Below are 72089 nucleotides of genomic sequence, written 5' to 3' on the forward strand. Positions count from 1 at the left end.
CTCAACTTAAAATTCATGTTTGAATTGTATTAGCATACTGCATTACTGGAATGGTTCATAAAATCCCATGATTGCTTTGGCAGTGCCGTAAATAGAATTTAAATTTGAATAGGAGAAGCAGAGAGAAGTCATAACTGTTTTACTTCATAGCATCAGAAGGCCGATGAACAGATAGAAGCTTCCGTCAGATGTAATGAGAGGATGAATCACAGACAGCGTCTAGCTGAGTCAGTGCAAGACATATTACTGTTACTTTTATTAGATTGATGAAAGGAGCTGACTTGACAATGACACAATGTTATAACTGTTGCCTCACAGCTTCAAGATCCTGGGTATGATGCTGTGTGGAGCGTGCATGTTCTATCAATAGCTTGCATGGGTTTTCTCCATGTGCTCTAATTTCCTCCCACCAAAGAGACTTGAATTGAGGTTTCATTGCCAAATTCAGACTGCAGTGGGGCCCGTTGCCACTAATCTGATCACCTCTTCACCCTGACATGGTTGGGAAAAGGCTTAGAGGAGGAAGATAATGTAGATGTCTTAGAAATACAGGTATTGCTTTTTGGCTGTTGCTTAATTTTATTCGCCATTAGGGATCATATTTTTATCTGCTGAATTATGTCTTTTATAATGGTGCTAGAGTGAAAATTCCTTCAAAGCTCTTCAGCCCATGGTGGTATATAATTGAATACACACATGAAGGACAGAAGGGACACATTGTCTGGCAGCAGAACAAATGTTCTCCTGATCGAGGACACTCACTGCTGCTCTGAGTTACTGACACATATAGCCATGCAGGGCCCAGGGGCTCCTTGAGCTTCTTTGGCCCCAAGATGTGCACAGGGCAGTCTGTGGCCCCTGTCGGACATGCACAAGGGAAATTGCAGCCCCTGGAAATGCACAATGGAGTCTGTGTCCCTAGGATGTGCATTGGAGAGACTGTGACCCCTGGAAAAGCACAGAGGAGACTGTGCTCCTAGAAATGTACAATGGAGTCTGAGGGTTGTTCACACCCGAAGAAGGCTCCACAGCCGAAACATTGTGTTTTCTTTCTTCTCTTTCCAGCATGGAATAAACCTATTACTTGTTCCTGTAGCAACTATATGTGCACAGGGGAAACTGTGGCCCTTGAAAATAGACAGCAGAGTCTGTGACCCCTGGGCACAAGAGCAACTAGAAATGCAAAATAACATTTCTAAAAATGCCAGACCTCAGAGACCACAGAAGAAACACCTTGTGTGTCTCTTCCTGGGTGTTCTCCAGAAAATGGCTTTTTTCATTAAATTTTAAAACAAATATCAAACCTTTGCTGAACTGCACTGTAATTTCTTACATATTAGTATTAGTATTATGAATCATCATCTAATTGATTTTCACTTATACAGTCTGCATTGTTTGCACTGAATTCAGATTATCTCAAATCTTCTAGACTCTTGTTTAGCCATCTCAATCCCAAGACCTAAATTCCCCTACTTCAATTGGTTGGGCTCTTTCAATTTATCTTCATTTGTAATTGTACTGGAAAACCATTGTGGTTGTTTCTACCCCAACTAGTTGAGGTTGTAATGTCTGTGGATTTAATAAATAATCCCATTGCAGTACAGTGAGACCCTATCTAATGAAGAATTTCATCCAGTGAAAAGCTCAAACGTGCAGTGAAAGAGGTTACTAGTCAATCCTCCTCAGGCTGAACTTTGCTCAGACAGCTATGCATAGACAGCTACACAGGAGAGACAGACACCTGCAGGACCAGAGTCTCCAGGACAGAGAGAAGAACAGACAGACACCTGTAGGACCAGAGTCTCCAGAACAGAGAGAAGGACAGACAGACACCTGCAGGACCAGAGTCTCCAGGACAGAGAGAAGGACCGACAGACACCTGTAGGACCAGAGTCTCCAGAGCAGAGAGAAGGACAGACAGACACCTGCAGGACCAGAGTCTCCAGGACAGAGAGAAGGACAGACAGACACCTGCAGGACCAGAGTCTCCAGGACAGAGAGAAGGACAGACAGACACTGGCAGGACCAGAGTCCCCAGTGCAGAGAAAGGATGTACGCGCCAGACAAACCCCTGACCCAGTTCATCTGCTTCCGATTCCTGTACTCCACAGGGGATATGGCTGAGCTCCGAAAATTCATGGAAGGTCAGGAGTGCAAAAGAATTTGTTATGTGTTTATTTTGTATCAAAAGCTTCTGTGTAATGTTTTTCAATGTAATATCACCAAGAAAGCAGTAATATCACATCACTCTTTGCACTATTTTCCAGTTGGAGAGCTTCCACTAACTGCCAGCTCAGAAACCCTAGATCCTGGCACTGCCAGCTCAGAAACCCTAGATCCTGGCACGGCCAGCTCTGAAACCAGTAGACGCTGGCACTGCTAGCTCAGATCTGGGCACCTCCAGCTGAGAAAATACTATACCGAAATGTTCCAGCATCAGCATCAAATTGTTACAAAAGTACCTATTACTAGTACTGATGATACTGCTAGTACCAGCTATGGCTGGTATTGTTTCTTATACTGCTCCTGGTACTATAACTACTACTGCTAGTAATATTAATACTTCTACTATTTGTACAGATAGTACTGCTGCTGGGACTGTTACTACTACTATTACTACTGCTGGGAGGAATCCAATGCAGTAAAAAGCATGAGAATCCAGTGAAAACTGCAGTCTCCACACAGACAGGTGCCTCAGACCAAAGTCAAGCCCGGATTCAGGAGTTGTGGGGCAGCAATGCTAACCACCATGTCATGCCTTAGCATGAGTATTAAATAAATAAACTCAAGCTGCTAAAGCTACAGCTGTAGGTGACATCCCAGCTCTTCAAACTGACGTTGTTCACAGACTGAGGTGACAAATAGGTTTAAACAAACTTCACAGTGACTCATTTTAGGATAGATTTGTAGTTTCTAAAGGAAGAAGGCCAGAGCAAAATGTCAGTCTCCTAAAATATCTTCTGCTTTAGACTGACAGTACTTTGATTCTTGTGTACTTTTGTGCTTGTAGTACATCAGAAGCACGGGGCCTAATGGCCTCCTCTCAACTGTAGCCTCTCTTGTGTTTTCACTGGAAGGTCCTGGAAATCAAGCCTCTCAGACAGTGTGAGACAGCACTTTCTAACTGTCTGCTCATACTCGCTAGGGACAGCTCGTCTTTCCAGACCTGCCTTCTCCCAGAAGGAGACAGGCAAGGCTGCCGTGCCACGTGCTCAACACGAGGAAGAGTCATGGGAAAGGACACTAGCGAGGGATGGAAGACAAGCTTTGGGGCAGGAGAATGGCATCTGGAATCTGGTTATTCCATTTTCTGATACTGAAGAAAGTTGCGTCTTGTCAAAAATTCCCAAATCTTTGAGCATACAGTATTTTGATGTAAATCAATCATATTTACCCATAGGTGGCAAGAATGTCGCCAATAAATAACCTGTTCAAACGATCACCAGGAAATATTTCATACCTGTCCGTCAGCGGCATTTTCTACTGCGCCTCTGCAGAGCTTGTCATGCCATGAACAGCTGTTTTATTCAGGTCAAGGCTAAATAAAGGAAGCCCCTGCCTAGTTAGGGTGTCATCGTTGTTAATAGAATACCTCTTGTCTCTGACCCTACCAGTGGCACTGTACAGGGCTTCTGTCTCTGTCCTCAGACAATGGTGCTGCATCTGGCAGAATGAAGCCTGCGAGGGGTGTCACAGGTGATCCTGGCCAACAACCCCCTGAGCGGCTGTCTGATCCAGACTGCGCTGGTCCTGCACCGCCCCTGGCAGGCCCTGATGGACACAGAGGTCCTGCTGTCCTCCATGTTCACTGCCCTCATCATCGGCAAGGACAGGTGCTCCTACTGCTGCTATTAACCAGAAGAAGTGATTTCATTAGAAAGTAAGGGAACACAGGAAGGTGTGACAGTACTTCTCTCTGTGCTGCAGTAAGGAGGTGTCTGAGGGGCTCCATGGGTTCAATGGCATGCTGGTGGTGATGCTGATCTGCGTGTTCAGTGCCAGGAAGGACTGGTACTTGTGGCTGCTCCTGCTCTGCTGCCTGGCTGGAGCCATGTGGTGAGAACAGCATCACAGCACAGGGCCTGGAGAGAGGTAGAGAGGGACAGGGGCGTCACTAAACTCAGGGAATGAGAGGGGCAGAGAGGGACCACTGAGGCTGGGGAAGTGGGCAAGTGGGCATTTCATAAAGGGACAGGTAATAGGTTTATTCCATGCTGAAAAGAGAAGAAAGGAAACACAACACTTCGGCTGTGGAGCCTTCTTCAGCCACCCGGAGAATGTTTCGGCTGTGGAGCTTTCTTCAGACACCTTTTCTTTCTTCTCTTTTCAGCATGGAATAAACCTATTACTTGTTCCTTTGCAGCCTACGCATGCTGACGCAGCTATCCACCTGAACTATTTCAGAAAGGGTTTCAGTTAGCTATGCAGAGCTGTGTTGGGTGAGACTAAAATCATGTGAGGGCATTCCTGGAGTTGTTAAATCAAATCCACGCACCTTGATGGAATCTTGTGGGATTGTGGAGGCTTTGTCCTTTAAGGCAACTTTCTTTAAGTGCCGAACACCACAGTTACTTGCCATCTTCCTCAAGAGGCCACAGATTGCAGAGCCAGGGTTTCTAAAATACTCTCTCTCTCTCTCATTTATCCTTCCAGTTCATTCCTGTCCAGTGGTCTGGCCCCTGTGCTGGACCGCTGGGACCTGCCTGTCAGTGTCTTTCCCTTTCCTTCAACATGGTCATCCTGATGTACTTGGCCTGCACTGGCCCCTCCAACCCATACTTCCTGCACAACCTTTCCCTGCCACTGGGGGCGCCAGAGGACACCAACACCACACAGCTGGACATCATCAGAGTGAGACAATCAACGGAGGGGTGGCAGGAGGGAGGGAGAAAGGAGTGGAGAGCAAGTCCTTAGTGGCAAAGTGGACACTGGAGCTTGAAACTAGAAAGAGACAATAGGGACAGGGAAGGGTCATTGAACAGTAGCCAGTGCACAGAGCACATGTCTTCAGGCAATACCAAGAAACCTGTAACCTGTACAGGCTCACACATTGGATGGGAACAGTATCCTGAGGCATTTCAGAGAATCATTCTCAAAATCAACACAAGGCACCACTGAATAGAAGAAAATTATCTGTAATCCAATACTAGCACATTATTCGCACCGCTGTTAAATTGTCCCTTGACAAAAGTATTGACACTGCCGATGTCAGTGATTTGGGTGATCGCCTCTGGGTGCGTGGTGGTTGTTTCAGCACATCTGACTGTTGATGTACAACATCCTCCAGAAGGACTGAACTGCACACATGATGTTTGTCGACTGCAGCTGCTGGTTTGCTCCACAGCATCTCTATAGGGCATGGTTATGTGGTTTATCTTCACAAATTAGGTTGTGATTTTTTTTTAATTTGAAGTCGTCACTGGGTTGCAATTGGTGTCATTATTTGTTGCAGGCCATCCACTTCTCCAACTGAGATTTCCAGTTCCATCTTCATTAATAAATCTTCTTTGAGATCGGACACTGACTCTCTCCTAACATCACTCACTGCTTGTTTTCACCCACAGCTCCTGCAGGGGGTGCCAGTGGGTGTAGGGCAGATCTATGCCTGTGATGGACTGTGGCCATCAGTGATCATTTTGGTGGCTGTCTTCCTGTTCTCTCCATTGGTGTGTGCCCACGCCCTTATGGGCTCCAGTGTGGGCATCCTGGCTGGTAAGGTAGAGTACAGTGCACAAAGCATAATTAGCTGTCATCTAGAGCAGTGGTTCTCAAAATGTGGTCCACAAGCGTGCGCCAGGTGGTCCGTGGGCTGACCTAATCACCTTTCTTAAAGCAAGTGTACGCTGTTTAAGTCAGAGGAAAGAATATTGTATTGTCTGCTATGAAGGGGCTCCCCCTAGGAGCACTGTTAAGAACTGCAAGCAGTAAATAGTGGGAGGAGGGACTTTTGTGTTCGTTGTATGTATTGAGGTTTCACCAGCCATTAAGGGGGTGTGTGTGTCAGTAATGGGGCGAGCACCAGCCTAGTCATAGGCTTGGCTGGCTTGAGGGTCTGCCGAAAGGGCAAAGTTTCCATTCATGCTCCTTGGCTGTACCCTTCTGTTGCCTTTGTGTTTTTGTCCTGTTGCCTTTGTGTTGGCAATGTACTGGCCACTGTGTAGCAGTCTACTGTTGTGAGTGATGCACGGATCAGCTTTTTTTTTGACCCGCACCCGCCCGAAACGATTTAAAATGATAAAAAATACTGACCCGAAGCGGGTCCGAACCCGCTCCATTAGAAACGAACAATATTCGAACATTCACTTGATCAACATTTATTGAAACAGTATATTCAGTTTTAAACAGACTAAAGTAGCCTAGTCTTGTGACTGTAATTTTTGTAAAGTGCTTCACAATCGATGCAGAAAACGTAACCTGTGCTTTTTTCTTCTATTATGCTGACTAGCTCACCAGACTTCTCCCACCTGGCTCTTTTGTGCCTCTCCTTCATTTTTATAAAGTGTTTATAAAGTCACACTTGGTGTTAGTGGTCCACGGACCATAGAATTTTGAGAACCACTGTCTAGAGCACAGAGCACACAATGTAGCAGTCTAGAGTGCAATGCATACAGCATACAGTAGTAGCACAGACACTTGGGCAAAAACAGCTGGAAAAGCTCTGAAAACACTTCCTCTGTTTATAATGTCCTCTATAACATTTCCATTATTTGTGGTAACTTCCTAAATTGACAGCAGACAATTTCACTCTTTATTCTGCAGAAATCAACTTTGTTGACTTTGTGAGGATCATTGAGAATTATGAATATTTGGATTAGGTCTCATAATCTGCTCTGTTCAAGGCTAAAAAGGTTCAGTTCCTTCAGCTTGTCAGTGTAGGACATTCTTTTAAATTGAGGAATGCATCTGGATGCTTTTCTCTGCACTGATTCATAACCAAAACTTGATGACCAAACTTGTACACAGTATTCTAAATAAGGCCAACTTAAAGGGTTATGAAATTTTAACATAACATCTCTTGTTTTAAACTCTACTCTTTTAACTGTAGGTGCCCAGAAGGTGAAAATGATGAGACAATAGAAACACTAAGTCTTGCTCACGAGTAGGCTCTCCTGTTTCAACATTTCCAATTTTGTATTTATAGTTTTATGTTTTTACTACCTGCATGCAAAACCCTGCACATGGCCATATTAAACATAATTTGCCAGGTGCTTGCCCTATCTTCAATTTTATTTAAATATTTCTGAATTTCCTCAACAGTTTCTACAGTGTTTGTTATAGATATCCTTTGATATCATATGTGATAAGAACCTAAACATGTTAGTGAAACAGGACCTTCTCTAAATCCCTGTCCAGAAAAGCGCTATATACAGTAAATGTAGGAATTGTTATTTAAAATCACACCTGTTGACGTCTAGATTGATTTTTAGGAAATGGTTGAACATGTAGTCCTGGAGAAAAAAGCTTTGAAACCCAGCTCACCTGCCTGAATTCCTCTGGCCTCTCAGTCAGTGACTCTTCATTGTGAAAGACACGGGGATGTGAGGGCAGGGTTTCACAGAGCCAGGTCCTGCCCTTGGGCCAGCAGTCAGCTAATTAAGGTAATTATTGCTCCTTTCTTTGGGTGCCTAAAGTGTGAATTAAAGATGCTCAGAAATCCTGATGGATGGTGGGCCTCCAGGACCAGAGTGAAAAATCTCTGCATTCAAGGCTCTATCTGAAAATGAAATGGAGGCAAAGTTGTTCATTACAGTTTTACCCTGTACACCAAGAGCATATTACAAACCAAATTACCCTGTGTCATCTTTCTGTCCCAGCTTGTTTTGTGTTCTAAAAGAACCACTATCTTATTTTTTGTTCGGGTTCAGAATTTGCGATGGATAGATTGGACAATCATGCATTTTGATTTTGATTGACCTTATGATTTTCATTGGCCTAAGTTTAAAAAAGGAAACAAAAAAAGGATTGTACAATTATTAATCAAAATAGTATTTGGTCATTTGATTTCCAACATTAATGTGACACATGCAAGTGCTAGAAGTAGCCGATGTCTCAAATTAAAAAACCAAGACAGAAGATCTGAGAAAAATGTAAAAGCTAATCTTTTGTGCATTACTTCAACACCCCCAAAAATTTGCTTCTTTGGGACATTAGTCTGCAGTATGATACAGGCCTTTGAATCGCAGTCTGTGTCTTGATGTGACTTGGGTCAGGGTCATACTACAGCAAAGAGCCAGGACATCCCAGCAATCCCAGGCATCATCAGTCTCAGGTAGAAACTGGTGGAGGGGCAGCCCACCAGCCCCAGAAGTCCTCAATCTCAGCAAGAGACTGGCATATGGGAAGCCCAGCAATCCCAGAAGTCCTCAGTGTGAGAGAGAGCACGGCTGTGGCTGCTGGAGAAAGCCCAGACAGAGCTGAGTGCCAATGAGTGCGTTCTGCTGCTCTACGGCAGCCTGTCTGTGTGTGGGTGTCTGATGCGTAGGCAGGCTAGGTAAAACGGCAGCAGTGCTCAGTTCACTGTCTCCAGGAAACCATCCCATTGAACCGAGTGGACAACGGAAGGAATGATTCAGGCACGACTCGTGACAAAAACACTTCCGAAAAATAACTGGAGCTTCTACAACATTTTCAAAAAAGAAAATACTACAGGTTAGCTGGATGTGCTTCCTGAATATCTCATAGAGAGCTCTTATTTCAATTAAAAAAGGGAAGTACTGTAGCTGGAAGTAGTGTATCCATTAAATTCTGATTAATTTAAATTCACAAGCACCTGCCCATTTGTGTGGGTGTTATGAAAACAGTTGTCACGCCTTCAATAGGACTTTTAGAGGAAGATACTCAAGTGTGATGATACCCAAACTGTGATGAGTAGGAAACACAGCAACAACATTTACAGTAATGGGATAAAAGCATTTGTGAGACCTTCCCTTTGTAACAGGAAGGGTTCATTCCAATTGACTCTCAAACTCTCTCAAGTGTTTTCTCTCTGCAGCACATGACATTGCTAAGAGCCACAGTAACACTGATCTTGCTGAGTGCCCTTCACTGCAGGGGTCAACAGCAACATTGTTACAGCCTGCACAGCACCCCCTTCTACAGAATAAACAAGAACACACTCAACCAGCAATGCTGCCAAAAGGGTGCTGAGAGAAGCACAGTGCCCACTGCTCTGTCACCTGCTCTGACACCCGGCTCAGTTCTTGTTTGTGAAGGGCTGTAAGGTTTGCTCATAGGTCCTACTGTAGTTAAACCTGCAGCTCACACAAAAATAGGGACAGTGGCAAATACAGAAACAGTGTCAATAACTAATATTTCTACCATGGAGAGGGCAGACACTTGGCAAAATGAAAATCACTGTTGATAAGTGCAGAGGTAGTAGGAACATCACTGTACACATGACACAGGTGATTCTTTGCTGCAGAAAACTGCACAAGAAAGGATTTATTTATAGGGGTTTATATAGATTTGTCTCTGTCCTCATTAAGACAATGTGGGGAAGCAACAAAAAAGCAAACAAAATTCTTTGGTACATTGCAAAGGGTGTAGAAATTAAATACAGGAAAACTAGAAAATTGCAGCTTCAGCTTTTCTCACCATACCACAGAAAAATGATGACATCCTTAGAACGAATTCAAAGAAGAGCTCCTGAACAAGAATGAATTGTGGTCTCAGGAGATTGCCACATACAGTATGGGCAGATTAAGAGAGATAAATCTCTTCAGTCTTGAACAGTGGAGATTAAGAGATTTGATCAGAGGACCTGCTATCCTAAAAGGTGTTGGTAGGGTAGATCAAAAACGACTCAGCACCAAAAGAAAGACATGAGGCCACAACTGAAAATGAGCAATTTATTGTAGGGTTAATTCCTGAAACCCACTTGCTCTTTGACAAAAATGTCTCCCCTTTTATCTTGCAACTGTTATACTGTAGCTCCTGTTATGCTACAATTCAAATAAAAAAAACTATCTAATAGTGCCCCCTGCTGTCCAGATGCTACAAACACACTGGAGGGAATCTGCCTCCAAAGAAAAGGGTTTGAGCTTTCAGGTCATTTGAAGCAGAAGTGCAGGCTAGATCCTAGGAATTGCCCAGGTACCCTCTGATGTTTTAAGAGTAAAATCAAGGCTGCAGAAAAACCACTTGCAGGTCACTGACAGGAAAGATAGAGCACTAGCTGGAGACGGATCAGTAAAGCAAGAGAGCTGTAGAGGGCTGCTCTGGACATTGATGAGCAGAGAGCAGAGACCACAGAGAACAGGGCGCAGAGCATAGGCTGGAGGCTAATCAGTCTCCAGGCCTAGAGAGTCCCTTGTGCTGTGCTGGACCCTGACAGCAAGATCATAGAACACGGGTTGGAGAAAGATCAACAGGGCTCCAAGGCTGAAAAGTCCCCTGGGCTGCATTGCACACTGACAGACACAGACTGCAGAGAGCACAGAGCCCATGCTGGAGACAGACTGCTGGAGAAGCAGGGCTGTAGAATCCCCTAGGCTGCTCTGGACATTGATGAGCAGAGAGCACAGATCAGTAGACTATGAGGGCTGTAGTCCCCTGGGCTGACATGGACACTGTCAATGTGTTTCGTGTCTGTCCTTGGCAGTGCACCACACCTCGCTGTATTCAGGCCTGTCAGGATGCTGGAGCATCCACCTCTTCACTATTGCCAGTGGTAAGATCCTTTCACACAGCATTACAAACCCACACAACGACATGTTCTGGACACAGCTTCAAGCTAAATTGGAGAAGCACCTTGACTTAACCATGTCTTGATCAAAAACCCCACATTTTAAGGGGGGCAGTCAAAGGCATAAAAGATCATTCTGCTTCAAAACTCCATTCAGTGCTTGGAAAAGTATTCATTCCCTCCAATGATGCCCCATGTTCTTGAATGATAAAATATTACTCATTTTTAAGGGAATAGTTTTAAACATAACTTGAATGTCCAAACTGAACACTTTTATGGGGGGAAGAAATGAAATGTCAGCAAAAACTACCAATAAAAATCCAAAACTATAATGTGTTGATTGCTAATTATTCACCTCCGAGTCAGTACTCAGTGGAAGCACATTTGGCAAAAATTCTAGCTGCAAGTCTCTACCAAACTTGCAAACCAGGATGGCACATCTTTTGTAAATTTTCTCAAGCCTTGTTGAACTGAACTCTTCTCCCCTTATCAATGGCCAAAAGATACATTTCCATGCTTTCACTACCCATTTGTAGAAATTGTAACCAGGTGCAGTTAGAATGCACATAGTTTCTACCTCTCTCTGAACTGTCCCACCGACAGCTTAGTCTGAGAAGGCAGCTATTCTATATTGATGTCCGAACATTCTGTTTGCCTTTCCGCATTTCCTCGAAGGTAAAAATGATGTGTCTACATCAAGTACATAAGTATTTCTTGCAAGCAGACTCTTCAAGCCTCACATTTCTCTCCGTTTTCTAGCCATTAACCAAAATCCAAGTACCTGTATTGTATTACCTGGAATTGCTACTGCCTGCAATATAAGAATAGTTTATGAAGAACTGAAATCTAAAATGTAAAATACACTACTCTGTGTGCATTCATTACATTTATTGTTGACAGGTAGGTTAGTGAAGACTTTTAGTCCAAATCTGAGGACTGAGGAGCTCTGGGACCACAGTTAGAGACTCATAGCGCTTGTGTGTCTCTGGGATAGATGGGGCCAGTGATTTGTGAGCAAGTCCCATTAATATGGCAATAAAATGCATTATTTATCATCCTTTAATTTGTTTTCATGCTTGTACAAGTTTCAGAACTCATTAGAGCAACTTTTTGAAAGGGCATTAGTCACTGCAGCGATGGCCCGGGGGAGGCTGTGAGTCAGAGAGATGCTCGCTGTGGGTGTGGAGGGAGACGTAGAGCCTGTCAGAGCAGAAGAGACCTCCCTGAACTGGCAGCCTCCCCTGAGCTTCTGCGCTGCTGCTAACAGAGCTTCTGGGAGGCTCTGCTGTGATTTACACCAGTTTAAAATAGATTATGCTGAGCGCGTTCCGTCAGCCTTGTAAATCTTTATTTCATGTTGAAACATACTCCCAGGAGCCCCGGTCTTGTTAAACGCTGTTGGAATAACACAAGAGGAGGCTGCTCTTGAACTTGTTGCAGGCGAATAAAGTTCATTTAGTGTTGTTCATAAGAGCACCCTAAGCTCTGCATTTCTCTGAAAAAGAGTTACTGTCCATGAAGTGACAGTCTTCAATTTGAACATGACTGAATAAATCGGCAGCTCGCACACAGGCATGTCCTCTCACTTAGTCAGCTCTGTGTGATGTGTAAAATGTCACTTCAGAGGGGTTCTGGCCCACTTTCAACAGGTGCCCTATGCTGAAAGGACTATGCTGTTTAGTTCAGGGCGCTGGAGACATAGACTATATCAGCTTACTTGGACTTGTCCTTAGTCCAAAGCCTCAGCAGCATTCTTATCGTCTTCTGCTTGACAGTTTTCCTCTCAGCCTACAGCGACATCGCCCTGAGCAACCTTCTGGGAAAAGTGAGTATACGCCACACTGTCCAATCACTCATCCTATTTGTGTCTGTGTATCTTTGTGTCTGTGTATCACTGTGTCCTTTTATGAGCCTGTGTCTCTCTGTGTCTCTGTGTCCCTGTGTCCTGTTCTGTTCTGAGAATGTGTCTCTGTTTCTCTTTGTCCTGTTATGAGCCTGTGTGTCTCTGTTTCTCTATGTCCCTGTGTCCTGTTCTGAGAATGTGAGTCTCTGTGTCCCCGAGTATTGTTCTGGGACTGTGTATCTCTGTGTCCCTGTGTTTCTGTGTCCCCGTATCCTTTTCTGGTTCAGTGTGTCTCTGTGCCTGTGCAAGAGCCTGCCCTCTGTAACAGAGTCTGCCTGTGGTGTGCTGGGTTTCAGTGGCTGCAGTTGGGGTGCCACCCTGACGACGACACTGATGCTCCTACTGACTGGCCAAAACCTGGCTTCCTACTGCCTCCCTCTGGTCCACGTCTCATCCCCAGAGCAGACCCTGCGCACACTTAGCCACTGGACCACCAGCGACACTTACAGCACTGAGGTGTAGAGACTTAGACCCAGAACAGCACATTGAGGCACTCAGCCAAGAGCTCCTGGGGGGGTTTCAGTACAATACCTGCTCAGAAGCTTGTGTACTGCAGCTGCTGAGCCAGCGTTGGTGTCACGCTGGATTAAAGTGTTTGCCTCATGATTAAATGGAATACAATCATTTATTTGGAAACTTTATTACTCACTTTCTTTAGCACTTAGGCTGAATTTTAAGCAAAAAGATGACTAGATGACTCTTCAAACGTGTTTCTTCTTTATGAGTTCACAGCTGTTGGAATTAACAATTAGGGAGGAAATGACACAAACTTGCCATGTTTGTCACATGTTCTATTGAGAAAGGAAACACGGGCACTCAAAATCAGGAAAGGAACTGATATTATAATTATTTAATGCTCTAAACTCAACAATTAGTAAAGCCTGTCTCTGCTATTACACCATTTACACAGAAGAATATTTCCATGAATAATTCAACTGGGTTGCAAGAGTCTGGAAAAAGCCGTACAGCAGTGTTGTTAAAACCGATATTCTGGTTTCTTCCAAGGAATGGCTGGATAAGATCTCTAGATCAATAAGCTAAATACGAAATGGGCTAGACCATCAAATGCCCCTATCCTTGTTTGTATTCATCTGCAACTCTCTATAACAATGACTTCTTCTATTCTTATATCCAGCAATCTAAAAAAGCAAATACCAGCTCAGCAAAGAACATCAATTATTAGAAGATAGCATATTATAACTGAAAAGAAAAAAGAATTAAGCAATTATCTTCATGAACCAATGGTAAGATTGAATGGTTTTATTTTAATTAGAATTCATATATTCAATTTGTTCTTCTTTAAAATTAATCTTGATTTGTTAAATGACCACAATTTCTCTTCACCTATTTTTTCTTTAAGCAAACAATTTTTCTCCAAAGACGCGTCCTTGTTTTAATGATGTCTATGAGGCTCTCCGTGACTCTGTGTGCGTTTCTTTGTGTCTATCTGTGTCTGGTCTTCTTCAATTCTGTATAATTTACATAATTTATGTAAGAACAAGGATGCAGTTGTTCAGAATCCATCCCAATAAGATGAACCTCTCTTGCAACAGACAGATCAATGATCAGTCTGGTAACTGAAGCAACAAAGACGCTAAAGGCACTGAGATAAGATATGAGGGGGAAGCAGGAATCCCCAACATTGTTCCTATAGGACCCCAAAGCAGTTATTCTTAGGAGTCACCTGTATCTAAATATTGGAAAAACCTATAAACTATTGATCTGATTGAAGACTGAAGGGCTGACAGACATCATTCTCTAAATTACATATTTTTATGAAAATAAGTCTGCAGAATAGGTCTCAAAAGGCTTGCCGAGTCTTTGGAAATTGGTGATGGTTTGAAAAGCCTACAGAACTGAGGACCTGTGGAACTCCAGCTCTGAAACAACCAAGGTCTTTCTCGGGAAAGTGCCCTGTAAAAGTGGAAGTGTGGTTCAACGGATACTCAGTGTGTCTGAAGACACTGCAGCGCACATACTGTACACCTTGTCTAACCCCCTGGAAGCACCGTCCATGACACTGAGCTGACTTTGAGCCACACAATACATGACAATAGCAAGGTGAAAAAAGATACATTCATGTCAATCGGAAAATGTAAAGACACACATACATATATTTTTCTAAATGCATATTCTGATGCTAATAAAATTAAATATCTGCCATCCTGGATAAGACATTCAAACAATGAACATAGAAAGTGGGTGTAAAGCCTTGATTTCTGAGTGTTGGTTTGGGGTGAATTGCTTGTGTAGGGACGTTACTGACCAGGACCCAGATAAATGACAAACTCAGCCCACCTGAACCAGTACTCTGGTCACCAGTGCCCTTCCTGTCCAGCATTGAAAATGCATGCGAGTCGTATTCTGCCGACTGAGCAGCCCTGTCCAGAGTGCTGGAGTGTGAGCTGAGAGTGAGCTGCAATGTACTGTAAGAACTGGTTTAACTGGGTTTTAAGTCTGTGAATGAATGTTAAAAAGAACCAGACTGTGTCCATCTGTAAAGTGCAAATGAAGGCCCTTAACATGCCAGTACCTTAAAATGAGAAAAGCCTGCAGATTAAGTCCCAAATGAAATCAAACACGTGCCTCATCTGCCAGTCTTAAAACTCTAAAATGCCACTGAGTGATGGTCACATGACTCCCAGCACAGCTTGAGATGGAATGGTTCCTCATTTTTAATTTTCCATTTAACTGAAAGTAATTAACACATGAATTATTAAACCTTTGCTAAGGCAAATATTGGCATTTAAAGACTGTGCACCAGTGTGAATGATGAACACTGTCACTATTACTGAAGTCTATATCAGACTTAGTTCAGTCTGACAGATTCACTAGGAGCCCAAAATACAAAGGCAATTTTCATATTTATTTGCATCTTTTTTAGTGTTTTATCTCCTGTGAGTAGAACTGTGCATATTTCATGATCCGTTTCTTTAAACAGGAATTTAATGTGCAATGCTCACTGCACGACCCCTAATCATTAATCATTTACTACCCTGGAGCCTGATCTCCTCAGATCTTAGAAGCTGAACTAGGCTGAGACTGGTCAATACTTGGATGGAGATCTCCAAATAAAATCAGGATGATATTGTAAGTGGCATTGTCAGACCAGTAAGAGCACTGTTCTGTATTGCTATGATGACCAGGGACATAGCGTAAGAATATGGGTGTGAAGCCTGGTGTCCTGGCAAAACTCTGTTCTGGATTCGTCCAGTCTGGCCTATCTAAAGTTCTCCTTTCATTCTCACTTCTCCACTTGACCTGCTCTGTAGTGTGGCTGCTGATGCAGAACATAATAACAGTTACAAACAAGAGGAGGCCATTTGACACATCTAGCCCATTGGGTAGTTAGTATTGGATGATCTCACGATCCAGCCATTTCTTGAAAGACACCAGGGCATCAACTTCACAGCTCCTTTGATTAACATCTCTGACAAAACACACTGACATTTAAACAAAAGACCCACCTGCTAGTAAATAGGCTAGTGAATCACCTTCGATTTATTTGGCAATGTGGCGAAGTAAACACTCGAACCCTCCCGTTATAAAATAGGTACACAATAATACAATCATGCCTATAATAACAGTGCAGTATTTTGCACACGATAGCACTAGAACTCTTCAGAGCAGGACAGCGAATGTCTGGAGAGGATGCTGTGCTCTTCTGTCCTCCCTATAAGAGTTAAAGGGGATGCCTCTGTGCTCCTCTCTGATCATCCCAGACAACCAGGTGAGAATCTTGGTCATCTTGGGCAGTCTCAGCCAGTCCAGCAAAGCTTTCTGTCCCTCAGTGTAGTCCGTTTCTTGAAGCAACTCATCACCTGCGCCAGTACTGCAACAAAAAAGTAATGCAGTGCCATCAGTCACCTCCAGGGGGAGGATGAGACAGCCTTCCCCCACACATTTGGGAACAGGTAAGGTATTGGGATTTGAATGAGTAAGGATCTTGATAATTCTGGATTTTTGCTACAAAATCCAGTTGCAGGCATTTTTTTTCTTACCTATTAGTTCAACATTTGCCTTTGCTCTTGCTGCTTAAAACCAGTGAGTCTCCGTTTTTTTTATACTGTACAATGCTGTCCGGATCAGAAATATACACACAAATCACTGTCATGATTTCTGACTCTGTAGATGTCATTTGATACATCATGTGCACTTCATGCATGGCCTGCTATTTTAGAACCAAGTGGAAATCTCACCCCCGAGAAAACAAATATTCGTATATCAAAGATGTGGGGAACACTTATTGAAAAATGCAGTATTTTAAATTATAATTGTTTTCTGGAGTTTGGCCAGAACAAACGCTTAATAATGAAAAATCAGTTAAAACGACTATAATTTTCTATTTTCCAAACTGCAAACTATTGCATTGAAACAAAGCAAAAATAACTTCGTATTTTTCAATCTAATAGTAATCGGCAGAATACGGATTGCTCTTAAAGGGCCAGAAGTCTAGCTATACTGAGAGGCATTAAAAATACAATAAATAGCATTGGGTCCAATGAATTGTATTTGGATGTCGCTCAGTAACACTGTCAGGTCAAAATGAATTAATATCACATAAGAAATAGGAACAAGAAACACATAACTGAGTAATTGCTGTGTAAATTCAAATTCAAATGTAAGCATAGGCTGAAAGCATTTGGGGTTTTAATGTTTAAATATTCAGAGATCAACCAACAGTAAAAGCAAACCAACAATATATATAAGACTTACTGCTAAGTCATCCTAAATGTATTCTCTTCAACAATTAAAGACAAGGAAACAGCCTACCTACATGTTTCTGCAGTTTCACAACAGGAATAAACGTTTGTGAAGACATGTCTTTTTGGCTTTTCACAGGAATGGTGAAAATGACGTGCGTTTAACCCAGGGATGTAAACCCAGGATGACCTGCTCACAAGTATTATTACAGTTAACACACCTTTCACCACAAGGGCTTCTACAGCTGAAAGGGTTTATTTTCTGTTTACTTTTCAGCTTGAAATTTCTACTTAGCAGCTACACACACAGCTGAACTCGTCTGAAAACTGGCCACTGGGGTTTGGTTGAGCTCTGCAGCACATTAAGCTGGGTGGACATCCGCAGGCTGTGAGCAGGTCAGGCCAAGGGGAGAAGAGTAGCAGCAGGGAAAAGCGTCTGTTATCGGCATTAGTATTGAATAGCACATTTTCACAATCCCATTTCCTTTGTAGCAGTCTGCATGCTTCAATTAGTATGCTATAGTGAAAGAGGCTGGGCACCTCTAATGGCATTTTGAACAACATGTGTGGAAAGGTGACACTATGAAAAGAAAATGCAACAGACAGACAAATGGTGAGAAGATGATTCCCTGATTAGCACTGTACTAGCAATTAGTGTGTTCACGCTACTCAAGAACCAGCAACTTTAAATTTGATAAATTCCTATTTTCTGGAAAAGCCTTACATTTTAATTATGTACCTGTGTTAATTAACAGATGCTAATGGATAACCGATAGCACCCTTAATAGCAAACACTGGCAAAAAGTTCAAGACCATCCAATGATGCTTCTGGATTTCAAGACTTGGGCGGAAGCTTTCGTTTTGCCTAGATCAAAGTTATTAACACAGAAATACACAGCAGTACCCACGCAGACCCTCGGGTACATGCAGGCCCACACAGAGATGCAGACAGTGGAACACAACTGCAGGAGAGAGACGCAGAGTGCTGACCTGGGCGAATTTGTGGATCTGTTCCACCACGGCAGCAAACAGCGCCCCCACACTCTCGTCTATTAGGCTCTGCATGTAGTGCACCGCCTCCTCATCGGACAGGTCCAGTCGGAACTTGTCCTGCACCTGTGTAAGGCCAAAAGCACAAATCAGTTAGATGAGCTCATTTCTCATTCATATCCTCCAATAACATAGATCACTCACCATTGGCATCTGCCAATAAAACCATCCCTCGCTCATTCCAAATCAAACAGTTGCAAATTTGTATTATAAAACCCATCCATGAATGTGGGTGGGATTGTGGGAGTTGGAAACATGCTACCCAGCCATGACGTTAATATCTTGGCTTTTTTCAAGAAATAGCATGATGAGATCCTTGAATCAATCAGCAACTAATGACAAAAATGAGTATAAGGGCTTATTGGCCTCCTCACTTTTGTAACCGTTCTTATGATCTTAAAACAGGAGAGTTGCTTGCCAGCTCACCTTTTTAACAGTCTTGTCAGGCTCGAGGGCGATGTCAGGGATGTTGGCGTCCACCATGAGAGAGAAGAGATTGAGGATGAGATTGGAGTACCTGAGAGACACAGGGGAGGGAATCGAGCTCAGTCACATCTGGACACCACCTCTGTCTGAGGCATACTGAGTTTGACTACAAGGCCAGTATTGTCAGGGCAGCGTGTGTGAAGCAGTGTCTGTGACCTTCTGTGTGCATTTACTGTAGAGGTACGGTAGAGTTTGCTGTAAGACAGCTCCTTCCTTATCAGCAGACGGCTGTGTGTGTACCTGCGCAGGTGCAGGAAGGCAGTGTAGCACTGTTTCCTGAACTCCTGGTACTGCTCACTCTGCATGCCACCCATCCCTTCCACCATCTCCTTACTCAACTTCATGGGGGGCGGTAGCGGCTTGGGGTCCCGTCCCAGGATGTATCCGAAATCAATGTGGAACAGCTTGCCTGAATATTAGGAAAACAAAACAAAAAACACAGAAAGAGAGAGAGATTAGGTGGATCATGAACTTTGTTCTCCAGAACTGATAAACTCTTCCTCACAAATTGGTTCTGTACTACTCTAATTACTGACTCTGTTTCTCTGAACAGTGAGACAGCATCTGTCAAACATAATTCCTAAGCAATAAACACACTCAAGTCTGTCCCTCTACACTCAATATAGCATCAATGTGCATTCAGGTTTGACAGTTTGTATAGAGGACTGTCAGTGAGTACACAAGTGTGATGATGTACAGGTCTGTCAGTGTGAAGACAGGTATGTACATGTGTGCGGGTCTTTCAGTAATTATCAGTGAGCGTACAGGAGTGACAATGTGTGTACAGGTCTGACTGTGTGGGGAAAGGTGTGTCAGTGATTGTACAGGTCTGTCAGTGTGAGGAGGTTGTCAACGAATGCACTAGTGTGATGCTGTGTGAAGACGATTATGGACAAACCTGTCTTGGTGAGCAGTAGGTTGTCAAGATGCCTGTCTCCCACTCCTAGGATGTAGGTGATTACACAGTATCCAGCTGTAGGACAAAGTGCATTAGCAGGAGAGATAGAGACAGAACAGTTCAAATATTGAATACATACATAATATATTATGTATGTCCTCATTAATAATACTGATGCCTTGTATTTATATAGTTGTTTTAAACCCAAAGGATCTCAAAAAGCATTACTTATACCAGGGGACCCACTATCCAGTACTGAAGTGCAGACCCACTTGGCCAAAATACAGCAGCTCCACCTGGACAAAACACAGCAGCAATACTGCACCAGCAGTCCTACCTGAGCAACGGACAAAGGTCAATCTTCACCAGTAGCCCCACCGCACAGAAGATTATGGGGAGGAGTGATAAACTGTTCAATTAAAGGGGAACTTTACAAAGGCCAGATTGAATAAACCCAGAGCAGAATTCCACCAGGACACCACTGTTACCACTCCACTCTTTCAAAAGGTGTGATGGGATCTTTACTCAAGTAGTCTGGACCTTGGCTTAAGGGCTTATCAAAGCAACTGTACCTCCTACAGCACACTGGTCCTGGTCATCATATTGGGGGCACTGTTTTAGAAAGTTTAGTCCAGATTCTGGACAGCACCACCTGTGAGTCCAAAAACATAATTTACAGGAGCAACCAATTTTTCCTTAGCGGATCCCTATCCAGGCCCAGTGCTCAGATGAGACCAGGTTACAGGGTGGCAACACTGTGTTTGGGCACCGGCAAGTCTTACAACAGAGATGGGACAAGAGACACTTCTGACTTCAAGAATAGATGTTGACAAGCACAGTCATGCTATACTGAGGCACAGATAAAACACCAGAGACACATTAACTGGGGAAACAGTGGCTCAGCTGTACAGGTGGGGACAATGTGAATACTACCCTGTCTGCATGTGCACAAAAAAAAAAAAAGGTGATAAATAACATGCCTCTGGGCCCAGGCTGAGGCAGGCTGGTCTCAAGAGGGATACAGAGGAGGGATGTGTAAGTGCAGGCTTGCTAGGGAGACTCACCGCAGCTCTTGACGTAAGTGTCCATGACCTCTGCGCTGATTCCATATGGCCCCTTGTCACTAGGAGCATGCTTCCGGAAGAAATTCTGCGGAGACAGAGGGGGGTGATCAGAGTGGGATGAGAGACAGGCTGTGACTGGTTAGACTGGAGGCATTAGAAAATGATTAAACTGGAAGGAGATGTATTAAAATGAGGGCTGGCAGGTTAGGCAGGAGCAGAGAGGGAAAGACTGTAGGTAACAGCAGGGGTCAGCAAGCAGTGAGGAAAAGCAGGAACTGACAAACAAAGAGCCATACAGATAGTCTGTAACTGTACCTGTATGCTTCCTTCAGTAGCCAGGACCTCAGCAACAGGGACTGACTGAATAAACTGCATGAACCCTGAGGACAGGAGCAAAAACATCAACTTACAAAGAGGAAACAGCACCAATCGAATACTGACTGCAATTCTCTGGATGAGAAACTGAACTTAGATCAGTCAAGCCCAAAACCACCCTGACATCCTGATGCTCTTCTCTTGAAACAGACATTGGTAGCACTGGCTACTTATAGTCTCCGTTTATCTCAGGAGCCTTTAGTTCTAAAGGTAATTCCCAATAAAAACCCACACTGACCAAAGGGAAGTATTCTTCTCATGTTAAACTATGTTTGCAGCACTGTTCCTAAAATCTGTAAGAGGATTAAGCTTAATGTTCCAGAAATTCATAAACGTATCTGAAGGGTCACAGGCATGGAATACCACTTTAAAAGAGCACATATGAAAGGTTACAAATGAGTAGCAACCATTTGGCCCATCTGATACACTTAGTATCTATGGTTCCTTTAGAGAAGACAGGGTATAGAGTTCAACAATATGGCTTCAACTGTAGACTGGGAGCTAAATCAAAGGGTGGTCCTGGACTGTAAGTCTGATAACACTTTGAACTGCGTGGTTTAAATGTGTCACGGGTCTCACCATGTTTGGTGCTGGTGGCTAGGACCTTGTATGGTGTCAGCTTCAAGTCCAGATTCTCCTTCCTCAGCAGCTAGAAGAGAGAAGGGTGAGGTTGAGGACTACAATTTGATGTGCTTTGATTATTTTTTTGCACCTTTATTGCAAGCTAGACTGTTCAGTGCCATAGATGTGAACATGAAAACCTTATGGAGCAAAGGGAATTAGTGAAAACTACACAGGACAGGAGGAACGTGCTATGCAGAGTACTTTTAGTTAGCAAAGGAACAAGTAATAGGTTTATTCCATGCTGAAAAGAGAAGAGAGAAAACACAACGTTTCGGCCGTGGAGCCTTCTTCAGGTGTCAGAAGTTTTAGTTAGGAAAGTGCTGCTGATCTTAACTTCAGAGAGATTTATTTGCAGAGAAAATGCAGTTTCTACACTTTTCCCGAGTGAAACTCAAGAACCCAAGTCCATAATGGAGAATAATCTGGCCAAAAGGCCAAATGTAAATATTTTTATTAAAAATCTGTGCAGAGAGCCCCTGGTGCAACATCAGATTTATAACACCCAAGACTAATAAATTGGTTCTTGGCAGTTAAACAATACACAACCCAATGAAGAGAAATCTCAGTGATTTCTTCCATGAGCTCCAGTAAGATGCTATGACTGACTGTTTAGAAAGCTGCATGGATATTCAGTGTCTTGAAGTCCTGGAGTCAGACGTCAACAGCAAACAAGGTCTGTTTTAGTGCTGTCTCTCTGGCTAAACCCTGACTGCAAAGGCTCAAAAAAGTCATTGACATGTAATTGAGCTGCCAATTTTTTGTTCCAGAATTTGTTCAATAAAAGAAACTATAAACTGTAAATGAGACAGTAGTTAAGTACCTGAGGCTTGGTGTGGTTTATGTGTGCTTTTTAAAACAAGAGATGATAACATCAAGATTTAAACCTACAGGAGCAAGCAATAGATTTCATTTTAGCTACCAACTCACAAAGGCGGCATCAGCAGCAGTACAAAAATAGCTCAAACCCATGAGAGCTGGATAACATTAGGTTTTTATAACTGCAGAATGCAAATTCAGCTGCTGGTTATTAATATGCACTTTATTGTGGGGGGAAAAATGCAGAACCCAGATCATTTCTAGAAATTAGAAGAGTGGTGGTCCTAATACTATCCCTGTTGTATTTCATTAATTACATCATCGCAGCTGGAGAATGCACCCCTTAACTATACTCTCTGCTCCAGCAGCAGGCTCTGTCCTGTCCTGACCTTGTCCATGAGCGAGATGATCTGCAGGATGAGCTGGTCCTGACGCAGGTCGTCGCCGTGTTTGAAGATGACGGGATAGCGACCCCCGTCTTCCGTTTTGAAAATCAGCTTGGCTGGCATCAAGGCGCTCTGAGCGTGGACAAGCAGAAGGAAAGTCAGGACAAACCCCGGTACGGGCAGCCTGGGACTGCCACTGCGACAACACCAGAGAGGAAGCGAATGATTCTCACGAGCACGACACTGCCCGAGACAGGCGGGCCACGGGAAAACGGGCTCACTGCTCGTACCTTGAAGAGCGTGGCGGTGTCAGGGATGATGCCCCGGATGCGCACCCCCGGCTCCAAAGGGAGAGGGATGGGTTCAATTTCAGACAAGTTGACCTTCTCATTATCTGCCAGCAGGGCCTGCAGACGCTCCGTCTGGAACACACGACTCTCGCTTAGACACAGATTCAATACGCAAGCTGGGGTGTAAAAGTAATTAGCATTGTGCCACTGTGAAAGTACATCACAAATCACTGTGATTTTTACCATGTGTCCTCACTCTTCAACTATGAATCTGTTCCAAGTTGTCAGGATCATTCCTCGCCCCACCATTCCCAGTGTGCAACACCAACCGTCCACATGGGCACCGGAGGGCACCACCGCGCTCACCTTCTTCTTCCTGTTGCCACTCTCCCTCTGCACGGCTTTCATCAGCTGAACGAGCCGGTCCACAAACGTCTGCTGGGCTGCCAGGAGTGACCGCATCACTCTGACACTCTTATCACCCTGAGAGAGAAGAGGCAAGTGGGTCAGGCAGACGGAGAAGAGGAAGGCGAGAGCACCAGAGAGGGACAGAGAAAGAAAAGCATGAGAGTCCTGTGATGGTATTACTGTAATGTCTGGGGTTCAGTCTAAACTGCAGACACATCTGCACAGAGAGACAGGGACCAAGGAGAGACAGACCTTGAGAAGTGCCTGGCTGAAGCGCCTCATGACGTTGATGTACATTTCGTGGGTCTTGGGGTCCCTCTGCTGAGTGTCCTGGTCCTCACACTCCACAATTACATACCTGTGGACACAGACAGCACATTGCAGCCTACCTACAATGCAATTTCATGCAAACTGTTTCACACTGCTCTCCTGATGCCACCTGATACTGCTGCTCTCACCAACACACACACACTTCCATGCACTGGAACATCACACAGCACAGTGCACTGCTGTCACTGTAACACACACTGCAACATCACACAGCACAGTGCGCTGCTGTCACTGTAACACACACTGCAACATCACACAGCACAGTGCGCTGCTGTCACTGTAACACACACAGCAACACCACACAGCACAGTGTGCTGCCGTCACTATAACACACACTGTAACACCACACAGCACAGTGCACTGCCGTCACTGTAACACACACTGCAACACCACACAGCACAGTGCACTGCTGTCACTGTAACACACACAGCAACACCACACAGCACAGTGTGCTGCTGTCACTGTAACACACATTGCAACACCACACAGCACAGTGCGCTGCTGTCACTGTAACACACATTGCAACACCACACAGCACAGTGCGCTGCTGTCACTGTAACACACATTGCAACACCACACAGCACAGTGCGCTGCTGTCACTGTAACATACACTGCAACACCACACAGCACAGTGCACTGCTGTCACTGTAACATACACTGCAACACCACACAGCACAGTGCGCTGCTGTCACTGTAACACACACAACAACACCACACAGCACAGTGCACTGCTGTCACTGTAACACACACAGCAACACCACACAGTACAATGCTCTGCTGTCACTGTAACACCACACAGTACAGTGCTCTGCTGTCACTGTAACACACACAGCAACACCACACAGTACAGTGCTCTGCTGTCACTATAACACCACACAGTACAGTGCTCTGCTGTCACTGTAACACCACACAGTACAGTGCTCTGCTGTCACTGTAACACCACACAGCAACACCACACAGTACAGTGCTCTGCTCTCACCAGTACAGGTAGTTGGCCAATGTGGAATTCTTGCAGGCACGGGAGATGAGGAAAGTACACAGATCCTGCTGTAACACACAACGTAATGTTTGTTAGACACTCTGCATCAATTAAACACCCACAGAGTATTAATTACATCATTGTTCCACCTAAAAACAGAAACTGCACCAGTTACTCTACCTCTTCTACAATCAGCTGCTAAATGATATAATCAGATCTTAGACAATAAGAAACAGAAGTAACACTTGAGTCTTTTAACTCTGTGATACATATGAGGTCTGCAGTGCAACCAAATGCAACATCAAGAAATGGACTGACAAGAAAATTCAGTATCATTATACAGGAAGGGATGTGAAAATATTATCCTCATTCATTCCTTACATGTACTTAATTTGTTAATGCTTTGATACTGTATTGTCTAAATCTGAGAAAAATCAAAAATCCAGCTTGCTTTCAGTGCTGAGGAGTTCAGACCTGAGATCCCATATCTGCATTTTAAAACCTGCCAGAACATGGATTTCCAGCCCTGTTCCCAGACAGCCCCAATCCAGCAGGGTCTGAATACCATCAGATATCCAATTTCTAAAGATATGGAACTACTCTATTAAGTCAAGATTATTTAGAACTAAAATCTAAGTACTCTTCAACCCTCAAGGACCAGCATTCTCTTGAATGTCTTGACTGACTGATCAATAGCTCATAGGTGACCTATAGAGGCTCTCCATGGGTTGGAGATCCCAGATTTAGGGTGACCTGTAAGACTCACTGGACTGGGGCTCTCCAGGACCAGGGTTAGAGATCCCTGCATTAGGCCAACACTGGACACTTAATATCTATGAGATACAGTACATATGGCTGTTTAAACAGTCCCTGTCAAACAGAGACACAGAAGCTGTCGTTGGAAGTCACCCTCACCCTCCTCACCTCCAGACTCTCGCTGTCCTGAGCCTCCTTTCCTTTCTGGGGGGGAGCGCTAGTGCCCATGGGGGCAGGACCAGACAGGATCTGAGAGCTGAGAAGCAGAAGCCGTGGATAAAGGATCTCCAACATAGAAAAACACATGAGCCAAGAACTCAGGACATACAGTATGCAGCCCTGTGCCTGCTAAATCTCGAGTAGCAGAAATAAAATACTCAAAAATACTTCTTGAGGTGGCAAGTCAGGGAAAGGTGTATGGTGGTCCTGCCATACAGCTGGAAGATACTGACAAGTAGTAGAAAAATATTAAAGAAACGAAATGAAATAATAAACATGTAGAACTGCATTACCGTGGTCTTGCTTAACGTCTTGTTCTGCCTGGCAGATAAATGCACCATGTCCTAAACTCCCCTAGGATCCTCGTCTATTCCATCAATTCTCCTTCCTCTCTCTCCTTCTCTCCAGGCTCACCTGTCACTGGGGACTCTACCCCTCTGATCCACTCTCAAATTTAAAGAGCTTTACTGGCATAACTGGTGAATTACAGCAATAACAATTAGTAAACATTTAGAACAGTGACATATGTTTATCACAGAGGATCGCTCACTGTTCCTTAGGCTGTGACAGGAGATCACATAGCGGGCTGCCAGCTGAGTTTCCTTCTCCCTTCCCCAGTAATTTATAGCTTTCTGATTTTGGCAAGTGTGTGAACTCAGGAATTTGACTTGCTATAAGGAAAAATGGTTCTCAGATCCATGAGTTCTTTTCTGAACTTCCTGCAGTGCATCTGTGTCTCTGCTTCTCCCTCCTGGCAGTGGGAACACAGCCCGTCCTCTCCGAGCAGCCAAATCTGCCTGTGTTGTTCAGTTTCTACGTGCAGGTCTCCGCCTGGCTCAGGCCAGAGAGCTTCAAACCCAACTGGCTGAGGGGGCTCTCCTCTGTCTTCAGCTCTTTTTTAAGCAGATCCTTGTGGTAGAAGGAGTTCTGCTTTTCAGGTGTAGCCAATATTATATTATTCTCTTCTCTATATTAATTAGCAATGGTAAGGGTCTAATGGGCACAGCCCTATACACATTGTTTGGCATTCCTGACAGCAGGCAAGCTGCTGTCTAATTCCTTCTCAAAAGTGACAAAAGTGATCGTTTCGATGGAGTTACAATATTCGTGGGGTTGATAATGCAGAGCATTCCTCTCATGGTGTAGAAATCCCTGTGTACCATCTTCAATGCCCTCACTGCTGGATCAATATTATCACCTGTTCATATCTCCCAGTGTCCCACTCTCCCCAAACCACCACAGCTGAGTCTCCTGTTCCCAGCTCACCTGTCCATATCTCCCAGTGTCCCACTCTCCTGAGCCCCCACGGTTGATTCTCCTGTTCCCAGACCCACCTGTCCATATCTCCCAGTGTCCCGCTCTCCTGAGCCCCCATGGTTGATTCTCCTGTTGCCAGGCTTACCTGTCGATGTTTCCCAGTGTCCCACTCTCCTCCAGGCCCCCTTGGCTGTCCTTCCTGCTCCCAGGCTCCAGCCCGCTGAGGATGTCATTGAAGTTCTCATACTTCAGGGCCTGGACAAGCTGCAGCAGGTACATCAGCAGATCCTGGGAGAGGAAGACCAAGAGATGTCATTACCAACTCCAAATATAAAATTCAGTAGTTCACCAACATTTTTCTTCCTCCCACCTGGCTCCCTATTGCTGCTGGGATCCGATTCAAAACTCTGAAATATACTGGTTTGTAAATATTTCTAAAAATATCGGGCAATTAAATCTGGACACCAGAAAACATTACCCCTGCAACACACTGGTTTATTTCTGATGATCCCAGGAGAGCTCAGGAGACTTTCTGCTTACTGCCACTTGCAAAGGTTGTATATATATATAGACACACACTCATTTGCTCGCATGCTTGTTGGCCGAGACTTGAACCTCAACAGCCCGGCCCCACCCCTGACCTCGTCGTCAGCCTGCTGCAGCCGGGCCACAGCGTATCTGCGGACAGTCGGATTGGTGAACTGCGAGGACAGCAGCTCCAGGGAGTCCTCCACATCCATGGGCTTCCACTTGCCCAGCAGCTCCAGAGCCTGCTTGGCTTCCTGAGGCAGTGCCCAATTCACACACTTCAGGAACTTTGTCAGAGCCTGGGGGAAGAGGGCCGAGACAGAGGATGGGATATTAACACAGAGCACCAGAGTCCAGAGATTATGTCCACTGACAGAGAGACAGACAGAGGACAAGAGCGAGTATATCCACTGAAAGACAGAGAGAAGACAAGAGCAAGTGTGTACACTGGGAGACAAGGAGAGGACAAGCGTGAGTATGTCCACCGAGAGACAAGGAGAGGACAAGTGTGAGTATGTCCACTGGGAGACAGACAGGGAGAGGACAATGCGAGTATGTCCACTAGGAGATGAGGAGAGGACAGGTGCGAATATGTCCACTGCTAGACAGACAGGGATAGTCAAGTCTGTCTCCAGGTCCTGACCTTCTCCTGAGTGGTGAGGTAGTATCGGAACTTCCAGACCAGGTCCTGCTCCTCCGAGCTCAGCTGCTTGGTGGGGGGGTAGCTGACGATGATCTAAAACCAGAGACACATTGATGATGGGAGACACCATAGACACAAACACACAACTCACTCTGCAGCATCACAGGTACACACTGTCTCCGAAGGTCCACACCCAGAGGGACCTCTCCCTCAGTTACGCTGCACAGACTCACATTGAGCTGGTCGCGGGTGGCAGCGTTGGGCTTCAGGTCATGGTCAGACGGGCCACTGCGCAGACTGCGAGCCAGCTTGTGGTGCTTACTCTCCACCAGGTTCTCCTGCAGACAGCCGGGAAGAGGGAGTGAGCAGGGAGGAGCAAAAGGAAAAGAGCGACAGCAAGTTGGCGATTGGAAGAAAGCGAAATGAGAGAGACAAGGTGAAAGAATGAAAGAAAGTGACAGAATGTCAGAGAAACACCCAACCAAGACACAGATCTCATAGTGGCAGAATCATGAGAACAATATGAATGCATGAACCTTCTAGCATTGTGATACTTTTTCATTCCAGCGTAAATGACTTGCTGAATTTTACAGGCTGCAAACAGACTTACAGTATATATGAATGAATAAGAAGTTACGTTTATCTCAGGGTGCTTATAAGATCTTTGATAACTCACACCTAGTTTCTTCCTACTAAAAACACAAACCTGGCAAGAATGTAAGAGAGTATGCAAACAAAAGGAGTATATCCAACCCGTCACCGGCTGTTTGACTGTTTCACAGACAAGTGGAAGTAAGATTTTATCCAGCAAGTTCTAAAAAGAGCTTAAGGGCTGGTCCTCCGCCACCTGGCGTATCTTACTCTCTCCTAAATGAATTTCCATTTGTGAACCCAGGTCTATGTTTCACTATTGAATGAGAAATCATTACTTGAGTTAACTTTATCTATATCCCTTAGGATCTTATATACTTGGATCAAATCTCCTCCCAATCTCCTTTATTCTACACAGAAGAGTTTTACCTCCATTAAACTGTTTGCATATGACAGTCCCCTGAGATCAGGAATCATTCTTGTTTCTTTTTTGATTCCAAGGCTATAATATACTTTCTGTGGTGCAGTGATCAAAACTGAATGTGGTATTTCAAGATCTGGCTAGTCTATTTCAAAGCTTGAGCATAACTGCCCTGGTTTTAAATCCCACACTTTTTACTCTATACTCAACACTTGAGAAAAGCTTCCGGCTCCTGATGGAGAAACTGCAGGTTTGCTGAAAGACAGTAGGAAGGGAGTAGCTACAGATTTTGAAGTATTCTGCCACAGGGCCAGACATACAGTGAAAGTACTCAGTACAACCATCACCGATTTTTGTAATTTGTGCTTTGTAGTGTGTTGCTTGCGAACAGAGAAGATGCACAGCAGGGCCTAGACTGAGCACCACAGCCACAGACTGAGGACGGAAACAGTGGGCATCTATATTAGCTCCCTCTAAAGAAATTCACACACAGCAAGACCCTGTGCATTGCTGTTCGAAAATGACGACCAAACTTTACAAGACCTTTCAAACTGCTTCCACTCCTGAAAAGAGGAAAATATAAAAGGAAGTGGAAAATTAACTAAAAGGGAAAACGAACACAGAGTGACATAAGACGTCACATGAGATGCACAAACACTTACCATGGACATTTGAGGGTCAGGCACCTTAACAATTTCAGAGCTGGTGAGGAGAGGAGCAGACTCATCGCCATCCTGTTGGAAGAGAGCCATCAAGTTGGTACCATAACTGACCATTCAACGCTTACAATTGTAAGTAAAAGCTCAGGCAATCCTGGTCAAACTGCAAGTTTCATTGACTATCTAAATGAAAAGATGCTAACACAAGCGCTGCAGGGCACAAACCTAAACATGACATATTTCTGCACATTTTAATGCGCAATTCCTATTAACTGAATTTAACAGTTTGAAAATAATAAAACAGTGAATGTGGTATGTGCAAAAGTTCGGGTGCCCTGCCAGTCAATACTTAGTAACACATCCTTTGGCAGAAATCACAGCTTCTAAATGTTTCTTGTTAAGAGTCTCTACTCTTTATTTAGGATTTGTTTCTGCACTCTTCCCTGCAGAACTCTTCTACCTCAGAAATATTCGTAGGTCTTCTTGCACACACTGCATATTGGAGATTTCCCCACAGATTTTCAATAATATTAAAGACTGGGGACTGTGACAGCCATTCCAAAACCATAATCTTTCCCTCCTGTTTGTACTTCATGGTTGATTTTGAGGTAAAGTTTGGATCATTGTCTTGCTGAAATATCCAAACTCTTTTCAGCTGAAATCTCTCACTGGTTCTGGGACATTATCGTCTAGGATTTTTTTTTATATTTTGTTGAATCAATTCTTTCTTCCACCTACACAATATTTCCTGTGCCAATGGCTGCCACACAACACCAAAATATAATAATAAAAAAATGCTTAAATCGTTGGCAAGGTGTTCTTTTCTTCAAAAGGTTCACCTGTTTTTCTCCAAATGTATCTTTTGTACTTGTGGCCAAAAAGTTCATTTTTTGTTTCATCAGTCCACAGCACTTTGTTCCAAAATGTTTCTGGCTTGCAAGTATTGTTCTGCACACTTCAGATGTTGCCTTTTGTGATGAAGTCGCAGGAAAGGTTTCCTTCTGATGACTCTATAATGCAGATTATTTTTGTGCAACAGGCTGTGGACCACTACTGTGTTGTCAGCTAAACCTTTGTGCAGGTCCTTTGCTGCGATATGGGGTTTCTTCTTTGCATTCCTGAACAGTCTACAAGCAGTTCTATCAGAGGTTTTTCTAGGTCTTCCAGATCTTGCCTGGATCTCAACAGTTCCCCTTAACTTCCGTTTCTTAAAGATGTCTCAACATCCTGAGAGGTTAGAAGGGTCAGAGTATTTATTCAACTCTAGAATTGTCTTCACCAGGCTTAACTTAAGGCCTAAGGACTCAATCAAGTTTTGAGGTCTTAAGAAAAGTATTAATAAATCAATTTTTTGCACATGCCACATTCACTGTTTTATTTTTTTTAATCTGTTAAAGTAAGCAAGTAAACAGTAATTGTGCATCAAAATGCAAAAAAATACGTAATGTTTAAGTTTGTACCCGGAAGAGGTTGTATTAACTTCTTTTCACTTAGAGATTCAGTGAAACATGACACTTGACCAGGGGTCCCCAAACTTTTGCATTCAACTGTATAACCGTATCATTGTGAGCAGACACACACAGACAGAAGAATCACATCAAAACAAACTAACTGTCCAAAACTGCAAAGAAACACACAAGAGCACACACAGGTCATCCAAATAAAACTGCTTTTTAACACAGTAGGTCACAGGGCCTCATTATCATCCTACACACAGAGTCTCAGCCGTGTCAATCACAATCCGTTAGCTCTGGTCAAAGCAATACTGCATACTGAGCAGCACTTTCACTGTGTAATATTCTTAAACCACCACCAACTAAAAACAACATGACAAGAAAACAGAAGTTTCAAAACAGGAGATGAGTTCTGGTAACCCTGTGTCCTGAGAGTTATCTTTTCCACAACAGAGCACTGAAAGCATTATTAGCATCACTGAAGCCAGTGTTATCCATAATATATATATTTTTTCAGTTGAGGGACCCTTCCAAACGCCTACAGGTTGCTCTATACACAGTGTTTGGGCAGATTGCTCAAAATGGCTAACAGAATGAAACAATCTAGAAACTTTACAGCACATAATTCAATTCAATACATTATTACCATAACAACTAGCTGCATGGAATTTGCTTTGGTTAGCTCTTTCAATTAAAGATATACAAATAAAAATATACAACGTAAAGCCATAAAGATATCCTAAACACACGGTAATAAGATAATAAATAACAGTGAGATAAATACCAGTGGGGCTTGATGGAGTAACAGTGTAATAAGTGGTAAGCAGCACGTCAGCAGGCATAAACCACTAAACAAGCTCATGTGACACAGACAAGCGGAGCAGGAGGCAATGCTGTAGACCCCTGACCTTCTCGTAGTAGACGATGCTGTACTCTCTCTCTCCGTTCTTCACGCGGGGAAACTCCACCATCAGGTACATGAAGTTGGAGCTCCTCTTCTCGCTCTGCAGACAGAGAGCACATCGTCACACTGCGCCTTCTGCCAAAACACTGAACAGCAGAGTCGCCGACTCTCCAAAACAGCTGTGAAAGGGCTGAAGCAACAACTGAGCTGCTGGAGCTTTTATGCTTTTAAAACAAATACTTATTGTGCCCTACTAACATGTATCAACAATTAAAATTGGGTATGCCCTTTTGTATTTCATCACTGCCCGTGCACTGTACTGTATTTTTGTTGCCTTCTTTGTATCTGAAGTTTACATGGTTGCAAATGGTCTAAAGAGTGCAGGAGATTGCTGTAACCATGAATGTTTGAGGAGAATTTCCACATCACGGTCATATCATTTTTCTTACTTGTAGGCACACATGGGTCTTCAAGGAGAGCTGATCCGGGTGTGGGGCTGGTACCTCTGGAACAGAGCTATCTGTCCATGGCAATGGTGAGCGGAGAACTTTGAGGATGAGGTTGTTTCAAGCCATGACACCGGCTCATTCTGACCCATTCTCATTCTCCACACCGTTTACGTTACTATATATCTGCTTAACAACGTTCCAAAATGAAAACTGGAGCTTTATTAAATCTTGAATTGGAATCCAGAAAGATTCTTGTAATACTCTTCAGTTTACTTGTGTTGTTTCCTCACTAGGAAAAAAGCAGTAACTTAGTTCAATTATAAAGGTTTCATAAATATGTTCCAGGATGTCAGTATTAACTGCAGACCTGGTGAGTTAAATCTGGGTACAATATTTTGAGTTTCTAAGGTATACAACATTCTTATGGTCAGGGCTAAGTCAGACATTTGAATTTCTCAAGGAAAGTACAGCATGCTGAAAGAATGATACAGCAGGCATCGTTATAGTGTTACACAGCTGTCCTAGGTCTCTGGGCAGTTAAGCATGGCCAAAGATAAAGTTGGTCATCTTAGAAAATCAGTATCTAACAGCCTTCATGTGGAACATGGAACATGGGACAAAGTAGGATAAAGGTGGCCTCAAGTCATAATAAACAGGACACAATGAAAAGGAGAAGAGATCTCAGGAAAGAGATCTCAGATGAGCAGCTTTGATTGGACCATAAGACACCTCCCTCATGTGGCAGAGAGAGCCAGAAACTGCCCCAGTATTCCGAGCACTGGAAGAGTAATGCACTTTTAAGAAAGGCCCTTTTTCCAAGCTTTCCCAGAGAATAAAGAAATCGTAAACTGTGTGCTATATTCCCCGTCAGTAGAGGGTGGAATTATTCATCGTTATAATTTGCTTGTTAGCAAGCGGGTGTCAGGACCTGATTTTGACTTGATAATTATTCACACTTCCTCTATTCATTAATACAGAAGCTTTTCAATGTCATGGGGAAAAAACTAAGGCCAGGTGGTGAATTCCACCCCCCATCTACAGTAGCTATCTACTATCTAACTACAGAGGCAAGATTAATGTACTAGTTTACGAACTAACAAGCAATCTTATTATTGCAACTACACAATATCATCCTGAACAGGACATTATTTGACCACAAGAACTAGTGTGATTACATAGAATTCATCAAAGATGTAGGCTACACATGGTGCCAACCAACAAAGAGGAAGAATATGGAGGAAAAGCTTTGTGCTTGAAACACGAAACAGCTCTCAAGGGTCCAAAGTCCTAATGCAAGAGATTTTCCGTCAAAAACTGCGATTGCATACTATCTGTATTGATGGTTCCTTTTATTCATGTACGTTGGCTAATTAATGGAATTGCAAGTTTATACAACAATTTCAATTTTTATATTCATTACTTATGTTTTTGAAAATCAACCTAGACTGCAAATGCGTGAGATTTCCAGACCATACAGTGAGACCGCGACATGCTATGTGATTGTGTAGCATCATGGCTGCTGGCTGGCAATTGATCTTGAGGTACACTACTATGAAACAGTATTTCAACATGGATTCTTGTGTACCTTTTGTCTGTGTTCATGCAATTGGTGTGCATGATTATTTTATTAATTATTATTGCGCTGTTACAAGATAACATTGCATTATTTTGCAATCATCACTGTTTTATGAGGATATAATTCTGGTAACACATGACCACCAACAGCACTCTATTTCTATGAACATGTCATTCTTTTGCTACAGCAGGGGTCTGAAGTTGTTCAAGGTAAGTGTCTTGTTTGTTAAAGGCACAAAACTACAGAATTTAGAAGAGCTATAAGCGTTAAAGGTATTGGGAGAGCAAAATCAAAACTTATTTCTGCTTCACAGTCAAGTAATTTCTATTTGTTATCATGAAATAAAAATGAATGACAAACACAATACATGTTTGGGTTTTGGGTAATTTGTTGTCTACATTTGATCACATTAAAACAAAAAACTTTGTGTTCTACCCAGTGATTCCAAGTGACCATAAGTATTGGGGCACATTCACTTCAGGCTGATTTGTAAAATGTAATATTTGGCTGCTTTTCCCTTTGAGGCAATAACAGGGCTGCTGGGACTTCAATGTTTTCTTCAGATTGTAAAAGGCATTATCAATTTTATTTAAATCTGGAAACTAACATGGTCAGGCTATGATTTTCCACTTTTTTCTCCTCATTAACTCCTTGGTTGCGGCTGTATGTTTTGGGTCACCATCATTCTGCACGATGACGCCACACCCAGTAAGTATGGGGGCATTTTTCCATCTTCATATGTAAAGTCTCTGTAAGCTTGTAACTAATGACAACAGCAGCAGCAGCAGAATGAGTTCATCATTAATAATAGAGAGTGAGCCAGCTCCAGAGGCAGCCTTGCACAACTTTCCCTCCACCAGGGGCATCTGCAGTCCCTTTGTTCCTCCACGCTTTACCTTCCCATCACTTTGGAAAAGGTTTATCTTGGCGTCATTGGTCCATAAACGTTCTACCCCATATTTGTACTGCTGAAAACAATTTGAATAATCATAAGTTTTATTAGAACAAAATTCATATCTTGTGTTCTTGGTGCTGATCTTGCGGTGCTGTGTTTGTAATCCTGCTGCCTCTGTCTTCTGTAAGCTGCTCGGGGAATTATACCTGTGGCGTCTTTCTTCTTCAGTATATTGCCAATGTTTCTTCTGCCTGGTTTCTATTCTGTAGTTGTAACGAGTTTTTCAAATATTCCAGCTTAAATGCTGGTAGTTTCTTTAACAGAAAGTTCTTTCATTTCCATTTTGAATTGTGACTCCACACACTGAAGTCAAAGTGTGACAGACTGTCAGGAGGCACACTGCTCTGTTCTGAGCTTAATTATCCAACAACAAACACCTGAACTTACAAGAGACACCTGTCCCAATACTTTTGCTCTTTCAAAATAGAGGTTCTACTCTCTCAGTTTGTTCAATTGTCCCAAGGGGGGAAAACTATATTGACTACAAATAAAATACTCTTTTTACAGAAATAAAATATATTTTTATCATGATTTTTCAAAGTGACAATCCCAGTTTAGACTTCTCTGTCCCAATGACTTCGGAGCCAACAACCAACATATTTTACTCTTAAACCAGTGAATGACACTGCTGCAAATGGAAGGACATGTGTCCGAGACCACACCTGCACTCCAGCACCTTGAGGAATGGATCATCTCTTGAAGAAGTTCAGTTTAACAATTTAGTAACTAAGCTGTAGTAACATGCAATACGACAATACTAATTGAAATACTTCCAAGGGGGAGTTACTGGGGGGTACTGAAGAGGATTCCCATTCCCACAGAGGGACATATGGACAGACAGCACCAATGGGCAGCTCACCTCATTGATCATCTCAATCTCCCGGAAGGTCAAGCGGTCCAGCCAGTCCACCTTCACCATGTGACCCTGCCGGTGAGCCTTCGTCAGCTGGAGAGGGGCAGAGCAGGACGGGGGTTATAAAGGGTAGAGGCAGAGGAGGTTCGGGCAAGGGCAGGATGGCAGGAAAGAGAGCGTGAGTGGTGTTTGACGTGTGCAAGAGCAGATTGTGCAGCACAGCTGTCCCAGTACTTACTCTGAGCATGCCACACCAGCAAACCAGCACCGCAGGGCCCGACACAAAACTCCTCCAACACAGCAGTCTGATCCATCTCAGCTTTACCAGCTGTGCACCCATTAACATAATATACTAATATAGTACACCCATAAATCAGTCTATTTCAAACTTTCTAAATCAACATCAATCTTCGAAAATGTTTTCAAAATAAAATAAGTCTGCATAGCCAGTACCCGGTTTTGACTTGGAAAGAGCTTGTAGTTGGTAAAACCTGAAATTGATCAAACTGCTGTTCGATGGGTGTGTTAGGTACCTCCTGCACAGCACTGATGAGCAAAGCCCTACCCTCAAATCTGCTCTACCAGGAAGCACAAACATATCTTTAAACGCCACTGTGTTAATACACACACCCCCGAGTAATGACTGATCTAAAGCACTGAACCCCTGTACTGGATTACAATAACTATGAGAAAGTCACACATGAAAAGCAGCCGCTCAGCTAAACTGGCTTGCTGGGTTTCTAACAGACTATTAGCTGAGGATGTACAAACCGATCTGATCGTGTCATTCAGATGGAGGTATTTCATATCCTGGCTCACCTACTGGAATGGGACTGAGCAGATGTGATTAGATTAGACTGAACTGGTCAAGTTTAAATTAGGCTAGCCAGAGGTAGAATTACCCAGGCTAGATCAGCAATGACATATCTGAATTAAAAGGATTGAAATGGACTAGAATTTAACAGATCAAAGTAAATTATCCCCTTCATCACTAACACAGTGTAGATTCTTCGTCTCTTTTCCTAGCTTGGCAACATTCCCCCTTTCTCCCAGTAAGGGCGGTCATTTGCACTAATTCTGATTAGGTAAATTACGCTAGTAGTAAATCAAAATTAACATTAGATGTAAATTTAAGACACAAACAGTCAGCTGTTACAGTGTCAATTTTGTTTACAGACCCATAATTTTCAATACCCAATGCACTTATGGGTATAATCTCTTTTTTGTTTTTGGTTAAATTATTGGCATTTTTTCTTGTTAGAAACTAACCCAGTTTTAGCTTTCAGACGTGCGCTAGCAACCTTTCAAAATTTAACAAGAAGTGGAAAGTGAGGTAAACACTGGTAGGTGTTCCTCACCCACCTCTCTCCTGTACCTCAGAGCAGCATGTGGGAGATGACCTATGTGACCCCATTTCTCCTTCTGCCTCAGCCAGGCAAGGGTGAACTGCCTGGTGCGTTGTACAGACACTTTAAGAACAGTCCCAGCTTATATCAAAACCTGTTTAGGTCAAGAGGGTAACCTAACATCTGTTATATGACAGGTTTCTTTAACTGTCCCTCAGGACTATGTTCATGCATTTGCAAGAGACCTGTGTACTCCTGCAAAACATATGTTGCCAGTCAAGTCAACTACCTTTCTTTCGGGACTTTCAGACTTTCCTGTTTGTGAAACCTCTGTTATGTTCTGATAACATAAATGCCGAGCATCCATCAAAATGTTCCAGCTTCTCTGACAGATGTACTTGACACGTCTGCTCTGCTATGGGCTCTGGTTAGCTCTGTATCCCCCGATCACGCCCATGCTCTGTGGGTGTTAGGACATTCAGGTTGCAATGCACAGACACTCCAGGTCAAATGTTATTTCTATTCCCGCTTTTCTTATTGTTACTGTTTCCTGCTTTAGTTTGCATACATTTTTTCTATAAATCTTTTTGCGTTTCTGTGCAGTGTTTTCAAAGAAGCTACGTGAAGATTGCTGTTATACACACACTATCCATCCACACCCCGTCACGAAGAGCCCATGCACAGCAAGGAAAGGGCTTAGCCTAGAGACCTCCCCTGCTCTTACTCACATCACTGAGCACCTCCAGATCAGGGAGCTGTGAGAAGAGAAGCTAGTCAGTCTCCAGAACACCCTCACTTCAGCCTGATGGGGGCTAAACACAAACACCCCCCACTACACACAGGCCAGGGAGAGGAGCACTGGCTGAATGCTACTGCAGGACTGAAATGCTTGAATGGTTCATAAAGTCAGAAACCAAAAACACAGTTCCAATTACTTTACAAGTACATTGCTGATATAAAGTCTACATGCCCTTTCCAAAACACTAATCCTAAAGACAAAAGATTTAAAGTTTATACATCAAATTTAAAACACACAGGTTTTGTGATTGTACTGGGACCTAGAAATATAAACTTATTCATTATTCAATTCAATTTTAGTTTTATTCCATACACCTTTTGGAACTACCCTACGCACCACACATCCTTTGTCAATGAAATAGCCCCAATCACATCTTAGCCTTTTTAAATGAACTGGCCCCACCCAGCACACAGCCTGTTGATGAACTGGCCCCACCCACCATGCAGCCTGTAGATGAACTGGCTCCACCCGCCACACAGCCTGTAGATGAACTGGCCCCGCCCACCACACAGTCCTGCCCCTTAACTCTTTTAAACCCATCAATTTGCTTCAGTCAGGCACAACTCACTCTGACGTTATGAATAACTTCCTCCCATGCCATCAACCACTATGTATGGGCCCCACCTTGGCCAATCGTCCCATCTGGTCCTCCGAGAGACTGCTACTAGTGCGGCCCGGGGTCGTTGTGGGGTCAGAGCCATCCCCCTCGACTCCTGGCCACACTTTCAGATCGTGCATCCCCTGACGAAACATCCTAAGGGAAAGGGAGAGGGAAGAAAAACATCCGATTAACAAAAAGATTAAAATCAGTGCTTCTAATTTCACTCAACATGTTTCCTTCATACTGCTACTGCTAAACAGTTTAAACTTTTGTGCTCTGATAGCCACACAAAACTATCCTCGAAACCAGATTGCCCATCCTGTGAAAAAGCACTAAGCATCTACGTCACAAGTGTAGCAGCAACCAAACACACAAAACCCGTATTTGCACATAAACTGCAGAACAGAGCAGGGAGCGAAGGACCTGGAGGAGAGGATTCTTGCAAACCTCAGGGCGCCAAATGGGGCTTGTCCACAATGAGGGAGAGGTGGAAAGGACTGTGGGCCCTGTACAGGGACTAGGGAGGGAAACCTGTTCTTTTGAGCTCCTGCAGAGGACTGGACGACCGCAGTTTCAGAGCCGGGACAGGGAAAAGGCATGGACAACACCAAGTGGTAGGTGTTTATTGTGCAAATCCAGCCCACGTGTACAGCGAATGGTGAATATTTTATAGTTTAATATTTTATAACTATTAAAGAACTTTTTACAACTTTAAGTAACAATCCTATGCAATGTTAGATCACTATAAGATTGATATACATTGTGGAATAAAGTTTATTTTGTTAATTAAAAATAAAATAAACCATACAGAATGGAAGCTTTTCAACTTTGGTTAAAATCTACCAAATTATTCTCATAACGCCATTAAACAGCAAGTACTATTAGTATTTTTAAGATTATTATTTTGAATTATTATTATTGAAAAAGATTATTTCAGATTTAATCACAACATTTAATGCAACCTATCTTCTCGGATAGCTCTTCACAGACCAGCTCTAACTTTGGCTTTAAATTACTACAGCTTCAGCAGAAAAATGCCGCCTGCCTTTTCAGACAGTGAAAGACACAGGATAAAAACGGCCTTGTCTGTGACGTGGGGAGGCGTGTTTTATTCCTCGCCGTGCAGGGCGTCGTACAGCGGGCCCAGGGGTTCAGGGGCACTCACCCGTACTTCCCGAACAGGGCGACGGTGGTGCCTCCCACAGGCACGGCTCGACCCGGCCCGTAGACGTCCCACACGGTCAGGGCCACCTGCGCGCTCTGGGGGAGGTCGGGGTACTTCACCGGCAGGCGCAGCCACTCGTTCCAGCTGCAGAGACACACAGGGGCTCACTCGCGCTCACCAGCCTGGGCTGGATACTGCACGCAGCACGCCCAGAGGTGCTGAAAACCTCTGCTCTTCAGTTTCATGGGATCCCCGTGCCCACTGGGGCAAGTCAAGATCTGAAACCCCAACGCACACCCCCTCCTACCATTACATACTCACTTCCACCGCGTGCTGAAGGCCTTGTAAGCCGTGCGGACAGGCAGGGCCAAGGGCTTGCCCTCAGCAAACACCTGGCAGGTGACATACAGATCAGAGCAGCTCTCCTGGTACAGCCCCGAGAAACGCAGCATGGGGTCCTGCAGCAGAGCCTTGTAGCTCTTTTGCTCCCTCTTCCCCTCAAGACTGCCTCTGACGGAGAGATAACCAAGGTATATTTACTGTACAGAAATAAAACCTCGTTAACACTGTATACAGACACACTGTACCAAGACGGGGACTTTGGGATCAATACTGACACACTGTACCAAGACAGGGACTGTGGGGTCAATACAGACACACTGCACCGAGACAGGGACTGTGGGGTCAATACAGACACACTGCACCGAGATAGAGACTGTGGGGTCAATACAGACACACTGCACCGAGACAGGGACTGTGGGGTCAATACAGACACACTGCACCGAGATAGAGACTGTGGGGTCAATACAGACACACTGCACCGAGACAGGGACTGTGGGGTCAATACAGACACACTGCACCGAGATAGAGACTGTGGGGTCAATACAGACACACTGTACCGAGATAGAGACTGTGGGGTCAATACAGACACACTGCACCGAGACAGAGACTGTGGGGTCAATACAGACACACTGCACCAAGACAGGGACTGTGGGGTCAATACAGACACACTGTACCGAGATAGAGACTGTGGGGTCAATACAGACACACTGCACCGAGACAGGGACTGTGGGGTCAATACTGACACACTGTACCAAGACAGGGACTGTGGGGTCAATACAGACACACTGCACCGAGACAGGGACTGTGGGGTCAATACTGACACACTGTACCAAGACGGGGACTTTGGGGTCAATACTGACACACTGCATCGAGACAGGGACTGTAGGATCAATACTGACACACTGCACCGAGACAGGGACTGTGGGGTCAATACTGCAATATTCCTCTCACACACACAGCCACAGAAAAGAAAATAAATAAAATCACTTTGTAGTATCATGGTTTTTTTTCTCTTTTTTGACCTTAAACAATGTTATGGGAAAAGCTCATTGAGTTTCTCATTGAGTATAGAAGTCAAGCTGTTGCGTCTTGTGGAAAAAAAACTTTGGAGAACTCACAGTGTTGTGCAAGTTACATCTACCTTACTTTTCTTGCATCTTTAAAGGGCCGATAAATGTCTTGTGTGAGGGAATTATTTTCCTTCTAATAGAAGTTCTATACAGGAGAGAGCGTGACCGCCAATCCTGCGAGGTTGTTATTGTTTGTGAAAGACAAACTCGCAGACAACACCTTCATTAATAATATTACAAGAAAGTCTGCCGGAATTAATAATATCCTCATCATTGATTAATATGAACTGCAATACGAAAGGTAAACTTTAACCCGTAATAACAACAAAAATACTTACATTTTTAGCTGCACGTTGATGTCAAGATCGCAGCTGTACACGTAGTTAAATTTGTCAGTTTCCGACATGGCTGGATCTTTAGTTTCTCGTAAAGCACCCAGCACCCGATGTAAGACTTCAGCTGTATTTACTGGAGCAGCGGTTTGTTAGCACCGAAACTACCGCAACAGTCGGTCCTTCTGGACCGCCTCTCTTTAGGCGTGCGGTACTGTTTGTGTGCTCTACAAACCCCGGCTTCTGCGTGGCAATCCTATTCAAAAGAAATGCTCTGCGTCCCTACAGCCATGTTGTAATTATCACTTCTGAAAACAAAAACGGAAACATAACAATCACTCAAAGACAAACATAATCATTACCGAGCCCATCCAGTGTCGTGGATATACGGATAGATCCTAATGTTCTGCTATTGTTTCATCATTCCTGGATTGAGTCCCTGTTTCCTGTCTGCTGAACTGTTTGATTGGTTGAAGGAAGCAAAGGGGCGGTTTTTAATTTCCTGCCGTTCTTGGTCTTAAAGTCACAGTGAAGGAATAGATGTCGGCTCTGCCTCATTAGAGGAGCTAAATAGCGCCATATAATACATGAACAGTTCGGAGTGCAAGTACTGTACATGGGTGATCAAAGGAGGTTCAATTATTAATTTTAAAATAAAACAAAAAGATGTGCAATCTCCTACTAAGCAGAGCTTTTGAGATTATAATTAACCCAATTATTATTAACCCAAAGTCATAAAATATTTTAAGCCAGCCTCTCTTGACAGTGTAGTTACAGCACTCCAAAAAATATTAACCATATTATCCAGCTGTATTCAGTAAGGATCAGAGTGATCACTATTTCATAGCATATATTGGAAGCTGCTTTAATTTTCCTTAAATTATCTTATTATAAATGTTTTTAAAGTTGATGTTTTTTGTCAAAATAACCTAATGAAGTGCTACAAAATATTTGTAACCTCTCAAATACCCATTTTAAAGATTGCTTAATGATATTTCCTTCAAGAGTACACACATTGTGAGGTTCAGATGTTTTTTATTCCTTCCTTAGGGACCCTAAGCAGTTCACAAAGACTGACTATTTAAATGTAATTTAAGATGGCAGCTCTGAATTAAAGCTAGCATGATTCCAAAATTAGCAGCAAAACCAAATCCACCTTTTTCTCTACTGTTCCAACTACAGGCATCCACCTCCACACCAACAACTCCAATAACATTTTATACTCCACTGCACTGACTATATCAGCGGTAATGACAGCCTTTCACCTTCAGTTCCAATGCCATTCTGCTGGCTTGTAAACTGTGTTTTCTACTAATGAAAACTAAATTTAGCTCATTTAGTAACTATCACAGTTTTTTTTTTACTTTAAGCTAAACTTGGAACAAGAAATGCTTTAGAAATATCTAAGGATCTGTTTGAACACGGTTTTAATATTTGAAATTCCTAGGAGTAAAGCTAAAGCTAAAGTAAAAAAAATCATGTTTTACTTGTTCCTTTAGGTCATATCATTTCAAATGTCTGTATTCCCCATCTTGGAGTGTAGTGATGTTTACAAAAAACAATGTATTAAACAGCTCTGCTGTGAGATGGAGCACTGTCACCCTCCACATCACTGATCCACCCATTTTCTAACCACTTTTCCAACTCAGGGTTGAGGGAAAGCCAGAGGTTATCTACTGTAGGCAAGCAACCGGCACAAGGCAGTTACTGATCACTGAGATATGATCCTCGCTACAGACTAAAAACTGGTTTTATGTGCATCTTTAACTGCAAAAATGCCTTGGTAATTTTATTAATTATAAGTATTAGTGGTTCAGTGGTAGAATTATAATAATAATAATAATTGCTTACACTTGCTTTTCTGGACACTGCACTCAAAGCGCTTAACAGTTAATTGGGAATCTCCTCCACCACCACCACCAAAGTGCAGCATCCACCTGGATGATGCGACGGCAGCCATAATGCACCAGAACGCTCACCACACATAATTCTCACCTGCCATGCAGAAGGGTTCGATTCCAGCCAATGTGACAATGTGCACGTACTACATTGCCGACAGCTATATCATCCTGCAACTTGCAACTCACAACCGGCAACACCCTGAAGCTAAGGAGGTGTGAGCCTGGGCAGTACTGGGATGCGAGACCTCCAGGGAAAGCCAAGGTTGGTGTTAGTAGGTGGGACAAGCAGGGGGTGCTCACCCCTGTGATCTGTGTGGGTCCTAATGCCCCAGTATAGTGACGGGGACACTATGTCGTAAAAAAAGATACCATCCTTTGGACAAGAATTGACAAAGACCAGGAGGTTTCTCTAAAATAGTAGAGGTGTTGATTATAATAATTAAGAATAATTCACAGTTCTATGTGCAACCACAAACTCTGGGTGCAAGTAATTTCAGTCCACTTATGACTAGAGCAACCTCGAGAACAAGCCGGGACCACTTGTGTATCTGAGGGAGTTTCAGTTGTGTGGTTAAATATTTTCCACCTGACCCCTGCGCTTGTTAACCCAGCCCTGTCCTGCTGTATTTTGTCCTCGTCTGTTATCAACCTTGTATTGATTGATCTTTTCTTGACACTGCTCGTCTCCTGTGCTACTGCGGTATGAAGCCTCTTGGCCAGGTCCATCCATCCATCCATCCATCCATCCATTTTCTAACCTTAAATCTAAAAACCTTCTTCCAGTTCTGGGTGTCAGGGAGCCAGAGGCAGGGTACATGCTGGACGGGACGCCTGTCTGTTGCAGGGCTGATCTTAACCAGCTCGTCATTACGTCATTCTTCTGGTTCAATAAAGGATTATGACAGTTTTTGAGATCAACCATTAAATTAATATGTAAGCTCTTTTTGCACAACACCTCATATAAAGCCATAGCAATGGTAATGGACATTTACTTTTCTAATCATCTATTCATTTTCTAACCACTTTATCCAATTCAAGGGGTCACAGGGCAGCAGAAGCCTATCCCAGCAAGCAACGGGTGCAAGGTCCAGAATTGAACCCAGGACCCCAGCTCTGCAAGGTAGCAAAGCAAGCCATTGCACCACCATGCTGCCTTCTTTCCTGGTCAATAAAGACTAAAAAAGGATATAGGAAACTAGTGTATAGCACATCTTCCTTTAAGACTTGTATGCAACTATAAAGCATAACCACAGGGTGGCAGCAGTGTTGCTCCAGTAACTTGAGAGACGGCTGGAGCTGAGGTCAGTGAAGAGCTGTTTCACAAGCACCCTGGAATCATCAGCATTTCAACACCTGTCTTTGTCAGAAGCCTCCAGTCCCCCAACACAAGTCAGGCAACTAACTCTTTAAAGCATATTATTTCTAATGTATTGCTCAGACAAAAACTTCATGTGTCATTTTGTTGGTGGAACTTACAGTTGACGACATCAGGAGGTCATCTGCAACCTACTGTAGGCATGAGGGAGCTGGCAAGGTAGGATGCACCCCGGACATGATGCCAGTCTATCGCAGGGCACACACAGACACAAACCCACTCTCTGGACTGGGGGAGGAAACCAGAGCACCAGCACTGTGTGAGAAGGACAAGCACAAGGAGACAGTCACATCAATACTCAGTAAAGAAGTTCTTCTACAATCCTAGACATTTCTAGTAAATCTGTTCACATGCACAGAATAAGAAAATTAATGAATGCCATCTAACACTCTTCTGAATACATTAACACCCCACATACTAAATGTACCACTAACTGTAATTAAAGCGCACCCAGATCCATTTAGGTTGCAGTCATTTATATCCACACAATTTCCTGCTGAAAACAGGAAATTATGTGGATATAAAACAGGTATAAATTGATTTAAAAAATCTGCTACAAAATCATCCGGAGGTATTCTTCACAAAATAAATCAGATTATAAACAAAAGAAGGTAATGTGGCACATTTAGCTCCTTTGGTTCTTAGTAGCTAGTTGATCTCAGGATCTCACCCTGCTGTATTTTGAAAAAGAACATCAACAACATTCAACTAAATGGCTGGTCAAGTTGTTATATACTCCTACAAATCTTTGTGTAAAGAAGTGCCTCCCGTACTCACAACTGAATCCACTTTCCATCATCCATCATCTCCACTTGTGTCCTTTAGTTCATGATACATTTTTCCTTCTGAAGACTGCTGGGCTGACTTTGTCCGGAGCCTTTGACGATTGTAAATTCTTGTATCAGGTCCCTCGTATTCTTCTCTGTTCAAGACTGAAAAATGGAATTTCCTTAAGCCCGTCTGCATGAGACATTCCCTTTAAACTCAGTGTGTCTGGTTGCTCTTCTCTGGACTGATTCCAGAACAACAGTGCCTTTTTTTGTAACATGGTGACTGAAATTCTCAGCACTATATTCTAAATATCGTTTTACAAGTGCATTGTAAAATTTTAACATATCGTCTCATGACATGCATGCTTCTCCTTTAAGTGTATATACTTATATCCTGTCTGCTTCTCTACATTCTGTGGATAAGGATCAGATAAGGATCATCAGTGAAATAAGACCCAGAAAACACAAGTGGACACTACAGGGACACACATTTCAAACTGACAATAGGAAGGACTTCTTCATACAATGGGTTGTGGGTGTCTGAAAGACCCTCTCCATCCCCACAGACGAAACTGATACTCTGGACACTTCAAGAAGCTCTTTAGATCTGCAGTGATTTAAAATACCAAGGCCGCCCAGTTTGTTTGTCTGGGCTCAGATGTCCTTGCAGAGATCCAGGAATAGGACTGAACTCATCAGATTGGCTGTTACACACCATGGAGCTCCACTTCAGATTTCTCTACCTCTTTCGATGTTTAATTAAAATGAGAATTTTCATTTTAATTTCATTTTCAATTAAAATATACATCTGTTTCACATCTGTACATGGCCAGGTATTGACGTTCTGAGGTTTCAGAGGACCTGGGTCCTGGGAGGGAGCAGGCAGATGAGGGGGGTCTGAGACGAGTCCGAGACAGGGGTGGGTGGCGGCTGAGGCTGGGGGGGCTGGGTGTCTGGATGTCTGGGTGAGTACACCTGCTGGATCTGCCTGGGAGATGAGAGCTTCACATCAAAGGCATGTCACTCACTCTGCAGAAACACTAGCACACCCTCTTTCCAGCATCAGGCCATCTCTCTATCTCTCATCTCTCCAGCTCTCCATCTCACAGTGCACTGCCTCACTCCAGCACCAGGCCATCTCTCTATCTCTCCAGCTCTCCAGCTCTCCAGCTCTCCAGCTCTCCAGCTCTCCAGCTCTCAGTGCACTCCCTCACACCAGCACCAGGCCATCTCTCTATCTCTCCATCCCTCCATCTCTCTATTCCTCTATCTCTGCAGCTCACAGTGCACTCCTCCTCTGAACTGGACATTGTAGCCACCCCAGCCAGTCCATATACTCTGGATGTTTCACCCCTGTGTCTGCTGGCTTGCATTTTAGTGAAAATCTTAAGTTTTTACAGTTCTCAGAAAGGCGTTAATTTAAGGTTTATCTTACAGATTCACAGGAAACCTGTCAAGCCAGACATGTTCCTGAAAGACAGAGGCTCAACACAAGTAGGGACAGAACCCAGTGCTGCACAGTTTACCATTGTGGATCTCAGAGCAGTGTGCAGAAGCAACTCACTCACTCCGAGTTTTTTTTCTTTACGTTAAGAAAGCGTGGTGAAACTGAATGAAAACATTCTAAAACAAATGATACAGTGGACAGTAAGAAAAAGATGACAGGGCAAGAACAAGGACAAGAACTCCTTCATGGAGTCTGTGAACACACTGCTGCTCTGGACCCGGGACAACAGTCCTCCTGGGGTAAGAGGGTAAAAGTGCCCCAGAAGTGCCCTTCCAGGACACCGGTCCTCCCCTGGGGTAAGAGGGGAAAAGTGCCCCAGCAGTGCCCTTCCAGGACACTGGTCCTCCCCTGGGGTAAGAGGGTAAAAGTGCCCCAGCAGTGCCCTTCCAGGACACTGGTCCTCCCCTGGGGTAAGAGGGTAAAAGTGCCCCCAGCAGAGCCCTTCCAGGACACCAGCCCCATCTCTCTTCTCCAACAGAGACCAGTCGTTTCTCCCAAACAAACATATGCCGATCAAAAGACAAAATATCTTCATCATACCTGCTCAGACACACACTCAGCTTGATCTTTGTCCTTACTGGGGAGGTGGTACTGAAATGAAATTCTTTTGTTGCTTCTGTATGAAAAGAAGGAAATATTTCTTATCAAGGTTAACATTATAATAACTCATCACACCTGACATTGCGTGGCATTAATCATGTTTTATTTACAATTATAATTCATACTTTGACATCTACAGCCTAATGACCAAGACAAATTTGTAAAAATGTTTAAATTATGTTAAAGTGTTAAAATGATTAATGGCTAGTCTATCATTATGCTGATTCTAAATGTATTTTTCCTTTTCTTAAAGTGCTGTATATACTGTACTGTATATATACTGTGAAGCGGATTTTAATTTTTAGAAAATTACTTTTATCAATCTGATATTTATTTTAAAATGTTCTCTGTGCAGCTGATGCAGCTGGTGTTAATCTTTAACTGAGGATATTTTTATTTAAAATAATGTATTTCTTGCTGGTAGAATTGAAATTAATTTCTGATATTTTAATCTTGATTTCCTTTGAAGAATTGTTACATGTACTGTATTTTCTCATTACTGTTTTTTTTCAGAGTGGTTAAACTTTTTAAGAAACATTCTTTTTAATATAAATCTATCCATCAAGTAATTAAGGTGCAGACTTTTGCCCGCTCTTTGCTAAGCGAAAGAGAATTCATTTCCTGTTGCGAACTGCACCAAGGGTGGTGTAGAATTAGAAGAGTAAAGGTTTTCCGTAAATAATTTTTATCTGTAAAAAAGACACACATGACTTGGTTACAGGGACGCAACTAGCTGAAAAACAATAATAAATATTTTTAAGACTGTGTGACAAAAATCACTTGGTAGTTTAGTGTTAGTTATTAAAGAAAACATTCTTTGCTTCATTATTTTCTAAAGTTACAAACTGTACATTTAATTAATCACAGGACAAGAAGGAAACAGAGCACAAATTAACAAGAAGCCACTCATTTTGCAGATCTTTCTCAATATGAAAGAATTGTTGCTGACATGAATGAAGATTCGTTTTGATAGTTTAAAATTATCTGAATAATGTACATTTAATAAAATCACACAGGAAATTGAAACATTGAATCGGTTTTAAAATCTTTCATCTTTCAGATCTTTTTTAAAATGCTCTTTCAGACAACCTTTATAGTTACTCGCTTTCGCTGTTTAGACAAATCTATCACTATTAATAATGAGAATAATGACAGCAAAATAACGACCTTAAGCACACTCAAACTTATACACCTTAATTAAAATAAAACTAATTCATTTTCGTGTTAAACCTTTTTAATTTTAAAACCGTCTTACAATGTATTTTAAAAATGAAATTGCAGAATGAAGTTTATATTAACTTTTGTGTAGCAATTTACACTCGCGTTTAAATGTTAACATTTTTTCTCATTATGTGGAACAGGTGTGTCTAAAAAGCAACGTATACATTTAACTATTAACTATTCACTAATAAAAACATTAATATTTTATTATTGTTCTTGGTAAGGGTTTGCAGATCATTTTGCTCTATAATATTTTTGTTTTAGCTGCGCTTTTTAACTACGCACAGGATAATTGTGGTTAACGAATTTATAGTTTTGTATTTTTAGATTTTTTTGGATTGTGATGGAAAAGAAAAAGTGCTCAGTGCGATCTCCTTAATTCGTTCGGGGGAAGATGCGGGAGCCCACAGCGCCGACAACCTTAAGTTCGTTATAGCCAATGTTGTATATGATGTCCGTACTGTACATTTCCAGTACTGTATGTCCATTCATCGTCCAATTCGGGGTCACAGGGGAGCCGGGGCCTATCCCGGCAAGCAACAGGCGCAAGCATACAGTAGATACACATCTATGTTTTTAATATAATTTGTCGGTCGTGGTATTAAAGCTCTTCGAATCTGAATTTGTGAGCATGAAGGTTCGGCACAACTGGGACACCCTGAGACGACGTATCCTCTCAAAATACTAGTACGCGCTGCTTACTCCGAACAAAACCGCCACCAATCATCATCATCATCATCGCCGTCGATGTCTCTAACTTCAATTGAATTTTCAATCGAATTGAAAAATACCTGAGCGTATTTAAATTCATACGCCCCAAATTATGGCTCTGATGTAAACTCTGAGTGAAACTCTGATGAATAAAAAGCTCTCATTATACAGTACTTTAAATGTGTGTTCGTTGCGTTTGATATTTTAACATTATATCCGTTCTAATGTCAATCTTGGGGATTTTAGAACCGAATACTTGAAAAAAAAAGACTATTTGAATTTTAATCTCAGGGTGATAGGATCTCGTTGTTATTTTCGTTTCATTTCACCTTTCCGAAAATAAAGATGTCTTTAAAAATAGAAAGAGGATACCTGTGGAGCGCGTGATACGCTCGACTCGACACACTGACAGAAAAGCTAAAGCTGTGCGGCTAAAGTTACTCATCAGAAGGATCCCTGAGTGAAACCGCGCAAGGTGTTGCTCTGCGCCAGGCGACTTCTCTGTTACTGCGTCCCGCCCTCCGTCTCCCCTGCGCTCTCCCTGTGCCGAATCATGAATGAAATGAAGCTCCCCTGCCTTGTCTGTCATTGGTGGTGAGGCATCTTTGAGCACGCCCAGTCCTGTGGATGCGAATTTCGGATTGGTTGACTCTCAGCTTCGTACTATTTGCGCCCGGCCGTCAGCCTCCTGCGCTCGCAGGGGATATAAAAACCGGATTCCTGCGCGGTCCGCTTGGAACTTGTTGCTGCTGTTGCCAACTTGAAGAGTAAACACAGCCCGAGAGGAAACGTTCATTTTGTGCCATAGCAGGGCTGCCTGTGGGGATTATGAACTCCATTGACTCGCAAGCCCACCACAGTTCACCAGCACCAAGCCCGCACAATCCTCACCTCAAGAGCACCCAGGAAGCCCCTGAAATGGCTGTGTACTGCGACAATTTCAGCATGTACCACCAGCAGAGCTTGCACAGCACGCAGAGACCCGGTGGCTACGGACTGGGGGACTACGCGCCGTCTTCCAACCCCTACCTGTGGCTCAACGGGCCTGGGGTGAACTCGTCCACTTCATACCTCCATGGGAACAACTCGGCTTCCTTCATGCCGCCTTCGTACGGCTCCCAGCGACAGTTCCTGCCGAATTCGTCGGGATTCGGGGGAGCCGATCTGGGTTGGCTGTCCATAGCCAGCCAGGAGGAGCTGCTGAAGCTGGTGAGACCCCCTTACTCCTACTCGGCCCTGATCGCGATGGCCATACAGAACGCTCCGGAGAAGAAGTTGACTCTTAGCCAGATCTACCAGTACGTGGCGGACAACTTCCCCTTCTACAAGAAGAGTAAAGCGGGCTGGCAGAACTCCATCCGCCACAACCTCTCGCTGAACGACTGCTTCAAGAAGGTCCCCCGCGACGAGGACGATCCAGGTGGGTCAAAGTCCGGTCCACTTATACACGCTCGGTTCTGAGAATGGCCCGTATTATTGTCAGTCGTGTCATATTATTATATGTCCATGTTATGTATATCATATTATTATAGGCCCATATAATTGTCAGTCAGAGTCAACACTCTTCCAGTTAACACCTTTTTTCAAACATACGTAGCCTAACATTAAATATCCATCCAACAGGTGAAAAAAGAGTCATCTCAGACAGAATCTCACGCCTTACAGTGGCCTTCAATAGACAGCTACGTGGTGCATAACGTTTATTAATCAGCGATATCAACTAATCACAATTAATTTTATCAGAGCAAAAAAATCATTTTTTTTTCACAAAAATGTGCAACCACAAATCGCAACTGATAAACGCATAAGACACGCCGTGGAATATTCAGGACTACAGATTCAAACCAGAAAAACCCAATCTGATACAATGCAAATAAACATGCCGTGTACTTTACATAATGGGTCTTAAACTTCCTTTCTAAAAATAAAACTATGTACAACATTAAACAATATTAGCAACACTTTTCAGTAAACATCAGGTGTTAAGCAGAACAAGAAAAAGTCGACATTTGTTTAAATAAAGAAGAGATATGCAGTATATAAACTACAGGCTCCACATATGTATTATTCTTCTAAATATTAATACACACTTAATCACCATTAAAACACACAGAGTGAGACCAAACTAACAACCCAATAAATGTTATTGATCCCAATACTTACGTATTGCATTTTAATGTCCCTAGTATGTTTCTTATAAATCCTATGTCAAATCACCTCGCGTGGCTCAATATTATTCACACGCCATATCAGCTGAGAAAGCTCCACTGACTGCCCAGGTTTAAAATAAAAAAGCATTCACTTTACTCTTCATTGTCTTTAAAATGCTTGGATTGGCTTGCCCAAGGACGACGAGCTGATTTTACTCAACTAAAAAGAGTACTGCTTTCCTTTACTCCTTTACATTGTCTTAAACCAAAGCCAAACACAGCTTCACTGAAGTGCTAACCCAACCCTTTGATCAGCCTTCTAAAAGACAAACGGTGACTTCAGACCTGCACAGAAACGGAGAAAACCAGTTTTCTGCGAGCAGCCGAGGAAGCGGCGGTGAGATAGAAACTGCTGTCTTGGACAGTTGGATTCCTCGCCCCGTTTGCGCGCTTGACGCGCGAGAAAGGGAAGTGTGAGAGCAGTGAATGAAAAGCGCGAGGGGTCAGAGCACCGACCTTCAAGAGGTGTGATAAGTAGCCTAAGCACTGCGGGCTCTGGAAAATTCATGGAGAGAAATTCATGAAGAGACCCATTCTGCGTTCAGCACGGGCCCAATCACACGCACTCTATATAGTATATACAGGTTTTGTCATTTTCAATCGCGTTTCGCGATCAAATTCTTCCTGATGTCAGACTTCTGATGTGGGCTTCTTTGACAGTCTTACACCACACCACACAATCAGAAGGGGTCTTATTTTGGGAGTTTTTGTGATTTCAGTAACAATTTATTTTGTAGATTAATTGATTACATATCTAATAGTGCGTATCTTAAACCTTAAAACGTAATTGCCGTTGTTGCCGAACTTCTTTGTGCGTCGGAACCAAATCACTCCACCCGTGCTGAAGCAGCACTTTTTATTTAGCGCTGGAGATTTTGTCATTAAGGCTTCCACATTGTCACTCCCTTGACTCAACATTTACTTAATACATACTTTTGTGAGATATGCTGAAGAGGTGAAAATGGGGCAATTATTCTCTAGTTTAAATCTGAATATTTGTTTTTGGTGGTTTAACATTTGGGATGATAATTGTTTGGATTTAAATGGTTACTCATTTATGTTACCTTGGTTTGGAAAACGGTGCATTTTGGAATGTGATGTTTATGTACATGATGACTGTAACTATTGTATATCTTAGTGTTATTTTAATGCGTCCTGTAGAAAGTGAGTTGTTAGGAACTGTGAGATGGAGCTTAGCACTGTATTACAATGAAATTGCGTATGAAAATTGGTATAGATGTAAATGTAAATGTCAAATTACGACGTTTCTGTGTCTTTACAGGAAAGGGTAACTACTGGACCTTGGATCCCAACTGTGAAAAGATGTTTGATAACGGGAACTTCCGCAGGAAGAGGAAGCGCAGGTCGGACTCGAGTAGTGGGGCTCCTGCTAACGCCAAACCTGACGAGAGCCGATCGAACCCAACCGTCAAGCCAGCCGACAGTCCGACGCTCCTGGAGCCTTCCTCCCCGGAGCTAGACACCGCCACAGAGGATCACAAGAGCTCCTCTCCTCCCGGCCTGCCCTCTGCCCCCTGCTTCAACAGCTTCTTCAGTAGCATGACGGGCCTCGGCTCCGGTTCCGTGAACAGGCAGGGGTCCCTTGGACTGGTGAACGAGTTGTCCGCCAGGAACATCTCGGCTCTGAGTCCGTACCCTGCCAACTCCCAGCAGGAAAGCGGCAGCGCTGAGCTGACAGACAGCCTGCAGCTTGGCCGCAGCGTCTACTACAACTCATTCAGCAGCGGCCAGGGCAACCAGTTCAATGGCCACTTCTACAACAGTTTCAGCGTGAACAGTCTGATATACCCCAGGGAGGGCACTGAGGTGTAAGGGCAGCTGAAGCAGGAGTGGAGTGTCTTACAAAAATGTTGTTCTCCCCTGGACAGGGATGTTCGCTGGTGGACCAGGGCCGGGGACTGGGTTCGGGTTCCTCTATCATCAGGCACTGACAGGCGAGACCTAAGCGCCCTTTTACCTTCTTTAAAGAGAACATGCACGAGTGGAACCGTGACTGTACTAACTGTGCACCAGAACCGCTCTTTTGCGTTAGCTCTTCCAAGGAACTCGACGCGATTCCGTGAAGCAGCGATTTTCCCCCCCACCACACCTCCCCCACTTCCCCGCACCTCCTTTACTTCAGCCGTCGTGTTGTGACCTACAACATGGATGAACCAAGGCAAAACAGTCGGAAACGGTGCACTTGTAGCGTCCGTACCCTTACATTGTAAAGGAATATTAAACCTTGATTCACATAGACGTGAACTGTCCTGCCTGCTTGGTGGACTTCGGTGTTCCAGTCGGCCGAGGAATCTGCGCCCTTAGCGGGCCGCGGACAGGACAGCTGTTCTGGGGGAGATGTGCCTTTCAAGCCTTGTCTTTTAAATTCTGACTTCTGTGGACAAGTCTAGAATTCCAGTCTGCCAAAGCAAAACACACAGTAGCCCGTCACCGTCTTCCTGCAACGTATTTTTTAAAGTATTTGTAGTACAGCAAACGGGTTTTATATCACGTTTTACACCTGTTTCTAGTTTGATACTCGTGTAAATATAAATATATATTTTGTATTTTATATTTTTGTAAATTATGCTTCTAAATTTGTATTATTTATATAAAATGTATAGCGGTGTACAAATGTAAGGTTTTCCTAAGTAGTTTTATAGGCAAAATGGTTTTAAAAAGTTGCGTATCTAAAGATGTAGTAATAAAGGAAGAACAGAGCGTGAAACTCGATTGCACTGTTTTTTCAGTTATGTAGCCAAGCATCTAAAATTGTGTGACAAAGTGTATCCGAGAAGTGTTGCCGAACTAGACCCAACGCGTTGCAGAGTGAAAGCCGAGCTGCTGATCAGATCTGGCGCCAGAACTGGCGGAGATTTACCGGCGGTGACGTTTTGACAGCTTTAGGAAGCCTGAACTAGCGGCGCACGCCTGTTTGCTTGAAACCTCTTCATTATAAAATCTTTTATTGTCTCAGCCAAATAAATATCATCTATGGTTGCTTAGACTAATTGAAGAGGTTAGTAAACAGAATGAAAAAAGCCAAGCCAAAGGATGTCTGTGCATGTTTTATTTTTTTTAATTAAAAATAATTTACAGTAAATAACCTTACAGAGACAATAGGCGGTTCTTACGGCTGTGCTGTTCATTTCAGTGGGCTCTGGATAACATAACGGAGAAAAGAAGAGATAACAAGCACGATCGCTATAATTTCACGCAACAGGCACTCTACCCGGTTTTGAGAACAATACCAGTCAAGTGAAGACATGAGAAGCATTACATAAAATGAGAACATGTGCTATAAAAGAGAATGTAATCGTTTTAATATGATATAATAGTTTGTTCCATATTCCACGTACATGCACGTTTTGCAAAGGCGGCAAACCCGTGCCGCTGTGGGTTTGCAGGTTCGGAGCCCAGTGGAGCCCAGTGCTGTGCCCTCAAGCGAGGTGCACTTGCTGCACTAAAACGCCGCACATGCGTGAAGGCAGAGCACGTTTCAACGGGAAACAAATCCGTCACAATAATGGAAGAAATCCGCCACCTCCAAGGGGGTTAGGAGGCGTCACTGAAGCGCCTCTAAGGAACGTGGATCAAAGGCTGTTCATTCAAGACAATTTGTAGAAAAATAAGCGGTTATAAAGAACACGGCTAAAAGAAAGTTAATCTAAATGTTAAAAGAGATAAAATAATGGGAATGTTATGATAGTTGTTCTAATCTCTTATGTTTATAAAGCGGTTACGAAGCGCTTTCCAATTATTTGCTTGCTTTCTCATGAAGTATTTTAGTAGAATTAGAAAAAGTATAACGGTGATTGCAGAGTCGTGGTCTAGTACAGTACATATGAAGTGTGTAAATCCATTTCTGACTAGACATACAGTACATGTCAGGGCTATTCAGACATACAGTACAATACAGGACTAGACATACAGTATACGTGGCAGACAGCTGGGCCTGTCTGCCGAACACCGAGCATCTCCTGTGGGCTGTGGGGTTTAATCTGCAGAAACATAAAATAAATACAAACCCAGAGGAAGAAATGAGATCCTAATACATAAAACAATTCACATTGGTCAATAAACTAAAGACAGTCGCCGTGCCAAACTATAATGGCACACATTCAATGAGATTTGGAACAGCTGGGATAAGACTCATCAATACGCGGATTAAAGCAATGTATTTACGCCTAAATTCTGATTTAGTTTTTATTTCAATATGTAGACCCTGATACAAAACAAAAATACGCTTCCTTCTGCTGTTCCAATGACGTCTTCCAAGATCATGTGACACTAATGTGTCTTCAGCCAGGCCCGTGTAGACAACGGGGAATGTCGTCGAAGTCGAAAATCACAAATCCTACGAACCGACGAAGTTACAAACGCGAGGACATCAAATGATCCAGCTAATTGATTTTAGGATCTCATCCAGCCTCCTATGGGGTTATGAGATTTTCACCGTTTTAGGCAGTTTTTTTATTCACAAAATAATAACCCACAACGAGGAAGTTATCCTAAGTTAATATTCTGAAAACTATTAAAAAGGTTTATTGATTGACCAGCCTATATCTGAACACGTCTGTGCTGGTTTGCAGTTGATTGTAAAGGACATGTTGAAGGATATTTTGATCGCAAGATTAATGCTAGACTATCTGAGACCCTAAATCATTGATTGCTAAAGCAATCTCAAAACATTCCCCGCTGAACCCGCAATGAGAATAAAGAATAGAAAGTTTCTTCTCTAATTTGAGAATTGATCCGTTTTTAATCCACAGTTACGACCCTCCCTTTTCGTATGAACAAATAAAGGTAAGAAATACATAATTTATAAGAATATATATACATTGAAAAGACGTGTATATTTAAATTGTTCTGTATTAAAAAATACAAATCTATATTACTGTTAATTCGACTTAAAAAGTTGAGTGTTCATAAAATTCATAATTTTTTTTGTTACGAATTCCTGTTTAAGACCAATTAATTTCGATTTCCAGACTAATAATCCAAAAAGCAAATGAATAAATAATACAGTTTTTTTCCCGACATATACGTTAAAGTCTTCACTCTCCAAATCATAATCACAATGTCACAGAGGTTGACAGGAGATATTTTATTACAAACTATTAAGAATTGTCTATAGTTTTTTTCTATACATAGTATTTCGGTCTAAAATTTTTTCGTTCAAAACTGTAATTTTGGATTGAAATGAATGACAATGTGTTTTTTTTCAGAATGTAACCTTTTTAATCTAAAGAAGAATAAAATATGCGCAATTAGAAGACTTGTATAACATTGAAAATAAAGAAAAAACAATACTGAAAATAAAGAGTAGCGAGGTGTGCGTGAGTGTAGGGTGTGACTGTTTGGACTCACACAATACAGCATCTTCATCACTTCCCCTTTATAACTACACACTCGACTGAGAGAATCTAGCATTGATAGGTCTCCATATCCAAAAGGTAACGAGCGAGCAGCAGAGGGGCAAAGACGTTCATTGGAAAGTGGAGTAGAAAGCGCAAAACAGTAGTTTCTCTCCCGTCACGCGTTCGCAGCAGCGTTTTAAATCCGCAGGAAGCGGGCCCGCAGGAGGAACCCGACTCTCCTCCGGTGCTTGGGCTGCTTCAGTGATTAAAGAGAGATGTCCTTGTCGCCCAGGCCGTTAGGACTACCCGAGGCCGATTGAAGATAGCGATCATGCCTTTAACAACAGTGATTATTCCGTTTTAAATACGTGGCCGCGCGTGTGGGAATACATAGTGTAAAGGCGGGAGCTCGAGGGCGGAATGCCGAAGGAGAGCTGAAGGCATTGCTACGTGCAAATTCAAAATGCTTTATTGGCTTGAGTCATCCTACAGCACGCCATCCCATTTGTTAGAAGAGAAAACAACTGACTGTCGTGCAGCAGGAGCATAGAGGAACGTCTTAAAAGCTACGGAGACGGTAATTCCAAACACCCATTTCAAATTCTACAGGGAGACAAGGGCCAAACATCACACAACAAAATAATCCTCTGAGAAAGCACATCTTCATCCAGAGAGCTTTGACTCTTTGGCAGATTGATAACGGGAATGTGTTGTGAAAATAGCCTTCTGTGACCTCTATCACAGAGCAGGCTACTGGAGCAAAAGACATATTCATTCAAATTCTGTTTCAGAATATCTTCTGTCTCTACTAGATCTCTGTCAAAGGCAATTACAGTATGTGTTTGTATTGTAATGTACAGTACATGTTTTGTAATCGTTTGTCCACTGTCAGTGAGCGTGCTCACGTGATCTTCCATTTTCCAGCCAGGTTTGATCACCTGATTGGTGGATTGAGCTGACAAACAGGAGTATCTAAGCACTGGCACCCAGGAATAGAGCTCACAGCTGTAATCACAGCCAGTATACAAACTGCAATGGGCCTTACACCTCCCTGCACCTCCCTGTAATCACTCCCTGTGTACAAACTGCTGGTTAGTGGTGGTTCTTCTGACAGCTGTTGTTTTAATAGGGTGTTATTAAACATCAGGCACACGCTTTGAAACACCCCATCTCACCCAGAAAATACAACCATCTGTGCCTTCTTTCAAGACATAAATCCATCTGCGTTATACAATAATATTAAAGAAACAAAATCTGAGATACCCTGTTCTAATAATTTCAACACATGCGTCACCTGTAAAATTCATAGACCAGGTAGGTTAGACTGATGTGTCTAAATGTGTCAATTGCAGTTGCAGATAGTGCAGGGATCAGGAGAGAGATGTGATGCTTGTAGGTCTGTCCAGGAGCGGGGTGTCTGCTGGAGACACCCACGACCACTGATTCACATTTCTGTATCTAATTGACTTTCTGAAATGATGAACCCTCCTTCCACAGGCCTGAAAGCTGCATGTTTAAGAGAAATAAAGGCAGAAAACAACACAGACTTATTGAACCCAGAGGAAATCTGCAAAATAAAGAATTTATTTTTACCAAAGTAAACTTGCAATAGCCTTTTAACTTTTATTCTGCTGTACTTTGTACATGCACTGTACAAACACACGGAACACAACAGTCAATTAATTCGAAATTACACATTCACATACAGTATGAGCAGCACAGTGGTGCAGTGGTTAGCATTTCCGCCTTTCAGTGCAGGAGACCAGAGTTCAGTTCGGGACCTGGCATGCTGTCTGTAGAGTTTGTAAGTTTGTGTGGTTTTCCTCCAAGATCTCTGATTTCCCCCACAGTCCAAAGAAGTAATGCTAGGTAGGTAAGTTGGTTTCTGGGAAATCTGGTCCTAGTAGCTGTGTTTTTGTGTGCCCTGCAATGGACTGGTGTCCCATCCAGGAATAGGGTGCCTGTTGCTTGCTGGGATAGTCCCCTGTAACCCTGAATTGGAGGAAGCAGTTAAAAAATGGATTGATGGATGAATGCATGTACAGTACACATATGCAATATGTACTCTTTAACTTTGAGTAGAACTGTAGCTGCTTGTTGAAACAAATCCTTTCTTTAAAAAACTCTGCAGAGGCAAGTGAATCTGACTAATCTAATTAACCAATAAAAGTCAATGTCAAGAGTAAATACATGCAGCTGGTGCTCACTGTTTACACAACAAACTGTGTGCTGGACAGGAACTCCTAACCTTCTCCCAGGTCTGAGTACAGCCTTCTTCTCACAAGAGCAAAGACTTGTATCAGTCCTGGCACCTCAGATGTGCACTCAGCACCTACCCAGATTAACTGGGTTTGCATTTAACAAATTAATTAATTTGCAGCACTTACGCTGTTTTAATTGTGCTTTCTTTGCTGCAGACAAGCACTTGATCCTGTGCCAGCCTGGTTTCCTCTCGCAACACTTCTAATTTGCAGTTATATATAATGACAGCCTCTTCGAGGAAAAGAGGATAAAGGCAGCTATTGACAATGAGAGGGTCTGTGTGAAGAGGCTCAGTCTGAGTGCTCCTTAATGAGTATGCACAGTGTTTAATTGCAGAAAGCTACCGGGAGGTAGTAAACAGTTTCCTTTCACTGAAGCCACCCACCCACATCCACTCATCTGACATCTGCAATGACAGAGCAGCAATGACAGTGAGCAATGTGGACTCAGGATACTTTCTTATGAAAGTTAATCACAATGGATTTTCACAATATTGCATTGCTTTAAGTCTACCGTGCTCTGACTTGCTATTCCCTGGTTTCTGGCAGTGTCGATCGTGCTTTTGCACGCCTTCCCTGGGCTTTCACCACAGGAGACAACAGTAGAGGTTTACAGGGGTAGTACAGTGTGGTCACTGTCAGGACTCAAGCTGGTCCACACAGTGTGCATCTTTCTGTGTAATTCCTCTTGCAAATTCTGGAGGGTTGTGTGGATCGCAGTGTGTAGAGAGTCAGTCAGACAGCTTGTCCTGTCTGATCTCGGTTAGGATACAGCACCAGCACGGTCTAGAGCTCTTCAGTGATTCAAAGACGGCGGGCACAAGTGACACCTGAGAAGTTACAGTGGAATGAAGTCAGCATTCTGTAGAGAGCAGCTGCACCTGAGATCGGTCAGAGAAAGATTAACTGGACTGCACGGTGGGGCAAAGGTATTACCTGAGCTACTCGATTTCCACCTGGATAATGACACACTCCAGGATTAGACTGTTAAAAGGTCATTGACTCTTGTGCAACCAGTGTTAGAAAACCTAACAAATGCTCAGACTTGTGTTTTTTATGATCTCAGAGTGCTTCGCATTAAATATAGCTCATTCTCTGGAGAAGACTTGTAAATCATCATTATTCCCAGGTTGGCACAACAGTGTTCTTGCAGCCAAAAAACATAAATCGAGATTTGAGAGAAGTATAATGCTTCTTTTACGTCTCAAAATAGGATTTCTAATTTATTTTATAGTGACATCACATCCTCCCATCTTCCCAGTACACAAGAAGGTAACAATAGCACTGTTGTGTTCTTCTCCGAAAGCCACGCATCGTATATCATAACAGATCATTCTGTTAATGTGAGGATGGATACTCTGTTATTTTGAAAGGCTTAAACATTTTTCCCCTTATTCTTTTGTGATTGTTTGCCCAAAACCTATAAGTACAGCAGATGTCCTGGCAAATGTTGATTTTAAAGCACTGCGATTGTTTGACGACACTGTTCATCCAAAGAAAAATGCCCATGACAAATCACATAGCCACCCAAGATGTAGATTAGCAGAGTTTAGGTGTGCTATCTTTTATTGGATAATCATTGCCACAGCTCTGTGCCAGGAGGACAAAGGCATGCTTTCCCTTCATCAGACTTTATTCTCTCTATTGTTTCGCACAAAAACTCAATTGTCCTCTGGAAATTTCCCTGAGAGAGTCTGTTTCAAGTCTGGGCAGCCTCTCTGTCCCTCCCTTTCATGATCTCTCCCTGTGTCTGTCTTTCTCAAGTTCAAACTCAAAGGTGCTTTATGTGCAAAATCCAATCCTAAGCATCACAAGAACGTTCATTCGGGGCCTCATTGGCCATGTTGCGCCATCTGGCTCTACGCAAACAAAAGGAGATTGCACTTTCAAATAACGGCCACAAGTCCCAACAAGTTCTGATGGATACGACAGGAGTGATGTGTGAAGATCCCCGGTACCTCATATGAAATCTGAGACCTCATCTGAGATCTCTTGTAAGGAATGATGCTGCACCGACATCACTAACAATCCCAAATTAAGTTAAACACTGTCTGGATTCCCTATAATATTAAATCATGGCCCTTATAAGCAACATTTTAAAAACATCTTATTTATAATATTTAGCTTTTTGCATGAATATTAATCAGCAAATAGTAAAAGAAACAATTTCCAGAGAATTTAAAGGAAAGATCACTCAGCTCCTTTTCTCTCATCACTTCTCTCTGTCACTCTCTTATTGGGGGGCAGGATAACCGATCAACTGGTCTCACACATCAAGAGTTGCAGCTGCCCTGACTCAGTCAGTGTTAGTGGACAGGTCAAGGCACAGCAAGTAGATGGCCAGGAACACTTGCCCCCAGGACCCAGAAACCAGTTAGACAAGAGGGATCAGAAATCACTTTCATTCTTATGTGAGTGAATCACTTGTTTTGAGTGCTAGGTCTGTGCACTACACAAAGAATAAAAGACAAATTCCAGTTCTACCACATGGCAGTCCAGTCATGGGTAAGAAGGCAGAAAGAAGCAGTCAGATGTCAGTCTGACATTCTGTTAAGGCAGAGAGGGGAGTGTGTGACAGAGACCTACTACAAGCTGGGGAGTGCTTGGAGGTCTGAGCTGGGAACAATAGGTCACTCATCACCTCTGTATCCACCATGAGCAACTGGGTGCACCCTCTTTGCAGACCAAGGGTGTTCACACTGACTGGTATCAATGCACAGCGTGACTCTTGTGTTTTAACAGCTCGAGCTGTTTAAGGTTTTGTTTTTTCATCTCCTTAATTAAGCATACATTCAACCAATATTCCTTTAATAAGTAAAATCATTACTGTTATTCTCAGCAATATTCACTGGTAATACCATTTTTTACAGAGCAAAATGCTAAATTTCAGCACATATATTCTTGCCTTAAGAAATTAAAGAACTGGCTGTGTAAATGCTGCACAACACTAGTGTGCAGTGGAGATACTGTATTTCTTCCCTGCCATCATGTACCATTATTTCTTGTTGGCTTGGGGGAAAGGCACTGCAAAAACTCTCATGCCAGATCCACGCTGGGCAGAAAAGTTATGACACATAGAAATGTGTGTACTGTATGTTTGAAAATGGTACATATGTATATACACTGTATAAGCACTCCATCACATATATATATACAGGCCAATAAACATGTGCAAATAAGGTACTCTCTTTTCATGCTAATTAAAGATATAAATATGTTTCAACTGAACAGAGATGTGTGGGGATCTTCTAAATTTACTTGGCTTTTATTCAAACAACAGTATGGCAAAATGTGAAATGCAGAGGCACACAGATGGAGCCACAGGGAGCACTGCAGCTGATCACATGCAGTCAGAAAGGTGGTAAAGCAGAAAGTAAACTGGCTTGGGGTTGTGTGGTCATTATTGCCTTTTGTCTCAAGGTTGGTGAACATTGAGAATTAGAGCTGGTCTGCTTTAGATGAAGCAGAGCTGCATTTTAATCATCAAAGGTCTTAGTGTCACTGTTGGAATGATGTTTTTCTCTCATTTTCAAACCTACAGATCTAAAAACAGTTGCTATCACAATATTGTACTTAAATGTACAAACAAGTCTGGCATACATTTTTAGATAAAGACACCCTGGAAGGATCTGAATACCTGGAGGTCAGAGCTCACAACCTTAAGGATGACCTTGCTGAAGTTCTTTAACTTACAAAGGTGGAGGAATTTGAGAACCTGAAACATGGTCAAACAGCTACAATGCCCAGGCATCAAGGCTTTGCCAGCAGCAGCAATCCAAGACTCCACTGACTCCCAAATGGGCACTATGGATGCCTGTACAGGCTGTACAGGCCCAGTGATGCCACGAAACATGCAGCACAGTGAAACCAACATGATCACTCTGCAGTCACACCTGCCAGTCAGGGGCATTTCTGTCACAGTGAGAGACCTAGATTATACTAATCACCTGACAAAACCTCCAGCTGCAAACAGGGAGGATCCATGTTCATCTGTAAAACTCTGGTCTCTTTAGTCTCTGATAGACTTTAGTGTCTGTTCCCAAAGAAGACAGCAAAATAAAGACATTCAGGAGGCCAATCCTTCTGTTTTGTCCTTGCAGTCAAACAGATTATGTATTGGGTCTATAGACTGCTTCAACCCTAGGTGCCACTGCAGTCACACATGAGACATACAGTAAGTATGAAAAGAAAGAAGAGCCTGGACGCTTGTAGAGCTGGAACAAGCAAAGAATATTCCCATATATTCCCAAATATCTTCTAGAACATGAATTCCTTTGTCACTGCAATACAAAAAATTACCTGTAAGTAGTTTCTGATTGTGAAAAATAGAAGAATGGGCATGTTATATCCTCCATGAGTTTGTGATTCTTTTTTATCAAATGCCAGGTCTTCATGAAATGATGAAACTGGACATCCCTGGAGGTGTTGTTGAAGGGCTAGTGCACTAAATTTCTATAAAATATCAATAAACCTTGATCTCAGGCCCATATAATCCAGTATCAGAATCAGCAATCAGTATTCCCATTCAAATTAATTCCGTATTTTATCTACATCTAAAGAAAGTACATAATTGGAAGAGGCAATATGTGTAGTATGTAACTGTAATTGTTAACTGTTAAATTACAATCAACATTCACAAAATAAAAATTATCCACTAGCAAACCCTATATACCCTAGCTCCATCATTTGGATCGTTGGTGAATGTCTGAAGAATGCACAACACTTTCCTTACAATGGGAGTTATCTTTCATAGAAGGCTAATATTAACATAACATCCAGCATCACCTGAAACCTATAGGTGCAGTTTTTGCCCATCTGAGGAAGAGTGTGTTTGAGTATTTCAATATCAAAACTGACACCAAACTGACAATCTACCATGTAATATAATGCCACTGAAACATGATACATAAATGGACTGGAGATGGGTTGGTCATTTCGTCTGGATACCAGACACCAGGGTCTCAAAGAAGGTTTTCTTTTCCCAACGTACATAGCTAACGCAACATATATAGCTGACGCAAGTGCTTTTCAAAGATGTGATAGAAAACAAACATAAAAAAATTAAATGAAAAATTTACCCCATGCCAAGTCATGCATCGATCAAACCATATGGAGGAAGAATATCTGGGTAGGAGCCTAGCTTTTAGACCTAATGGTGTCAGAAAGAGGAAGCAAAAAGAGCAGTGAAGAGAGAGCTCAGTAGGACCAGACTGCACAATGCATGACCACATATATTTCCTGAGACAACATCTATTCAACCTGCCAGAGCATTTGACCTTATCAGTCACCTTTGTGTTCACGGAAGACAACCATCTCAGCTGTGAGAGACAGCCACTGAATGACCCTGCTGTCAGCCTTTTATTTTCAAATTATCTGTATATAATCATCTATACCTTTAAGTAAGTGTTGAATCAGACTACCAGATAGAGAACAAGAACAGAAATAGACCAACCTTTTGTTTCAACAAGAAAAATAATTCAATATGATGGTATGTTGACTAGTAGTGTCCACCTCTGGGCACTGAGCTGGAGATAACTTTTTCAACTTGCTCCAGACAGGTATCTGGACAGCATCATCATCAAAGCTTTAAATTCACCGAAAAACAAAAACTGGACTTCTTCTGCAATAAATATAAAAACTTTCAGTGGCGATACACAGGTTTTATGGGGCTTTATTTTTTTTCACAGTACTGTGTTTCTAAAATACAAACTCTTGACTTTACTGACCAGTAAAGGCTCTGGCAGTAGGGGGTCCAGGCCAAGTATGATAGTTGACTTTAAGCCAGAGAATATCTATCAAACAAATAAAGCAAATTTGGTTTATTTACAGTACACCCTTAAACCCTCTTCACTGATAAGACCTGAAATTCCTGGTCATTATGTGGGAGAGCACATAAACATCTCTGTTCAGGTGAGCTCCTCAGAGCACGAAAACACAGACACAAAAGTTAGGTGAGAGACACAGGCTTCACAGACTCACACTTCACTGCTTGGGCCCTAAAAAACACAAAGCAATTCAGCATCAGTGATCAAGAGGCAGCTAACAGCGACAGTTATTCTAAGGGACAGTATACAAACAGATAATGAGACAGAAACGGCCGGAATTATTTGTTAGCGCCCATCCAAGACGGGTCCCCTTTCTGACCATGGGATGCTCCCCATGCAGGGACAATCTCCAATTAGCCAACCGTCACCCTTTTTGTTAGTTTCAAGTGAACCTAAAAATTAAATCAGAAAGGGAAGACAAAAGCAAAATAATGTAAACAGGATTTTAAGCTCTTCATTGGGTTTGCCAGCATCTCCTTCTATCCTAACAGTTTTTAAATGGCTTCATTAAATTAACTTTATGACAGGAGTGCTGTGCCCACAGTCTTGCCTGCTAAAAATGGAAAGAGCAGAATAAAGTGTAATAAAACTGTAATAGAGCACATAGAGACTACAGGGGGATCTGATCTGAGTTTTCAAAATCCTCAAAGGCACTGACAAAGTCAGTCAACCCAGTGAACTTCTTCAGACTCAACAATAAAACATAGACAAGAAGACACAAGTGGAAACTTACACGTGCCTTTAAAATGGATAACAAGAATCACTTATTTACCCTGGAGGTTGTGGGAGTCTGGAACAAGCACCTCAGGCATGTTGTTGAAGCCTATATCCTGACTTTTTCAAGAAGCAGCTGAGTGAGATCCTTAGATCAGTTATTTAGTAAGAACCAAAGCAAAATGAAACAAATTTTTGGCAGAAACACAGACATGGGTAAAAAGTGCAATTCACATTCACTGTAATCAACTTTACGGAAAGTGCTGGTGTTTCTGATGCAGACCTCTGGCTTGGACCTGGAGAATCTTCTGCCTGCAGCCCTCAGCTCAGTAATTTATCAGTGTACCTCCCCTGCCAAGAGCTAGCATTTCAATTAAGAGCCCCAACCCTGCCAGGCCAGCCCCTCAGTGTTAGATGAGTTCGGCATGCTTCATTTGCCCCTGGAACATGGAACATCCCGTTCTAATTTTGTGCCGTAGAAAACATTGTGACTGAAAAAGCGTCTTTGTTGTGCTTCAATGGGCTGCAGCTGAGAGAGGTGGCAGTCCGGGCCTTTGCTATTTAGAGGAGCACATTACAGAGTGCCCCAGCACAACATCTAGGACTGTCTGCCGGGCTGAGCTGGCCACCGGCCCACAGGCCACAGGCAGTGCTCCCAGGGTAAAAATACCCCCATCAGATCCCACGTCCCAGCCGTGACCCCTGCTCTGCCTGAGCCCCCGAAACATTCTTCTACCATTCAGGCTGGGTGTGGAGGGAGAGACCATAATGCTTATGTGACATGGTAAGGACATGTGTTAAAATCCAGAATGGAAATCACAAGAATCAAGCCCACTGGGGGTTCAGAGAGCAAAAGTTATCTGGAGCACCACTGCACAGGCGGCAGTTCAGTGGGTAATACATCCAGAAGTGTAACTGTCTTGCACAGGAAAATCTGAATTTCTGATTCTCAGCTCTTGCTCGGTGAAATGGCAGCTGAATTACAGTAATTCTCAGGTGCTTTTCTAATTGAGTGTCTTTTTCAAGGAGCAATAGTTAAAGGGTCAAAAAGCGTTGTGGGTTTTTGGAAGAAGCTTCCTCAGCTGATTTGCAGACTGATTGTGGGAGATTTTAGGGAAGAGGTTTAATAAATCTCTCAGACTAGTAATCCATCTATCCACAGCCCAATGAACCAGCCAGGATGATCAGCCTCCTCTCCCTGTCCTCTGTCCTTCTGCTCATGCTGTCCCCGTGTGCTGCTGTCCCAACAGGAGAAGGAGGAACAACATTCAGGGGTCCAGAGGCTCCTGAACCTTTTGGGATTTGTAACATTTTCCAATGTTACACAATTCTTGTTATTTCTTCTTTTCACCTTATAACTAAAGCCTCAGTGCTGTCTGAAACTCAGTTTTAGCCACACGGGTTATAATTGGCCCTTAGGCATTTAGAAATACATGATTTGGACTTTTGAGACCTTGAAATCAAATCTGAATGAACAGAAGAGCAGAAACAGGCACTGGGGTGGGAATAATGCCCTCTTTGCCTGTCATGATTGAGTTCATATTTTTGTAGCAATCATGTGTGTATTGAGAATGTCAAATTGAAACAGGAAAGAAAGACAGAATGAAGAAGAGGAGGAAAAAAGAGTAGGCACTTGGCAATCTTTTCCTCACAGGGGGGGAACCGATACATTATTTTCCCTTGTGGGGCTCAATTAAGTGGTCAGTTTATGCTCCATGCAGCGCTTGTGAATCGGAGCCAGGTCACCGCTAGGTTGAGGTATTATTAATTATTTTTCCGCCTGTCGGATCTCATGAAAGGGCCGTGAAGACAACCAATGCGGGGAAGGGCCGGGCAGGGGCTGCAGGCTGGTTATGTCAAACACATTCAAAGTCTCCGCCTGGAAAGGGATTATGATCAGCAAAGCATGTCCCACACCTGCAACCCACTCACAATGGAAACCTTGCGGGCCAGAGGAGACACAGGGAGAAGGACAGAAACGTGTGACGAGGACTTTGGTGTGATGAAATGGATTTCATTAACCCATTCTTCAGGAGAGAGCCAGCATAGGAAAAACTCAACCCCGAATAAACTGCAAAGTAAAGTCACAGTGCTTGTGGGCAGAATCTCATCTAATGATAAACATGCAGAGAGAGAATGATGATAGTGATGGAAATAGCTTTGTCTTTTACTTCTCCACTTGCCACATGAGAGTTTCTGGAGACTGTAAGAGCTGACAGGGTACTGTAATGTTTAATTGAATGAATGATTGACTACAGTTCAGCAGCGTCATAGGTAACATGCAAGGGATCACATCACTCCTGTCCTGGAGTCCCTACACTGGCTTCCTGTCCAGGATATGAGCCAATTTTACAATCCTTGTGTTTATGTTCAAGGCTCTGCATGGTATAGCTCTTCTTTATCTAGTCAGTATGTTATCCATTTACCAATTGATTTTGATTTATTATTTTTTTCAGAAAGACCTTAATTGATTGCAGTGATTCTGTTGCATATGTTTAGTTTTCTAGGCTTTAGTGTTTTTCTTTTAACTTTCTTTTCATATTGTTTAACAAGTTGTTTATGCTTAGTTTTCTAGGTGTTTGTGGTTTGTATGTACAATGAAGCACTTTGAAATAATTGCTTTAAAATGCACTTATTATCCATGTTGTTATTTTTGCAGGTGTGAGGTTAATTAGAAACAAAGCTGTATGCAGCACATCCAAGTGACCACAGGATTAATTAAACTCACAGATAAAACCCCAGTCTCGTCTCCAGAGCCTTAACCATGGTACCAGGTCCCAAGACCTGCTGCTGCAGTCATGGCAAACACTAACAGGACTTTGAGATTTGAGGGCTGGTTATCCCACTGAAAATCAAAAGGGTTTTATCTTTCCTTTTTCTTTGAAAGTGTGCTGGCCATGTGTCTGCCATGCTTATACAGTTCATAGATTCTCAGGTTAGGAGGATCTAAAGACCTTAATTCATCTGGGTCTGAGCAAGGTTGGAGCACTTACTGTATATCTTACTGTATAGCATAGTGCCATTTTCTGCCTGCAGTATATGTGATAACTAGATTGATAAATGTGTGTCACAGTGAAGGGTACACAGATGCCATTGAGACCATCTCAGGCTTGTCTGCCTCCTCACCATTCAGTATGGTTAGCCAATGTCCACACTCAGGCAAAGATATAGTTTATTTCCTGGAATGACTTCTGTCTGACTACAGCATCTCATATACAGTATGTTTAGTGATCTTGTCTTCTGTTAACCCATTAATCTGCTGCTCATCCTAGCAGGCCTGAGACTCTTTCTCCTATTTCTGATTGCAGAAGACCTGTACTGCTGTGCAGGAGCTCACAATGAGCTCATGGAGAGGCATGCTCATGCCTTGTGCATGTTCAAGACAGGTATGCTTGTGTCCAGGGAATCCTACAGTGGTAGAAACACATACAGTATAAAAAGGGTAAAAGAGATAATTGAAATGTAATTAATCATTGTCTGAGATCAGTTCTGTCAGTTGGCATGGACAGGGTAATTCTCACGGGATATATGCCGTGTGACCTGTGGAATGTGACCAGTGGTCCGCGCAGTTAGGACATCCTCTTGTTTAAGATAAGCCAAAGAGGCACCAATGGAACAATGATAGAACCCAGAATGTGTGTGGAGGACAGACTGTGATAAAAATCAGATGAGGAGAAATCTGAGCAGAACAGCTTTTTTTCCCTTCCCTTTGCTTCTTCTAAGAGCACCACAGTGTATTTAACACCCACAGTTTAGTCAGGTCCCCACGGGCAGTGCGATGGCTCTGTGGTTAAGGATCTGCGCCTGTGGCTGGAAGGTTGCCAGTTCATACCCTGTGGCTGGCAGAGGAATCCTATTCTGTTGGGCCCCTGAGCAAGGCCCTTAACCCCAGCTTCTCCAGGGTCTGTGTCTCTCATGGAGAGCAAGTTGGGGTATCCAAAAAGACAAATTCCTAATGCAAGAAATTGTATTTGGCCAATAAAGTGATCTTAAAAAAAAGCTTAAACTCCCCCTGAACTCTAGATCCTCAGCATCAAAAGGACAAGTCCAGTCAGTAACACCAGCTTTTCTCAAGCACTAACCATTGCACTTGTGGGCTATGAGCTGGTTCTGCCTCTCTTACCCTTTGAGCAGAGCACACTCTGTTTGAAGGAGTCACATTTGGAGGGCAGCTTCTCTCAGAACCTTTTCACTCTGCTCCTAGTCTTCCACTGCACTGCAACTGGTCATCGGAGGTGACTCTTCATCCTGGGGAGTCTGGGATTGTGTATTCCAAGTTCCATAAACTGGAAATGATTCCTGTCAGTTGTGTCTGCATTTCCCTGCAAACTTACAGGAAAACCCCAAAACAAACATCTAATTTCATTGATTTCTTCATAGTGGTTAAACTACCAAACTGACTGCCTTCTCTGAGAACAGGTCTTCTCTGGGACAGACAGCACTAAAAATTAATAAAGCAAAGCTGCCTTACGTCACTTACTTGGATCAAGTTCCCCAGAGAAAGACTCAAGGAAAGAGTTTCACAATGGCCTGGCAGTGTTCGTACATGCTTGTTGTTGTGTAACACCACTGTGCAACGGTGGTAATGAAGAGCATTTTCAGTAGAAGGAAGCTCTTTGGCTGTTGATGTAAAGTCATCAAGGCTGTCTTAAAAGAAACAAAAGTTCAGCTGAGACATAGTCTCTCTAGATTGGTTACTGCTAGTGACAAAAAAACAGTAAAACAAAAGAAAAAGAGGACATGTATTGTAAGGTATTTTTCATGTCTAAATGTGACAATTTTGTTTTGTACAGACAGCCTTAGAGGACTGTCCTGAAACAACACACTATGAATATTGTTCCCACTGACAGGCCACTGTGGGCTTTCCTTCTCAGCAGGAGTGGGGGTGGATGTGATCAGACAATCATGAGGGCAGAACTGATTTTCCAGTAAGGTCCAAAACCTCAACCTTTTCCCACAGAAATAGCCTGAGAGAACACTTGCATCTTCTTTTAGCAACAACAGTCCTCTGCTCCGGTTTCGTGTGCCAATTTCGACACAGTAAACACTCCACAGGTTCAGACTGGGTTGTTACAATGGGATATTTCTTACAGCGCACTCAACAGCTGAGCACAAATTGACATCATTAGCAAAACCTGGTCCTGACCTGAGCTGCTGGACTCCAATCAAAGCAGCACAGAGGGCATGCAGGACATGTCCCCAGTAACCACTTAAGATTACCCACTGGGTATCATGCTCGTCATGCTTATTTCACTGAGTTTATTTCTTGTAGAAAGCATCCTCTGATTCTCATCGGAGAAACGGGAGAAAAACGGCTACGTGTTTCAGGAAACGTGTCAGAGAAATGAGGACAACAGATCTGTTCAAGCCTGTAGTTCACCTGTTTATGTCTTCCGATCGGGATCACACTGACTTCTTTGTCCTTGTCCTTTAACAGGGATTCAAAGAGACCTGTGCTAGAAAGACACCAAAAGACAAAATAATTATTGCACTCGGTTCATACATTAAGAACATATGAAGTGTTGCACTCAATTATTCCCCCTCTGCCCCCGATCACCCCTCCTGTCTTCTGTTTGCCTCACCCCATCTCTTTCTCTCAAAAGAAAGAGCTCTGCTCTCCTTCTCTCTCCTGTGCACACGGTAAAGAGCCCGCAGATGAGCCAGTGTGGGTTTAACTCTTTCTTCAAGTTCTACAGAAATTAACCTCTGCTTGTTTCT

General features: G+C 43.0%; 3 protein-coding genes across 6 annotated transcripts; 2 read left to right on the plus strand and 1 right to left on the minus strand.

The window, feature by feature from the left end:
- The first annotated feature begins 2050 nt into the window (after nt 1–2050).
- LOC148841212 (urea transporter 2) lies at nt 2051–13049 on the plus strand. The gene is given in 10 exon segments (XM_088920816.1): nt 2051–2144; nt 3146–3227; nt 3678–3833; nt 3928–4056; nt 4654–4720; nt 4723–4851; nt 5565–5712; nt 10586–10669; nt 12460–12509; nt 12858–13049. Coding segments are annotated over 10 exon segments (1131 nt in total).
- Nucleotides 13050–16067: 3018 nt separating this feature from the next.
- On the minus strand, nt 16068–42238 carry pik3c3 (phosphatidylinositol 3-kinase, catalytic subunit type 3). Of its 4 annotated transcripts, none has more exons than XM_088909405.1 (26): nt 41923–42238; nt 40494–40682; nt 40173–40316; nt 39031–39160; nt 38336–38362; nt 36268–36354; nt 32433–32528; nt 30074–30145; nt 28633–28737; nt 28400–28492; nt 27870–28055; nt 27374–27516; nt 25921–26008; nt 24997–25061; nt 23940–24045; nt 23646–23762; nt 23280–23411; nt 22993–23121; nt 21743–21812; nt 21104–21168; nt 20789–20873; nt 19725–19799; nt 19067–19235; nt 18767–18857; nt 18281–18406; nt 16068–16419 (listed from the first exon to the last, which is right to left on the minus strand). In XM_088909405.1, exons 1-26 carry the CDS (start codon nt 41988–41990, stop codon nt 16405–16407), a joined length of 2673 nt encoding a protein of 890 aa, XP_088765531.1. In that variant the 5' UTR covers nt 41991–42238; the 3' UTR covers nt 16068–16404. The 4 variants fall into 4 exon arrangements, with proteins under 4 accessions (XP_088765531.1, XP_088765522.1, XP_088765559.1 ...); XM_088909396.1 differs by having other exon boundaries at nt 24997–25064; XM_088909433.1 differs by lacking the exon at nt 38336–38362.
- An 8591-nt stretch (nt 42239–50829) lies between these two features.
- Nucleotides 50830–54465, plus strand: foxi2 (forkhead box I2). Its single transcript, XM_088918148.1, has 2 exons — nt 50830–51421; nt 53494–54465. The coding sequence occupies exons 1-2, from the start codon at nt 50830–50832 to the stop codon at nt 54042–54044; spliced, it is 1143 nt and encodes a 380-aa protein (XP_088774274.1). The 3' UTR covers nt 54045–54465.
- Nucleotides 54466–72089: the final 17624 nt, after the last annotated feature.

This window comes from Atractosteus spatula, chromosome 1 (assembly GCF_055471065.1).
Source record: "Atractosteus spatula isolate fAtrSpa1 chromosome 1, fAtrSpa1.hap1, whole genome shotgun sequence".
Classification (NCBI taxonomy): Eukaryota; Metazoa; Chordata; class Actinopteri; order Semionotiformes; family Lepisosteidae; genus Atractosteus; species Atractosteus spatula.

Coding starts and splice junctions, on each gene's coding strand:
- foxi2 (XM_088918148.1), top strand. CDS start 50,830: ATGAACTCCATTGACTCGCAAGCCCACCACAGTTCACCAGCACCAAGC. Junction 51,422..53,493: donor CCGCGACGAGGACGATCCAG/GTGGGTCAAAGT, acceptor GTGTCTTTACAG/GAAAGGGTAACTACTGGACC.
- pik3c3 (XM_088909396.1), bottom strand. CDS start 41,990: ATGTCGGAAACTGACAAATTTAACTACGTGTACAGCTGCGATCTTGAC. Junction 32,529..36,267: donor AGATTGAGATGATCAATGAG/GTGAGCTGCCCA, acceptor CTCTGTCTGCAG/AGCGAGAAGAGGAGCTCCAA. Junction 28,056..28,399: donor ACCTCACCACTCAGGAGAAG/GTCAGGACCTGG, acceptor CTCTTCCCCCAG/GCTCTGACAAAGTTCCTGAA.